Source organism: Nomascus leucogenys, chromosome 4 (genome assembly GCF_006542625.1).
Source record: "Nomascus leucogenys isolate Asia chromosome 4, Asia_NLE_v1, whole genome shotgun sequence".
Lineage (NCBI taxonomy): Eukaryota > Metazoa > Chordata > Mammalia > Primates > Hylobatidae > Nomascus > Nomascus leucogenys.
The window spans coordinates 139,923,866-139,994,239 of record NC_044384.1 but is presented as its reverse complement, the minus strand read 5'-3'; the positions used below and the strand labels follow the sequence as shown (position 1 = coordinate 139,994,239).

Below are 70,374 nucleotides of genomic sequence, written 5' to 3'. Positions count from 1 at the left end.
TTTACATAGAGGTGTTTGTAGTACTCTCTGATGGTAGATTGTATTTCTGTGGGATCGGTGGTGATATCCCCTTTGTCATTTTTTATTGTGTCTGTTTGATTCTTCTCTCTTTTCTTGTTTATTATTCTTGCTAGTGGTCTATCAATTTTGTTGATCTTTTCAAAAAACCAGCTCCTGGATTCATTGATTTTTTGAAGGGTTTTTTGTGTCTCTATTTCCTTCAGTTCTGCTCTGATCTTAGTTATTTCTTGCCTTCTGCTCGCTTTTGAATGTGTTTGCTCTTGCTTCTCTAGTTCCTTTTATTGTGATGTTAGGGTGTCAATTTTAGATCTTTCCTGCTTTCTCTTGTGGACATTTAGTGCTATGAATTTCCCTCTACACGCTGCTTTAAATGTATCCCAGACATTCTGGTATATTGTGTTTTTGTTCTCATTGGTTCCAAAGAACATCTTTATTTCTGCCTTCATTTCGTTATGTACCCAGTAGTCATTCAGGAGCAGGTTGTTCAGTTTCCATGTAGTTGAGGGGTTTTGAGTGAGTTTCTTAATCCTGAGTTCTAGGTTGATTGCACTGTGGTCTGAGAGACAGTTTGTTATGATTTCTGTTCTTTGCATTTGCTGAGGAGTGTTTTACTTCCAACTATCTGGTCAATTTTGGAATAGGTGTGGTGTGGTGCTGAAAAGAATGTATATTCTGTTGATTTGGGGTGGAGAGTTCTGTAGATGTCTATTAGGTCCGCTTGGTGCAGAGCTGAGTTCAGTTTCTGGATATCTTTGTTAACTTTGTGTATCGTTGATCTGTCTGATGTTGACAGTGAGGTGTTAAAGTCTCCCATTATTATTGTGTGGGAGTCTAAGTCTCTTTGTAGGTCGCTAAGGACTTGCTTTATGAATCTGAGTGCTCCTGTATTGGGTGCATATATATTTAGGCTAGTTAGTTCTTCTTGTTGAATTGATTCCTTTACCATTATGTAATGGCCCTTGTCTCTTTTGATCTTTGTTGGTTTAAAGTCTGCTTTATCAGAGACCAGGATTGCAACCCCTGCCTTTTTTTGTTTTCCATTTGCTTGGTAGATCTTCCTCCATCCCTTTATTTTGAGTCTATGTGTGTCTCTGCACATGAGATGGGTTTCCTGAATACAGCACACTGATGGGTCTTGACTCTTTATCCAATTTTCCAGTCTGTGCCTTTTAATTGGAGCATTTAGCCCATTTACATTTAAGGTTAGTATTGTTATGTGTGAATTTGATCCTGACATTATGATGTTAGCTGGTTATTTTGCTCATTAGTTGATGCAGTTTCTTCCTAGCCTCGATGGTCTTTACAATTTGGCATGTTTTTGCAGTGGCTGATACCAGTTGTTCCTTTCCATGTTTAGTGCTTCCTTCAGGAGCTCTTTTAGGGCAGGCCTGGTGGTGACAAAATCTCTCAGCATTTGCTTGTCTGTAAAGTATTTTATTTCTCCTTCACTTATGAAGCTTAGTTTGGCTGGATATGAAATTCTGGGTTGAAAATTCTTTTCTTTAAGAATGTTGAATATTGGCCCCAACTCTCTTCTGGCTTGTAGAGTTTCTGCCGAGAGATCAGCTGTGAGTCTGATGGGCTTCCCTTTGTGGGTAACCCGACCTTTCTCTCTGGCTGCCCTTAACATTTTTTCCTTCATTTCAACTTTGGTGAATCTGACAATTATGTGTCTTGGAGTTGCACTTCTCAAGGAGTATCTTTGTGGCATTCTCTGTATTTCCTGAATGTGAATGTTGGTCTGCCTTGCTAGATTGGGGAAGTTCTCCTTGATAATCTCCAGCAGAGTGTTTTCCAAGTTGGTTCCATTCTCCCCGTCACTTTCAGGTACGCCAATTAGACGTAGGTTTGGTCTTTTCACATAGTCCCATATTTCTTGGAGGCTTTGTTCATTTATTTTTATTCTTTTTTCTCTAAACTTCTCTTCACGCTTCATTTCATTCATTTCATCTTCCATCGCTGATACCCTTTCTTCCAGTTGAGTGCATCGGCTACTGAAGCTTGTGCATTCATCACGTAGTTCTCGTGCCGTGGTTTTCAGCTCCATCAGGTCCTTTAAGGACTTCTCTGCATGGGTTATTATAGTTATCCATTCGTCTAATTTTTTTTCGAAGTCTTTAACTTGTTTGCCATTGGTTCGAACTTCCTCCTTTAGCTCAGAGTAGTTTGATCTTCTGAAGCCTTTCTCTCATCAAAGTCATTTTCCGTCCAGCTTTGTTCCATTGCTGGTGAGGAGCTGCATTCCTTTGGAGGAGGAGAGGTGCTCTGATTTTTAGAGTTTCCAGTTTTTCTGCTCTGTTTTTTCCCCATCTTTGTGGTTTTATCTACTTTTGGTCTTTGATGATGGTGATGTACAGATGGGTTTTTGATGTGGATTTCCTTTCTGTTTTTTAGTTTTCCTTCTAACAATCAGGACCCTCAGCTGCAGGTCTGTTGGAGTTTATTGGAGGTCCACTCCAGACCCTGTTTGCCTAGGTATCAGCAGCAGAGGCTGCAGAAAAGCAGATATTGGTGAACTGAAAATGCTGCTGCCTGATCATTCCTCTGGAAGTTTTGTCTCAGAGGAGTACCCAGCCATGTGGTGTCAGTCCGCCCCTACTGGCGGGTGCATCCAGTTAGGCTACTCGGGGGTCAGGGACCCACTTGAGGAGGCAGTCTGCCCATTCTCAGATCTCAAGCTGCATGCTGGGAGAACCACTACTCCCTACAAAGCTGTCATACAGGGACATTTAAGTCTGCAGAGGTTATTGGTATCTTTAGTTTGTCTGTGCCCTGCCCCCAGAGGTGGAGCCTACAGAGAAAGGCAGGCCTCCTTTAGCTGTGGTGGGCTCTACCCAGTTCGAGCTTCCCGGCAGCTTTGTTTACCTACTCAAGCCTGAGCAATGCCAGGTGACCCTCCCCCAGCCTCGCTGCCACCCTCCAGTTTGATCTCAGACTGCTGTGCTAGCAATGAGCGAGACTCCATGGGCATAGGCCCCTCTGAGCCAGGTGTGGGATATAATCTCCTGGTGTGCTGCTTGATAAGCCCGTTGGAAAAGCACAGTATTAGGGTAGGAGTGACCCGATTTTCCAGGTGCCGTCTGTCACCCCTTTATTTGACTAGGAAAGGGAATTCCCTGACCCCTTGTGCTTCCCGGGTGAGATGATGCCACTCCCTGCTTCAGCTCATGCATGGTGTGCTGCGCCCGCTGTCCTGCACTCACTGTCCAGCACTCCCCAGTGAGATGAACCCCGTACCTCAGTTGGAAATCACCCGTCTTCTGCAGAAATCACCTGTCTTCTGCTTTGCTCATGCTGGGAGCTATAGACTGGAGCTGTTCCTATTTGGCCATCTTGGCTCCACCCCCTGCTAATGTGATAGTATTAAGAAGTGAGGCCTTTAAGAGGTGATTAGGCCTTGAGGGCCTCTCTCTTATAAATGGGATAAAGGCTCTTAAAAAGTAGCTTCATGCAGCATTTGGCTCTTTTTGCCCTTCTGCTTTCTACTGCGTGAGGACACAGCATTCCTGCCCTCCAGAGGACACAGTGGCTAAGGCTGCATCTTGGAAGCAGAGAGGAGCCCTTGCCAGTTAGCTGGTGCTTTGATCTTGGACTTCCCAGCCTTCAGAACCATGAGAAATTTCTGTTCTTTTAACAGTTACCTAGTCTCAGATATTTTGTTATAGCAGCACAAATGGACCAAGACATGTGTCTCTCAAGGAGTTTTTCCATTTCATCCAGGTTGTTAAATATAGGTGTCAAGTTTTTCCTAATGCTTCCTTATTAAGCCTTTTACAGGATTCTGTGTGATATCACTTTGCACTCCTGCTGTTGGTAATGTGTGTCTATTCTCCCTGTGTCTCTTTTCTTGATCACTGTAGCTAGAGGCTTAACATTTTTACTGATCTTTTCAATTAACTATTTCCTTTTCAATTAACTGTTTTATTTCCTTGATTTTTATATTATTATTTATTGTTTGTGGCTAGGCACAGTGGCTCATGCCTGTGATCCCAGCACTTTAAGAGGCTGAAATGGGAGGTTGGGTTGAAGCCAGGAGTTCAAGACCAGCCTGGGCAACAATGTAAGACTCCCATCACTGCAAAAAATTTTAAAAAATTAGTCTGGTGGGATGGCATGTGCCTATAATACCAGCTACTTCAAAGGCTAAGGCAAGAGGATTGCTTGAGCCAAAGAATTCAAGGCTACAGTGAGCTATGATAACATCACCTCCCTCCAGCCTGAGCAGCAGAGTGAGACTCTGTCTCAAAAAGAAATTATTGTTTTCTTAGTTCTGCTTACTTCAGTTTTAATGTTTTTTTTTTGAGTTCTTAACATAAATTCTTTAGGTAGAATATTTATGTTAGAGCTTTCTTTTTAATATAAATATTTAAAGCAAATTTCCCTCTAATCATTGCATTACCTGCAATATAAATGTTAACATATCATGTAGCCATTTTTCAATTGGTTTAAAATATTTTCTAACTTCCTTTTTTTAATTGGATCTCTGTTGAACCATTTGCTGTTTGGTGGTATACTGTTTTGTTTCCAGTTATTTGGGGATTTTTCAAATAGAGAGGTGTAGAGAAAGGAAGGCCTTCACGGGGCTCCCTCAGTTTACTTCTTATGCCTCTGGCCCCTCTCAAGGACTCAGTAAAACCATGACTTATCTTTTCATCTGGCAGCTCATGTTTCAAAGCCTGATTTGTTTTTCCTCTAAGACCCAGGTGTGATGTCTTCCTACCGAGGACACTTTGAAGCTGGCCACACCTTGAAGGGCCAAGTGTTGCTTTGCTTGTGACTTGCTTTTTCTATGGACAATCGGAAAAAGTGCCAGCAGAGGGGGCCAGTGGTGCACATAGTGGGACATCAGCATCCAACTTTAGAATGTCCACTTCCGGTTGAGCTCAGCTGTAACCATGCAACAGTGCTATTCAACCCCAAGGACCAAAAGAGCCACTTTTTGTATACATTTCAGGTGGATAAGACTTCTGAAATAATTCTGAGACTACTCATCATCCTCACTTTTATTGAGGGTCTGACTATTCTGGACGCTGGGATTGGTATCGAGACTCTAAAAAGGAAATTTACAGTCTAATTGTGGAGTGAGGATATACATGGGAAAAGATGACCACATGTTCAAAGGGGCGGAGAGAAAATTAAAATAGAGATACGTAGAGGGAGAGAGATAGAGAGAAGATTGGTCAATGGATGCCTGCAACCCCCTGCCCAGGGGCTCTCACTGAATTGCCCTAGGGTGGGACTCTGGCATAGATAAATGTTTAAAACTCCCCAGATGATATGTTTACACTTAGCAATTTAAAGTTTGGTAACTAATTTCAAATTGGCATTTGGACTGGTCCAGAAAGAGCGTCACACATCCAACTCCTGGGGTTGTGGATGTTGCATAGATGGCTTTTGTTGTAAATTCTTTGGTTCCAATCATTTGTCTATTTAGGTTTTGAAAAAATACTGACATAAGTTGCATTATTTCTTGAACCTGAGTTAATATTAGGCTAAGAAATCCTTTTTAAAAAGTATTTCATGTCAAAGGGATACAAACTCTGTTAGGAATGTGTCACAGAGACCTTGCTTACAGGAGTAATTTATGTCTTGGCATGTTTCCAGGGATAATTAAGGTGCAGAAATACTGGTTTGCATGGAAGGTAGCTATCTGGAGACAGGGGAGCAAACCAGAAGGCATCTTCTCCTAAAGGTAAAAATAAAAAGCAAGCAAGACCATAACAAGATGAACTGACACACATCTAATTGGGGAAAATTTGTTACCGGGAAATTTATATTATAAGGAACAGTCGGCCTTTTGTGATTGTAATCTTTTTGCTTCTGATTCATTGGAAGAAAGGCAGCAACAGAGATGGGCACCAGCAAGACTGAAGAGGCGAGGCAAACCAGGACATTTGGTAATGGTCCCAGACCTTTGTCCCCCTTGAAGAGACAGCCAAGCTTTTAGCTGCAAGCTGATAAAGACCAAAGCCAGAGCTTTGAAAGGGGGTGAAGCCAAGAGGGTGAAATGTGAAGTCTGGGGGGTTTCAATATATGAAAACAGGTGATAGAAAGATGTAAGGATTTCTTGCTTTTCAGTTGTAATGGGGGAAATGGCTACATTATTTAGGAACTGTAGCTTTTCAGAATTAGAAGGAAAGCCCCAAAGTAAGTAACAGATTAAGAAATTTGATAGGCTAATGATGGCCATTTATTTTCTTTATAAAGAATTGAGTTCCAGGCTGGGCACAGTGGCTCACGCCTGTAATCCCAGCACTTTGGGAGGCCGAGGCGGGTGAATCACCTGAGGTCAGGAGTTCAAGACCAGCCTGGCCAACATGGTGAAACCCCATCTCTACTGAAAATACAAAAAAATTAGCAGGGCGTTATGGCGGGCGCCTGTAATCCCAGCTACTCGGGAGGCTGAGGCAGGAGAATGGGTTGAACCCGGGAGGCTGAGGTTGCAGTGGGTTGAGATCGCCCCACTGCACTCCAGCCTGGGCAACAGAGCGGGACTCTGTAAAAAAAAAAAAAAAAAAAAAAAAAAAAAAAAAAAAAAGAATTTGGTTCCAGAGGGAGATAAAACATGAATTTCAGCTTAAATGTCATGAGCAAAACCAAAGTGCTCTATGCGTTTTCAGCATCCAGTCATTGTGTTTCCCAGAGCAGACACTAGGCTTGGCACATACTAGATGCTAAAAAGTATTTGTAGAATTTAATTGAATTGTGACAGAGTACTCCAACCATAGGTTTTGGGTTTAAGCGGAAAACAGCATCTGAACTTTTAATTTTTCAGCAAACATGGCAAGTGACAGCAATGGCAAATGCCAAGAACACAAGCAACTATCACGGGCGTTTTTCAAACTTTCTCAGAATGCACCTCTAAAGAGATCTCCGTGTCTCCGGCAGGGGGCGCTTTAGGATTTCCTTAACACCATGGGTCTGCAGGATAAAAGTGAAAAAACCGTTTGTTTAAGAGGCAGAAGGGCAAGACCGGGACAGATTTGTGTTCTCAGACCTCCTCCACTGTGGCTCTGGCAAGTAGAAGGTGGAGGAGGCACTGCAGGGAAGAGCGAATGCAGAGTTGTGACCACTCCAGCGCCTGGACCTGCTTCTTGTCATAGGAAAAGAACCCCCCATTGCTAAAGCCCTCTGGCTCTGACAGCAGGTACTGCTGTAAGTCATGTGTCCCACCAGCTCGGGGGTGATATAAGGTCATGCCTCTCTTAATATTTTATGCAATATAATTCTGAGCCTCATTTCATCACAAGCCTTTCTCCTCTCCCTTTTTCACCAAGACTCGCTTGTCCCTGGGGCTGCCCCTCACAGGAAGTGGAGGATGCCCCTTGAAGTGGAAGATGTCACCCCTCCATGGCCTGGGTTCCCAGTGTCATGGCCCCTGTGATGGGGCTCATCCATGTCCCACAGTCTGGCCCGTCTGGGATCACAGCGTTCCGGCAGTTAGAGATGCTTCAGTAGCGTTCATCTGGGAAGGAGCCAGGAGCCCTTTCTTCTGGAAGGCTTCTTGGCCCCAACACAATCACTTGTCCACCCCTCCCTAGCAATCTCAGTGGGGAGTGGAGGGTCTGGCTCCTGCAGAAGAGGAGTCCTGACTTGCCTTTCCTCTCACTCATTGAAAGGGGCTATGCTGGCGTTTGTCTGAGGGAGAACCGCTGTCTCGTCTGCTAGAAATAGAAGTGGCTGGAGTCTTTTTAAACACAAATTCTCTTGCTTAAAAGAAATCAGGTTCTGCCTCTCAGGGTGCCCTGCAACATTTTCATGATGGTTCCATCAGCCGTGTCTTTTCTGAGAGAGAGTGAGAGAGAGAACGAGCGTAGGCAGCTTTGCAGAGCAAGGTGGCTGGATGGGAGCCAGGATCCAGGAGGTGACCCTGCTGTCCTTTTGTCCCCTGCAGAAAGTGGGCAGTGGGGCCTCCTGCCTTCCTGCTTTGGGCCCCCTGAGGGGCTGTCCTCTGTGGAGGTGACCTGCCAGGGGCCCGCTCAGAGATGAGAGGGGACTGCAGTCGCCCGCCTGGCGGGAGCTAGCTCTGGGCTCATGTGGACAGTGGGTAATGGCAGGTCGCTCTGGCTGGCGGAGTGGGCCGTCAGGGACTGGGGGCTCCTGCAGGGCTGCCGGGTCTTGCATCTGCTCCTGCCCCTGAGCCTCAAACTCAGAAGCTGTGATTTCTAGGCCGTGTTCTTAGACTTGACCAGAACATTCTGTAAAGGGGAGAGGGGGCAGTGCAGGAAAAGAAGGCTGGTTCATGTGCTTGGATTTGGTGCCCATATCCCATCTTAAAAATAACCTCCTGTGTTTCACTGTTTTCTTGCGCCTTCTCTCTTCCTTGGCCTTCTCCCCATTTCTTTCTCTCCTTTCCCTTCCTCTCTTCCTTCCTCTCTTCCTCCCTCCCTCTCTCTCCCTCTCTCTCCCCACCTTTTGTTTTCTACCCCTGGTGCTTCTGACATGGGCTTCATTGTGAGTTTGAGATAGGAGTTGGGCAGGGCTGGTTTTGCAGGGTACAGATCACAAAGACCCTGCTGATAAAACGAGATGTGGTCAAGAAGCCGATTAAAATCTAGCAAAACCAAGATGGGAACAAAGGCAACCTCTGGTCGTCCTCACTGCTCATTATACGCTAATTATAATGCATTAGCTGCTAAAAGGACACTCCCACCAGTGCCATGACAGTTTACAAGTGCTGTGGCAATGCCTGGAAGCTACCCCATATGGCCCGAAAGGGGGAGGAACCCTCAGTTCCGAGAATTCCCTGCCCCTTTCCTCGAAAACTCATAAATAATCCGCTCTTTCTTTAGCATATGATCAAGAAAGAACCATAAAAATACCCAACCAGCAGACCTGGGGCTGCTCTGCCTATGGAGTAGCCGCTCTTTTTTATTCCTTTACTTTCCTAATACACTTGCATTCACTTGACTCTGTCGGCTCACTCTTGAATTTCTTCCTATGTAAAGCCAAGAACCCATGTGGCCTCCCAGGCTGAACCCCAGTTTGGGGGTTTGTCCTGTGACAGGTCTGTCAAGGGGAGCAGAGCCCAGAGCAGATTGGCAGAAACATGGTGCCCTTTTACCCAGCGACTCAGGTGTGTGCAGATGCCATCTATGGCCACAGAGGGGCAGCAGAACATTGGGCAGAGGCTGTGCCCGTGCCACCTTGCAGGAGGAGGCATCGTCCCTCATTCACTTTGGCACAGCCTGAGGCTTGGATGTGGGCTGAATCCAATATGGCACGGGGAAAGGCCAGGCCTCAGCCTTGTGTGACTTGCCGTCCATCTGTGAAAAGGTTTGTGCATTCCCCAACAGATTTATCCAATATATATGGCTGTACCAATATAGTACACATATGGAGAGCACATTGAAAGCAGGAAAGAAGAGGTTTAAAACATTAATAGAAGTTCCCATCTTTTTGCGTGTGTGTGTCAGGGTCTTATTCTGTTGACCAGGCTGAAGTGCAGTGGCGTGACTGTGGCTCACTGCAGCCTCGACCTCCCCAGGTTCAGGTGATCCTCTCATCTCAGCCTCCTGAGTAGCTGGGACTACAGGCATGTGGGCAGCTAATTTTTCTACTTTTTGTAGAGATAGGGTTTCACCATGGTGCCCAAGCTGGTCTCGAACTCCTGGGCTCAAGTGGTCCTCCCACCTCGGCCTCCCAAACTGCTGGGATTACAGGCGGGAGCCACTGCACCTGGCCTCTTCTTTTCCTTTCACTCCATGCTGCATCATCTTGGTACTGCCCTGTGTCTACACTGCCAGTCGGAGTCTCCTGGCCAGGGTGTCCTTAGGGCTGCAGGCTGATGGGGTTTTGCAGGTCCACTCTGGATGGGGTGACGATGAATGACAGGTAATCACTAAGATCCCATCTGGAAATAGTCTAGTTCTCCCCTATTTGGGGGCCTGGGCTAAGCTGGTACTTCCCCACACTTTGGAGGTCAGGTTTGTCCATCTGACTTGTTTAGTCCAAGGAAATGTGAGCAGAAATGACATGAGTCACTTCCAGGTGGGGGCTTTAAAAGCTGGGGTGGGGTAGGGAGGAGAGGAAGAGGGGACAAAGAGGAAAAGCAAATATCCCCATTGGCTGTGACTGCCACAACAAAATACCACAGACTGGGTGGCTTAAATAACAGACATTTATTTTCACACAGTCCTAGAGGCTGGAGGTCCAAGATCAAAGTGCTGGCAGGTTTGGTTCCTTCTCAGACCTCTCAGCTTGTAGGTGGTGTCTTCTCCCTGTGTCTCCACGTGGCCGTCCCTCTGTGTCTGTGTCTTAATCTCCTCTTCTTATGCAGACGCCAGTCAGATTGGATTATGACCCACCCATATGACCTCATTTTACTCTAGTTACCTCTTACATAGTCCCATTCTGAGATGCTGGAGATCAGGATTTCAACATGTGAATTTTTGGGGATCATAGTTCAGTGCACAATAGCAAGCGAAGCTTTATTCCCGGTGGTGGCAGCAGGCAGAGGTGTGGACAGACCTCCTGAAAATCACCGGCTTTCCAAAGCTGTTGCAACTGCCGCGATGCGAAGAAGGCCCCCTGCTGAGCTGGGTGAAATCTGGGCCGCTTTGGGGATGAGCTCTGTGAGTCACCTCTTCTCGCAGCCTCTTCCTGGACACTGCCTGTCCCCGCCCTTCTAAGGGTTCTGTTAACCCTTAGTTCCTGAATCAGGTCCTTTGCTTCGTGGAAGACTGAGGGGGCTTCCACTTTCCTGACCAAACCCAGACTGGTGCAGAAGTGACAGGTTGGAGACGCATTTGTCCTGCTCCACGCCCAGACACCCCTCCCGGATGAGGCCCAGAGTGCAGTGGGTGGGGGCGCAGAGGTGAGCTCCGTGAGATCCCTCCCTCTAGGCCTAGGCCAGGCCCACCTAGGTGGGTGCGTCTCTGGGAGCGAGGCAAGGAGTGTGCCTTGTCATCGCTAACTCACGTTTCCCTTGGGACTCTGGCTGTTCTTTAGCAAAGGCGCCTTTCTTAGCTTCAGTAGTCTTTGCTTGGAGAAGGGGGTAAGAGAATGAGTAGTGCAGGGCTCTCTGTTTAACAAATGGCTCAGGAAATACCCTACTGTCCTGCAAAGCTGCACCGAGCCTCACTTTCCTCGTAACCATCCTGCAGGCAGGAATGTTCAGGGCCATTTTATCTCCTGGCAGTGAGTGGTGGATGACAGATTCCTACAGCTTGAAAACACCTTCATTCTTTATGATTAAAAAATAAAAAATAGACAACGGTGGGGCATGGTGGCTCATTGCTGTAATCCCAGCACTTCGGGAGGCTGAGGCGGGCAGATCACTTGAGTTCAAGAGTTTGAGACCAACCTGGCCAACATGGTGAAACTCCATCCCTACAAAAATACAAAAATTAGCCAGCTGTGGCGGTGCACACCTGTAGTCCCAGCTACTCAGGAGGCTGAGGCAGGAGGATTGCTTGAACCCATGAGGCAGAGGTTGCAGTGAGCTGAGATCCTACCACTGCACTCCAGCCTGGGCAACAGAGCCAGACTCTGTCTCAAAAAAAAAAAAAAAAGAGGTGGGGTTTCTCTATGTTACCCAGGCTGGTCTTGAACTCCTGGGCTCAAGCAATCCTTCCATGTCAGCCTCCCAAAGTTCTGGGATTATAGGCGTGAGCCACCATGCCTGGCTCAGACACCTTTATTCCCTTTTAATTTTTAAAAAATTGATGTATAATAATTGTACATATTTATGGGGTGTATAGTGATGTTTCTGTACATTCTGTGTCTAGTGATCAAATCAGGGTAATTAGCATATCCATCACTTCAAGCACTTATCCTCAAAGAAATGATAAATGTTCCAACGCATCTGAGGTTTCTCTTCCTGAATCAATTTCCTTTGGAGACCGCCTAGCTGTCTCCATTGCTGTTTGCTTTGAGCCTGTGAACAGGGTACTTAAAAACAGCTCTGTCTGAAACCTTCAATCTGCTGAGCAGCTCCCATCAGATAGGGCCTGGTTACGACAGGCTCTGGTCACTGCCAGCTTCCTCCTCTTCTGGCTGCCCACCTCCTTCCCCAAGTCGTCTAGGCCACAGACTTCAGGCTTGGGCATGGAGAAGAGGCCAGTGGGAGGTGCTTCTGGTCTTGTTGAGAAGTCAAAGGGGTGTGTGTAAACAGAGTTTACCCCCTTGCCAAACATAAGAGAGATGAGATCTCTGGGAGGCCAAGGAAGCCACAGTTTGTCGTCACCAGCCATGGGTCAGGGCACCCGGCCACCCTCAGGAGGGCGCCAGCAGCTAATGTGGCAGCAGGCCGAGTCTCCGAATGAAGAAGCCGCACCACATCTGAATTGTCGCTCCCGCTCTCCCCATACTCTGGTCACCACCTGTTCAGTCTCGATCTCTCCTGGACTCACCCTAGGAACCCCCAGGTCACGTGGAGACCACTGGCCATGCACCTACCTCCAGCTCCCTTGGCTCTCCCGGCCCGTTTCCTCTCGTCCCTCTTCCCTCCTGACTCAGTCCAACACTAAGATTGCTCGTTTGCAAAAAACATTCACTTTTGCTGTTTCCATTCTCTGCCACCTGCTTGGCAAATCGTATCTCCCACTGTCTGCCTGGTCTATATCTGTACTGGAACTTCTAAATACTGCTGAAAAATAAATCACTCCACCAGGCTTGCTGGACATACCCCACATTTATGGCCACAGCCTGAAACGGGCAATCCTGCCACCAGACCAGATGGTCCATCTTCCCTTTCCTAATTAACTCACCCGTTCTCAGGTAATTATTTGAAAAATGTCTTTGCAAACCTCCCATATCCCACCCCCTCCGACTCACTTCCCTATTTCACAGACAAACAGGAGCGACCTCATGGGCTCCCTTCCTCATTGCCACTGATTTGTTATTGAAAAGGGGTCCTGATCCAGACCCCAAGGGAGGGTTCTTGGATCTCACACAAGAAAGAATTTGGGGTGAATCCACAGAGTAAAGTGAAAGCATATTTACGAGGAAAGTAAAGAAACACAAAAATGGCTGCCCCACAGGCAGGGGCTGCTTGACTGGGCATATTTCTACTTATTTCTTGATCATATGCTAAACAAGGGATGGATTATTCATGGGTTTTCTGGGAAAGGCGTGGGGAAATCCTGGAACGGAACAGAGGGTTCCTGCCCTTTTTAGACCATGTAGGGTAACTTCTGGCCTTTGCTGTGGCATTTGTAAACTGTCACGGGGCTGGTAGGCGTGTCTGTTAGCAGCTAATGTATTATAATTAGCATATAAGTATCGAGGTCGACCAGAGGTCACTTTCATTACCATCTTGGTTTTGGTGGGTCTTGGCTGGCTTCTTCACCACATCCTGTTTTATCTGTGGGGGCTTTGCGACCTGTAACTTGTGCCGACGTCTGATCTCATCCTGTGACTAAATGCCTAACCTCCTGGGGATGCAGCACAGCAGGTCTCAGCCTCGTTTCCCCCAGCCCCTGTTCGAGCCAGAGTCGCCCTGGTTCCAACGCCTCTGACAGTATCAGTAACGGGCACCCATTTAGCTGCACCTGGCCTTCTTGCCTCAAGGAGGAAGCGCCCGATCCTGTTGTCTGAGCCAGGTCTCCACTCGCACTCTGCCAGGGGCTCTGTCGCCTCCTCCAGAGCTGCACTGCTGTGGCTGCCCTCTTCCCCGCACACATTTTTCTTTCCGTAGGCACTGAACTATCTCACATGAGAACACCTTCATTATATTATACGTTGTTATGAGAAAACCCCAAGCCAGTCTGTGGACCTTATCTATGTCCTTGTCCAGCTCCTTGTCTCTGCTGCCTTTATGGCACATGGATGCAGCAAGGTGGCCTTTATCTCCTGCCTCCACGTCCTCAGTTCCTGCCTCCTCCTCAACCCTGGCCTTAGCACTGAGCTGAGATGGCCATCTCCACCATCACTGCCATCACGGTGGGGGCTCCCTCATGCTGAAGCCAGCGCCCACCTCTCTGTCCCCTTCTTCCTTGATGTCTTAGCAGCACTGGTGTAGACGACTCTCTCTTTGAAACAGTTTCTTCCTGAAGGTTCTTGGATGCCCTGTTCACCTGGTTTTCCTTCTACATTACTAGCTGGATTTTTTGTTTTGTTTTTAGTTTTCTTTTTGTTTTTTGAGACAAGGTGTCCTTCTGTTGCCCAGGCTGGAGTGCGGTGGAGCGATCTCAGCTCACGGCAGCCTTAACCTCCTGGGCTCAGGTGATCCTCCCACCTTAGCCTCCCGAGTAGCTTGGTCTACAGCTACCTTTTTTTCCTAAGTATCCTCTGACCATGGCTCTTTCTCTGTCAGATATTTAAATGTCGGGGTACCCAGGCTGCATGTTCACACGTCCACGTGGCCTGGAAAGCAAGCTAACTCACAGAGGCAGACAGCAGAATGGGGGGACTCGAGACTGGGAGCAGGGCGTGGGGATGTGCTGGTCTCAGGTTTCAGGGTTTCAGTTAGGCAGGAGGAATAAATAATGAGCATTTGAGGTGATGGGTATGTTAATTAGCTTGTTTCAATCATTCCACGTTGTACATATAGCAACACTTTGTACCCCATAAATATATACAATTAGAATTTGTCAATATCCAGTGAAAGTAAATAAATGAATAAACACACTGGAGTCCCGAGGCTGCCGTGCACAGCCCTCTTCTCTCCCACACTCCTGAGTTTATCCATGTAGAGTTTTCTTCTTTTTTGACAGTCTCACTCTGTTGCCCAGGCTGGAGTGCAGTGGTGCCATCTCAGCCCACTGCGACCTCCGCCTCCCAGGTTCAGGTGATTTTGTTTCCTCAGCCACCCAAGTAGCTGGGACTACTAAGTGCCTGCCACCACGCCCAGCTAACTTTTTTATTTTTAGTAGAGATGGGTTTTCACCATGTTAGCCAGGATGGTCTCGATCTCCTGACCTCGTGATCCACCCACCTAGGCCTCCCAAAGTGCTGGGATTACAGGCGTGAGACACTGTGCCCAGCCGGTATAGTACTTCTAATATTATCTAAACAACTGAATCCAGACTGCCAAATTTGTGTCTCCAACATTGGCGTTTTTCCTGAACTCCAGGCCCTGTGTCCAACTCACTCCCCACTTGTATTAAATTGACATTTAAATATACCATGAACCAGCACCACTGCTGCCACCCCTCTGCCCCCATTCATTCTGAGTGAACAGCACCCCATCTTCATCCAGCTGCCGAGAGGAAGACCATCTCAATCTAGTTCCTCCATTTCCTTCATACTCTATATCTAAATTGTCCCCAAAGTACGTCCCCAAAGATGTCCCTAAGCAGATACCCATCGGACCACTCCTCACCCCCCCTGCAGCTGCTGCCCGGTCTAGATCACGCTCACATCCACTGCCCCTGCCCCTGCCACTAATTGCCCTCTGGGCTCCACTTCTGCTCCTCTTCCTCACTTACTCTCTACACAGCACTAAGTACTTTCTACTTCGATCTTATGAAAGTTTAAATCAGATCACGTATCATTCAAAAACCCCAGAAAACTTCCTGCGCCATCCAGATACAATCCCAGCTCCTGACTCTGCTCTACAGGCTGGAGAGCCCCCGCCAGCCTCTGCAGCCGCCTGCTGCACTGGCCTCCCTCTGCAGACCTTGGGGTCTGGGACTATCTTTTCCTTCTTGGAGCACTCTTTTTCCTGACCTCTGCACAATTGCCACTTCCGCTGGAATAGCTCTTCTCCAGGAAGCTTTGACCACCTGGGAAAAGCAGCCCCCTCCACGCCTGGCGCTGTCTCACGTTTTATCTTCTCTGTGGCACTTAGAATGGTTGGATTTGTTTGGAGGTCACATTCATTTCCCTCTGGGCTGCAAAAGTGCATGTGTGGTCCCACTGGCAGGGTGGAAAGGCCCTGACTTCTTGAATGCCCTTTGAACCACATGTTCGGGGCGGATGGCAGATTCCCAAGTACCTGTTCCCCACCCACCTCATGCCCACGCTCCCCCCAGCAGCTTATACTGGGTGCTGTTTGTGGAAGGAGACATCACAGGCACCCCTCCTCTTGGTGTAGGCAGCGGGTATCATCTCAAGGAATTGACAGAGATCTGCAATTGTTGTTCAGTTGTTCCTTCCACAAAACGGGATTAGTGACACCCGCTTTGACCCTCTGACATAGGCCTTTGCTGAGAACACAGAGATGGGATCAATGAAAAACAGTGCCTTCCCTCGCCTGCTTTGTCTTCCAAAGGTTTTTCAAAGTGTCTTTGGACCACCTGTTGTCCATCACCTGGGGGGTCTGTGAAGCCTGGAGCGACACAGCCAGAATCTCTGGGGCTGGAACCCAGTACTTCTCCTGGGAATATGCATTTGTAACAGCAGCCCAGGTGATTTTCATGCATGCTCGATTTTGAGGTTTAAGAGGTGCTTTAAGTGGCTGAAAAAATTTCAGGCATAAGATCTCAGAGCATAATATGATCACCTTTGGAAAAGGCCACCGGAGGAGAGTGGGTTTACTTTGGCTCTGGCTTCAGTCAAACTCAGGAATAAAGACTGCATTTTAAATTCTACCTCAGCTTACCTGTGGAACTCCCGATAGTAACAACCACCACGCAGCTTCCTCAAGGGGAAGATACAAGAAAGGAAGAAGAGTGATTTGGGTGAATCTTTCCCTCCCTCCCATGCCTCCATCTGGTTGCAAAAATCTTCCTTCTTTCCTTCCTTCTGTTGTTCATCCACCCATCTGTCCGTCCATCCATCCATCCATCCATCCATCCATCCTGTGTGTGAACAGGGACAAGCTAAAAGGACAAGCATTGTTTTCTCCTTTTATTTTTATATGGATATCTTCTTTTGAAGTATTTTTCACTTTTTCTAACAGCAATATAGAAACAAATAATCATAAAAAATAAAAGTATAAATCATCCATTGATTATGTAATAGCACTTGGTATTGCTACAGGGTGTGGGTCTTGAACTCGGTCAGGCATCGTCAAGCCTGCCCAAGCCCTCCAGGCCTCTGTGATGGCTACTGAGACCCTGAAAGCATCAGACACGACCACGCACGGCAGCGTTGGTGGAGACTTTGCGTTTTACACTCAGGGATGCTTGGGGATGGCAGAGAGATGGATGGATAATGAGTACAACTGCAAACAGCACTGTACACTTGTGGTGAGCCAGGAGGGTGGGACGGAGGTTAGGCCAATATTGCTGCTGACTCAGAGACCCACAGAGAGCAAGGACTTCACAAAGCTGAATTAATGTGGTTAGTTCTGTTCGCTGTGGAAAGTAAGGAAGCCAGTCAACACTGGACGATGTTTAGAAAACATCGCTGTCCCCCTCCACTTCTCATCTTGGGTCACCTCCTCATCCCATAATGAAGTTTTTAGGATAAATTGAGCAAAATAGCTCAGACATTTAACCTATCCACAAACATGTGTCTTGATCTTAGTTTCCTCCGAGAGAATGAAGAAAGCAAGCAAGCACTGTGTTACCCGAGCAACTAAATCACTCAGTTGCATCCAACTTAATTGGATTGACTATATTCAACTAAATCTTTCCGTTTTCGTTGAACGCAATGGTTTCGGTTATCGTAATGACTGACTTCCAAAAAGAAAAACCTAATTTGGCACTGTTTCAGAATATGGGATGGGCTTTTCTGCATGGGTTCAAGGATGTTTATGGCATGTTCTCTGTTGTGTGAGAGTGTGTGTATGTGTGTGTAGGTCAGCCCGAGACCTCAAGGGCTCATCTGGAAGGAGGTTGGCAGGAAAGGAGTGCCTCTTCAGGACTTGGCAGTGTTTGTGCAGAGCTCTGAGGAATGAGCGCAGTGCATGGTCCTCAGGCCTGCAGACTTCATTGCACAGAGCATGGCAGACAGTAGATCTCGGCTGCGTTGTTCTACCTAGTTTGAAGGAAGCATAGAACTTCTGGCTCTTTGAAATTATAAAAAAAAGACCAAGTTCTTTTCTGTCTACTAGAGATCATTTGCATTGTCCTACTCTCAGCCCACAAAAGAAAAGCAACCTCTCCCCTATGTGGGTCACGATGTGTGAGTGGACACGGGCCCCACTGAGATTACACAGGAAGAAGTCACAGTAGACAGAGCAGCCAGATGCCGTGTGTAGACCATGGGACAGTGATTACTGACACATGCCCTGTGCGGCCACTGTCTGTGCCTTGCTCCACATTGACCCAAATGTTCTTAATTGCAATACTCTAGGAGATGTGGGTGGGGGCTGAGGTGGAAAGTAGAGGGGTTGGCAGTGTGCGGGTTTGGTAAAGCATCACGACCATCTTTGGGGTTCAAGTTCATCGACATGTGATCTACTAGGCGTTATCAACAGTGGTTTCGCATATCAGTATTCTACAGCCTAAACAGCTGTGCAACCTGAGGGAAGTCCTTCTCCTCCCCCAGGTTTCACTTTGCCCCTTTACTAATGAGAGGACTCGACTAGATGACATCAAAGGTCAAAAACACTTCTGATCTTGGGATTCTACCAGTCTGGCTGAGGAACCCCTGCCATGTGGTATGACCCCAGGTTGACCTTCCTAACCTGCTGGGGTCTTAACTTGCTGATCCTCAAGCCTGTTGTGAGGGAGAAACTCTTAAAATCAAATCCTATGCACTGTAGTTGACCTACACAAGTGGCTTCCCCATTTGAACAAATATCAGTTATTAACAAGTGAACAACACATCAGTAACAGTCTTAGTCAATTAAAACTAGCTGTTTAGGTCAGGCACAAAATCTCAGAGGAGGCTCGGGATGGGCCTCTGGGCTCCCTCGGTTGTCTTTCCGGAGAGGGCAGTAAGGTGACACCAGCAGAATCCACCAGGAGGCCCCGGTCACGCCCCTCCAGGAGAATTCAGTTATGGAAAATGCTTTCAGGAGCTGCCTGGTTCAGTCACCAGTGGTCTCCCAGGCTGTCGCCCTGGGGTGTGAGTGGCAGTGAAGAGGCTCTTTGGAGATGCATGTGGTCAGGGGAGACAATGGGGACATCTGTGCTTGTTGCACCCAAGCTACGCTAGTGCCCCCATCACATGTCCCAGCACACGCCAGAATTTACAATTTACACAGCCTCGTAGTGTCAGGCTCACCAGAGACACTGGCTGCCAGCCATTGGGGCTGCGTCCCCAAGTGCCCATTTGTCATGCCTTTTGATTTTCCCTTCCTAGTAGGTCCCTGTCAGTGTTGCTGAATCATGTATTTAGGGTGAATTTGAGACAATACTTGGAGGACAGCAACAGCACGTGAGACAGGCACATCTGACATACCTAATTTCCCCAAGGCCCTTGGGAGACAGCATTCTGCAAGAATGACAGCTTTGTTGGGGGGCCTCCCTTTGGGAATCCCAGTTCATAGCACCAGTGATTCCAGGAAACAGGAACGTGACCGTGGAGGGATGGATTATGGTGGGAACCCAAGTCTCATTTAACATCTGGTTGGAGCGGCCCTTCTGCAGAGCTCTTTGGGTATTAAGCAAGGGCCAGTCACAGAGACACTGGCATCCACACCCAGGGCCCCTGGGAGAGCACCACTGAATAGGTCCTGGGGCCCTTGAGTCACCAGTCCCAGGGACCCCTGCCTCTGGGAGACCCACTGGAGTAACTTGGCCTCAGCTTCATCTAACATCCCTCCAGCCCAAGTCGTCCGCTCCAGCCCCTCCACCCAGTCTGAGGGCTCCTCAGCAGAGAGAGAACCTCCGAGAGTTGATGTTCATCTTGGTCACGCCAATAAGCTTGAGTGGCGTGGAGAGGCTGAAGGAGGAGGCAAGAGGGGAGTCGCAGAAGAGGTCTGCCAGCTCGTCCCGCTCCTCCAGCTCATAGGTGGCGTCGTTGAGCATCCGCCTGTGGAGGCGGCAGGTGTGCTCGATTTTCAGCTTGTTGATGTCGCCGCGCAGGCGCATGAGCTGTCTGGCCAGCTGCTGGTCCTGCAGCCGCATCTCCGTCTGGAAGGGAGGGGGAGGAGGCAGGGTCAGCAGAGAGTGGCTCCAGAGTCCCTGACAGGCACAGACTGGTTAGCAGAGCCCTGACTAATGTCTTAGATCATTAATTGGTCCATCTAGAAATATTAGCACTTTCCCTGCTCCGGGAGGTGAAAAGACACAGAAAGCAAGGTGACAAATGAGGGTGTGCTTGCAAAACAATACTTTGTGCTAGGCTAGTTGCTATATCTAAATCCTTCTGAAAGACATGCATATTGGTCCTGGCTGGAAGATACTTCCAGTGCTTTCTCATTGTTTAGAGTTTCATTCAGATGGAGTAAGAGTATAAAGGAAAGCATAGGGTGACAGCTATCAAATTCAGGAGCATGGTTGCCTTCTAGGTGGGAAGGAGGGACTGTGATTGGTAAAGGTAGATGGGGGCTTTGACTGTGATGGCCAAGTTTTCTTTCTTACACTAGGGAGTGTCATGTTGTTACATTACTTTTCAAACGTTTTAGAATGCCTGAAATGTTTCTTGGTAAAGTTTCAAAACAGCCAAACAAAGATTGGTTCCTAGGTACTGGGTGTTTTATTATGAAACAGTTCTAAGGCCTTTGGGTCTATTAACATGCAACAGTTAACTGTCACTACGACCTGTGAAGTGACCTCACCATGATCCCCACAGCTTATAGAGGAGGATGCAGAGGTACAGACAGGGAATTAGCTGTGTCAGCTCACAAAGCTCATCCACAGCCAAGCTGGGATGAGGAAACTGGACAGCTGGACGCCAGAACCAAAATGACTGACAATTAAGTTCTTCTGCTGCTCAAGGACGAGCTGCAGTGTGGTGTATGGAGCTAGCAGAGTGCTTAGTGACCCTGTAGAAGATTCCTAATATTTTTACTGGCTTGATGTTTCCTATTGATGTGTAAACAAAAAGTAAAATCCTAAGCCCCCCCAACTGACTGAACAAGCCCCCTCTTCATCAAGAGGACCCTAGAGAAACCTGAAAACTGAATTCCCAGCCGTGATGGGACGGAGTTCAGACATGCTTTGTTATACCCCCCTTGCTGTTGGAGTTTAGGCACAGCAGATCGGCATTAACATTGAAATAGAGATCACAAGACTGACAAAACAGACTCTTTGTGGCAATAAGGTAGCAAATTCCTGCCTCTGCTATAGCATCACATAACAGATTGCAAACGCCGAAGAAAATAAAAATATTTTACCCTGAAGTATATTTCTTTGACGGATTTTGAAATGGCCCTGCAAAACCACCTCTTGTGGGAGATATTTACATCTGTACAGCATTTCCATTAATGCAATCAAGCCTTCCCTTTCTAGGCCTTTCCAATATCTAGGAGAGATTAAATGAGAGTCTGGCAATTTTAAGGTCTGAAAAGAGACACTTACCATCTATTTTCTCTAAAGGCTTCTACCTGGAGGCTTCATCTACATAACAAGAACCTTGGCCTCCACAACTGTCCTTTGTCTTAAGCATTTCTTTCTACTGACTTCAAGTCTTTAGGCAAAACTTGACTCTTTCAATCAACTGCCAATAAAAATACCTTTGAATCTACCTAAGACCTCTAAGCACCCCCACCCTCCAAGCCCCTTCAAGATATCCCACCTGTTTAGGCTGAACTAATGTATACCTTCTGTGTATTGATTTATGTCTTTGCTTGTAACTCCTGTCTCTCCAAAATGTGTAAAACCAAACTAACTGGACTACCTAGGGCAAGCTTTCTCAGGACCTCATAAGACTGTTCCCTGGCCCATGGTCACTTATACTGGCTCAGAATAAACCTCTTTAAGTATTTTACAGAGTTTTTTTCTGTTAACAAAGAGATGTGATAATAATTTCTCACCTAGCTTCACACTCCCATTTTCCCAAACCCGCTGTAAACCAAAAGTGTCTGAGACAGGTGTTAACAGTTTAGAAAGTTTATTTTGCAGAGGTTAAGGATGCACGCCTGGGAGGCAGGTCTATTCCTTTCCTCAAAGATGATTTTGAGGGCCTTAATATTTAAAGGGGAAGGAGTGGATATTGGGGGAAGAGGAAGAAATTTTTTAAAGGTGTAGACAGATAAGAGACAAACAATTGCATTCTTTTGGGTCTTTGATCAACCGAATACACAATTTACATGTGTGTTTAGGGTACAAGAAAAGTCACTTGTGTCTTAGTCTGGCTCACTGAATCTGCATTTTTATAGAAGATAACAAACACAGGGCACGTGAAGCAATCAGGTATGCATTCGTCTCAGGTGAGCAGAGGGATGACGTTGAGTTCTGTCCTTTGTCCTGCACCTGAGAAGATCAGCTGTCAATTTACATCGCCAGGGTGAAGTTCAACAGAACTGTTTTACGGTACAGATCTGGGGACCCAACAGGGAAGTTCCTTGTGGACCAACTGTGAGGGAGGTATGTAGGTTTTATCTTTGCAGCTATCTTATTTAGAAATAAAATGAGAGGCAGTTTTGCCTAATGCAGTTCCCAGCTCGACTTCTCCCTTTGGCTTAGTGATTCTGGAGTCCTGAGATGTATTTTCCTCTCATGTTTAACCTTGATGGGCCTCACAGCCACTCCTGAGGTACCAGCAGGACAGTCTGGGTCTGTATTTTAACAGTCAGGATGCTAGCTGGAGCTCAGAGGGCTGGTTTCTCAGTTGTGACATGGTACAAAGGGACTGGCTTAGTGCAGAGCGCCTTCTCTAAGCAACACTTGGTCACTGAGACAGGTTGCCAGCTGCTCCTACTTGACTCGAGATCTGAATCTTTCTGTTTCCTCTGTCTCCACTGGTAAGTGGTTATTGTTTTAGTATTTGTGCGACGCGCTGGGCTGTGCCATTTACCTAGTGCCTGGAGCCAAACTGATTTAGAAAAATGAGCCCTGAGATGCCCTGTAGTTATGCAAATGAAGGCATTGTTCTCCCTTTCTCCCTGCTAGGTTTATAATAGAGCACGTTGCAGGGTAGAAAAATTAAGTGACCTTGCCAGCGAGCATCTCAATGTTCTTTTTTTCCTCTTTCTCTCGTTTTTTATGCACTTGTACAGATCTCTTCTCTCCTGATTTCATATATGAGAAAAATTAAGATAGAAAATCTTGCTTGGGAGTCAGCAAGGTATCTAATGGCAAAATTGGGATTAAAGTTCATAGCCACATTCATTAGTTTACTTTTCAATCCTTGGGCCTCAAGGATTGAATAAACTCAAATTTATTGCCAATTAAATTCTATTGATCTAGAATAGCACCAAATTAATGATGATAGGGTGGCTGGTCATTTGTTTTTTTATGGTGTCCCTAACTGAGCCTGGAAGTGAACTAGGGTCTACCTAAACCCTTCTGAAGGAGATGGGGTTCAAATCTGCCTGAAAGATACTGTCTGCGAACACCCATTGCCTTAATACAGTCATCTGTCACTTCTCTTTGGAGTGTTCTATAATTTGACAATACATCTTTTTGAAAAACTCGGAACCCTATGGTCTAGATTTGAGCTTTGGCCCCAGGAATTGCATCTTTGGTGTGAAAAGATCCTTTAAAGTCGGGGAATTTGGGCTGTGGCCAGGTGTCTAAGACTATCTGTGAGACGCAGGCTGTGGTGGACACATCTCTGTGGACCAGCAGGAACGAAGGGGCTGTTTTTCTGTGGCTGATAGATCTGGTCAAATGTCAGAGAACAATTTAGGCTTTAAGACCCATCAGAGGCAGCTAGAAAGAGGGCTGACAGTAAGGCCTGTGTCAGTTTCCATGGACTGGACAAAGGCTGCCTGGATGGTGTTGCGTTGCACGCCCGTGCTGTGCAGATGCATTCAATTCTGCGTAAGGGTGAAAAGAGAAAGAAAGCTGCAGCTTCAATAGGGATGGAGAGTCCAGCCGGTCTCCCTGCTTGGGCTCTGAGAGACCATGAGGAGGGGGCTGGGAATCGCAACTGCCTCAGTGGGCTTTGGCTCTGAGGGCGTCTCACAGCGTGAGCATCTCGCTAGGATGCACTATGGGTTCTAACATTTAGATGCTCACAATACATACTGTGTGGGGGTCCCTGCACACAAATCAACAAACTCATCTCCTGCCCCAAAGAACAGGGTTTGTCCCTGTGCTGCGGGAGCCCTGGCTGTGCTGGCCCCATGCTCGGCTGCTCCCTGGGCCACAAAGGCATTTTGCAAAGGTGGCTTTGCACCTTAAACACTAACTTGAGCCCCAATTAAGAGGTCACTCTGCTGTAATTGAGCCAAATCCACACGAGTTCCCACAGACTCTGAAGAAATCTGGGCAAAAAAAAAAAATCTGAGCAAAATGTGCAGGACTAAGAGGCTTAATGTGTTTCCAGAATTTTTTTCCAGTTGTGATAAAATCCATAAAACATAGAAGTTATCATCTTAAGCATTTTTAAGCGTACAGCTCGGTGGCAATTAAGTACATTCACGTTATTGTGCAACCACCATCCATCTCCAGAGCTCTTTTCATCTTTCCAAACAGAAACTGCATCCATCAAACACTAACTCCCCATCCCCCTCCTCCAGCCCCTGGCACCCACCCTTCTACTTTCTGTCTGTATAAATATGACTACTCTTAGAACCTCACAGAAGTAGAATCACACAGTATTTGTCCTTTGTGACGGGCTTATTTCACTTAGCACCTTGTCCTCTGGTTTCTGATGGCTACGCAGCTTTTTATAAATTAATCTTTTTAGAGATTTGCAGTGAACATGTGTCTTTGCTGGTCCTGTGTGGAGTTAGTCGGGAGGATGGCGGTTGCCAGGGAAGGCACAGAGGGCTGCGCCAGTTCAGGAGAGCAGGTCGGAGCTGGGGCTGGAGTCCCTCCTCCTGTTTTCCCTTCAAGCTCTGCCAAGGGGCCCCTTGGAGGCAGGGATGACAACCCAGCCCTGGCTGCAGCCGCACATGTTTGACATAGATTGTTTCATCACGTTTTCCCACAACTCTAGATGGCAGGTGTGATTTTAGTCTGTCTTACAGACAAGGAAACTGTCTCAGAGAAGTTAAGGAACTGCTCCTGGCCCGCCAGCCTATGAATGGTGGCATCTGGACCACACTGGGGCCTGTCAGCACCCAGAGCTGGAGGACTCTCCCGGGCTCCTGTCTGCTCAGAGGTGAGCTGGGCCCAGGGGCGGCAGAAAGGGAAAATCCATAGCCCTGGGTTAGAACCCAGGTTCAAGCTGAGCTTCACTCCTCACTCGTTGGGTGGCAAGTCACTGCCACTTGGAACTTCTGTGTCCTCATCTACAGAAAAGAGATAAGGCCTCTTCTCATCTCTTCCAAGGACAGTGAGAATGAAATTCGACAACAAATAGCATGGTAGAAAATATGAATTATGCTGGCCAAATCAAAGTAGAGGTGCACCATCACTTAAGTCCCCTCTCTCCAGGCCAACGCACAGAACATGGAACCCAGTAAGGACCTCCCAGTTTTAAGCCCTCATTAAAAGCCTGAAAAGCTGGCCAGGGTGACTCAACTCTCAGTGTGGATTTCATGCTGTCTCTGGCAAAGGCTCTACCATAGGATGTGCCGATTTCCAGTCCGTGCTCCCAGCGAGGCCTGGTGTCTGAGAACAAAAGCACTTGCTGAATTCTCAGAGGTGCAGCCTGTTATCCCAGCAACCCCATAATTAGGGCACAGAACTTGTTGAAAGGGAAGAGATGTCACTGGTCGGGGGCTGTCCAAGCACCGTAACAGGGTGTCCCCACCAGGCTTGGAAGAAGTGAAGGGCGGCAGCCACACGTGGCCCCGTTCAAACAGCTGTGCTTGTGATCTGTGCTACAGATGTGTGGTTTTTTTTGAGGCAGACAAGAATGCTTGTTACCATGTGAGCCGCTGCACCTGGGTGAAGTGTTGAAATGTTCTAAAATTATATGTGATGATGCTTGCACAACTCTGAACACTAAAAACCACTGAACTGCACACTTCAAATGGGTGAATTGTATGCAAAGTTTATCTCAATAAAGTCTTTTTGAAAAAATTTTAAAGACCAATTAAAAAAAAGAGAGAGAGATAGAGCCAGATTGTTTCTCAAGGTAGAAGGCAAACCCCCAAGGGCAGGATTAAGTCACGGAAGACGGTAATTAAGTGGCTCTGGAAGAGGATAGAGATTTCCTTACTTCCAAGCTTTACTTGGTGAGGGGAGGGTGTGGCGAGGGGGCTGGAGGAGACGGGCAGGGGGGCCCTGGAAGAAGGACCCAGAGAGGAAAAAAGGAAGGTCAGCTGAGGACACTCAGATCATAGAAAAGTCTAATGCACCAAGCCAGTGGTTTGCTGGGGGGTCTCTCTGGACCTGGGGAGTCAGAAGAGCTGACTCCTACCTCGGAGCTGGGTGGAATAAAAAGCCCTAAGAAAGGTGTGGGAAACAGCATGGCGGGTCCCGGAAAGTTAAACAGAAATACCATATGACATGGCAATGCCACTGCAGATACACACCCCAAACAAATGAAGGCAAAAGCTAGAACCAGGATTTGTACATCCATGTTCACAATCACCAATAGGTGGAACCAACCCAGTGTCCTCCATGGATGAATGGATCCACACAATGTGGCCTATCCATAAAGTGGAATATTATTCAGCCTTGAAAAGGAAGACAATCCTGGCACATGCTATAACATGGATGAATCTTGAGGACATTATGCTAAGTGAATTAGCCAGCCACTAAAGGCCAAATACTGTACGATTCCACTTAGAAGAGGTTCCTAGCATAGTCCAATTCATAGTGATGGAAAGCAGGACAGCGGTGCCAGGGGCTGGGGAGAGGGGATGGGGAGTTAGCATTTAGTGAGCACAGGGTTTCCATTTGGGAGGATGAAGTTCTAGAGATGGATGGTGGTGATGGCTGCACAGCAATGTGATTATATTTAGTGAACTGTACATATAAAATGGTTAAAATGGTACATTTTATATTATACGTATTTTACCACCATTTAAAAAACAACAGCAGAGTCTGCAAATTTAGAGCAATCAGTTCAGTCCAGTGTGCCCAGGACCTACCTGGTTCTAGCACTGAGAATCCTGCATCTAGGGGACCTCCTTAGTCCTGGGCAAATAGAGATGGCCGGTCAGCCTGCCTGCAGCAAGCGTGGCCGCAGGTGCTGGGGAATGGTGGCCCAGCCTGGACAGTTGGAGGGTGGTCTCAGTGATGTTGTCTCTAGCCTGAGTGACACTGGAAGCTGATGAGACCTTGAAGAGTAGTCTGGGAGGTAGAAGGGCCTCTCTGGGGGTTTACTGGAGATGGAGACCACAGAAGGAGGTATTGGACCAATTGGCAAAAAAAAAAAAAAAAAAAAAAAAGGATTTTGTTCTTTGCCAAAGGACTGAGAGGCTTGCTGGGGTGACTCAACTGTCAGTGTGGGTTTCATGCTGTCCCTGGCAAAGGCTAGTCTACCATAGGGTGTGCATTTGGGAAAGGCAGCATTTTTGTGGAATTTGCATCCTTACTCAACACTCCGTGGCTGATCTGTGTTCACTTGCTTGGTCTAAAACACTGAGTGATTTCTTCACATTCAAGGGAAGCAAATACTTTTATTCTTAGTTGCCAATGAGGTCTGCTCGAATACTTTCTCTGATCCCAGGGACTGATGTCTATGGGTCTAAAACCGCCCGAAGATTTTAGCAATTAAAAATTTAAAAAAGGACATATACTATCATCAGAGTGAACAGGCAACCTAAAGAATGGGAGAAAATTTTTGCAATCTTTCCATCTGACAAAGGGCTAATAACCAGAATCTACAAAGAACTTAAACAAATTTACAAGAAAAAAACAACCCCATCAAGAAATGGGCAAAGGATATGAACAGACACTTCTCAAAAGAAGACATTTATGTAGCCAACAGACAAATGAAAAAACACTCATCATCACTGGTCATCAGAGAAATGTAAATCAAAACCACAAGGAGATACCATCTCACACCAGTTAGGATGCTGATCATTAAAAAGTCAGGAAATAACAGATGCTGGAGAGGATGTGGAGAAATAGGAATGCTTTTATGATGTTGGGAGTGCAAATTAGTTCAACCATTGTGGAACACAGATCAGCCACGGGATGTTGAGTAAGGATGCAAATTCTACAAAAATGCTGCCTTTCCCAAATGCACACCCTATGGTAGACTAGCCTTTGCCAGGGACAGCATGAAACCCACACTGACAGTTGAGTCACCCCAGCCAGCCTCTCAGGCCTTTGGCAAAGAACAAAATCCTTTTTTTTTTTTTTTTTTCCAATTGGCGATTCCTCAAGGATCTAGAACAGGAAATACCATTTGACCCAGCAATCCCATTACTGGACATATACCAAAAGGATTATAAATCATTCTATGATAAAGACACAGCACACGTATGTTCACTGTGGCACTATTCACAATAGCAAAGACTTAGAACCAACCCAAATGTCCATCAATGATAGACTGGATTAAGAAAATATGGCACATATACACCACGGAATACTATGCAGCCATAAAAAAGAATGAGTTCGTGTCCTTTGCAGGGACATGGATGAAGCTGGAAACCATCATTCTCAGCAAACTAACACAGAAACAGAAAACCAAAGACAACATGTTCTCACACGTAAGTAGGAGTTGAATAATGAGAACACATGGACACAGGGAGGGGAACATCACACACCGGGGCCTGTCAAGGGGTGGGGGCTATGGAGGGATAGCATTAGGAGAAATACCTAATGTAAGTGACGGGTTGATGGGCGCAGCAAACCACCATGGCATGTGTATACCTATATAACAAAATTGCACATTCTATACATGTAATCCAGAACTTAAAGTATGATTAAAAATTTAAAAAATAAAAAATAGCAAAGGACATGTAATTGTCAGACCACTGGGAGCATAAGGAGCAACTCTATGAAGGTGTTACCTTTAACCCACCATGGTTTCTGCTTCCTAAAATAAAGGCAATACACGGACCACCGGGCAAATCCTCCCCTTTCCAATAAAAGTCTTACCCGAAACCCTATTAATAGTTTGTCTTTTTTCTATTGTCTAATGCTTCCATTCCTGAAGAATGTGGCTTTGTGCACTTTGGCTTATGGAACCCTCTGTTCTTTTAGTTTGGTGAAATAAGGGCTGTGATGGCAGCAAATCCGAAAACACGTTTAGGGCAGAGGTTTCTGGACGCATCTTTAAAGCTGCCTGGAGAGAAATCCCAGTGCACAGGGGCCAACCAGAGGCCAGAGAGTGCGTGTCCTGGAGAGCATGGTAATCACCTCAGAACTGGGCAGGCAGACAGAATCCCAAGGTGGCAAAGGGCATTTTGTCTGGTCCCTTCAAGTCGGGCTCTTATCTCTCCTACCCCAGCCCAGTAGCTACAGTTAGTCTCTGATGCATGCTGAAAAGAGGCTGCGTGTAAAATCCACGCTGTTTTGCCAGCTGTGCGTGCAGGCCCAGTACATGTTCCACTGTCCCACGATTTGGGAATGAGACTCACAGTTCTTGAACCCAGGAAACAATTTGTGTAATCGCTTTCCTTATCTTATTTAACTTCACCTGCAGGTCTGCCTTATTATTTTCATCAGTGTTGTGCAGGAAAATCCACTTAGAAGCCTGGGTAAAATTGTATTACATGATCTCGGGTTTGGTCCCTGAGAAAGAGTCAGATTAACGCTGGCAGGAAAGAAAGCAGGAGTGCCCTTCAAGCGCGCTGCTGAAGGGCAACTGGAGCTTCTGGGGAAATGTGAAGAAAGAAACGCAAACACCCCTAGGAACCAGGCTGGTCTTGTGAATTGATTTCCAGAGGAAGGCTGGAGCTTATTTCGCAAAGGTCTCTATTCTGGGAGGCTGCAGCCCAGCGGGAGGGAGCTGAAGCTGACTCTCCTGGCGAGCGGAGGCCACACTCACGCTCTGCAGCCCAGGGCCTGCAGGGCAGGGACTCTGAGCCCGGTTGGTCCTGGGTTCTCTTTCAGGCCCCTGGCCTGGGGCTGTGGGTGGGAGGGGGGCAGGTGCAATGGCTCCTGTCACTGGGCTGACTTGAACGCAGGAAGGAGACAGCAAGATGACTCCATCTGAGCCAGGCCTCCAGGGATCCTCCCTGCCAGGGGCTCCCGTGCCCCCTGGGGAATGGTGAGTTTGCTGGGAGGGAGAGACCACAGCCCCAGACCCGGGCAGAGAGCAGGAGGCTCTTCGGGCCCTGCTGAGGACTCTGCAGCAAGAGTTAAGCTCTACCTCTGTGATGAGGCCTTTGATTTTTCAAACTTGGAAGGTGTGGGCCAAACTACACCTTCAGGGGTGAGGCTGGCCTTTGGGAAGGACAGAGTGATGCATTCTGAAGAGCCCCTAGATCTGCCGCTAGGGGCTCTGGGTTCCAGTCCTAGTGCAGCCTCTGATGACATGAGTGACTCTGGACAGGTGGCATGTGCCCTTCACAGAGAGAGGATGCTGATCACCTTCCTCCCCTCCCATCAGACTGCATCTTGGAAGTGAGGAGTTTCTGGAAACTATACACGCAAGGAAGACATTCTGTGCCCGAGAGAGAGGGGGAGAGATGTGACTGCTGCTGGCTGGGTGAGGGCAGGCCCAGATCAGCATCACTGGCACCCACCCCTGCACTTGGGTCCTCTGCACCTCTGCTCCCAGCATCTGGGCCTCCTCCGTGCCTGCCTCCCCCTCGCTCAATCTGTCTCCACTCAAGAGGCTGATGGGCAGGTCTCCCTGCTTCTTCTAACCTTTCAAAGGTATCCTGGGACCCTCCTGTTCCCTTGACCTCTCCAGCCTCCTCTATCCCACCCTGATGCCCTTGCCCCCGCAGGGCAGCCACACAGAGGCTTTGTCCCCTCCCCTGTGGTCCCTTCTCCACCTGTCACCCTTCAGGACCAGCTCAGCCTTTGTCCCCCTCCCTGCAGAGGGGATGACAGCCGCAGGGGCGCCTCCTACCACTGCCCCTCCATGCATCCTCCACCATGGCACCCACGTGTTGGGCATCGGTTTCATTTTTTATCATGTGTCTCCCACTAGATGACAAAACACCAGGGGAGAGACAGAGGCTGGGGCCACCGCAGTGCCTGGGGCATGCTCTGGTGCTCAAAAGCCATTTGTTAGATGAATGGATCAATGAATCAATCCGTTAGTCAAATTTCCCCAGAGCCAAGTCTTGATTTTCCACACTCCATTACCCAGTACCTGTCTCCATGGCTGGGACAGTCCTGGAGAAATCACTCCTCCCTCTGCTACCCGGGCTGACCGCCACCCTCTGGGATCTCCCACTGCCCCCAGGCCTGTGGAGAGGCAGCCAGTAGAAAGGACAGAGGAGCAGCCCCTGGTTCAAAGTCCTTCTCCTCAACTCACTGGTGACGCCACCCTGGGCAAGCCACCCCACACCTAAGCCTCAATTTCCTCATCTGCTCAATGAGCATAATAGTACCCACTTACTGATAATAACTGACAATAAATGGGCACACTACTGATCATTTGTAAGAATTAAATAAGCCCATATACATACACTTTGTACAGAACATTGAGTTCCGGAATTACTAGTTCCACTGTGTCTCGTCTTCATACACAGAACCACAGAGCAAACCATTCAATTACGCTTTTACTTCCCATGTGGCGCTTGCCCCACCTCCTGGGTGCGGGGTTCCTGCGGGAGCCTTTTTTTGCTCTTCACAGCCTGGCTCAGGGTGGGTCCCCAGCCCAAGCTTCACCCACCTTTATGAGCGCTCCCTTATCTCTGACAACTGCACTGCCTGTCACACGTCACCAAGCACGGTCCGGGGCTGGGTAGGGCTGTGTTATCGTCTCTATCACCAAGTATTGCCCGCGTCAAAGGGCTGGTAATGCCAATGCACTTCAGACTGGAGATGCGGGGGGGACCCTCCCGCTCAGGGGTGTCCTTAGCTTGCACATGAGGAGGGCCAGGCCTGCCACTAGGGGCCAAGGCCTTCCTCAACTTCCCTGCCACTCCCCTGGAGAGCAAGTGGGGGCCCTCGTGAGGCCAAGCAGCCAGTCCCAGGACTGCTGCTCCTGCCAGGCTGTGAGCACGGCCCAGACACGGCTGTTCTTGCTGGGCGCCCGGCAAGACCTGCAGGAAGGGCTGCCTCCCTCACCTCCGTGAGCTCAGCCATGGAAGGGCTGCCTCCCTCACCTCCGTGAGCTCAGCCACGCTGCTGGGGGTCTCTGGGCCAGACGGTGGAGGGAGAGGAGACACCTCTAACAGGGGCCGCCTCCCTGCTCTGACAGGAACTCCCCTGCATGGCCTTCTCAATTCTACCTGCAGGAAGGCCTCCCCCATCTGCAGGCAGGAATTGGGGCTTCATTACATGAAACTGGAAGCTTTAGCCAACGTGACAACTGTCCTATGGAAAGAGTGCCGAAGTGCCCTGGTGTCACCCGAGAGCCCTCAGAAGACCCCTGGGGCATAACTATTGGGATTTCTAGGCTTTTCTCGGGTTCTCTATCCCCTGGTTTGGAAACAGATGTAGCGGGAGCTTCACATCTGATGCTGAGCGAGAACCAGCTAGGAAGGTGTCAGCAGGCTGCTGACCTCAAGGGAGGGAGAGCTGAGGGCAGGACATGAGCTGCTGGAGTGGGGCCCTGTGGGATTAATTAGGGCTCCCAGGCACATGCAGTTGCTATACATTTCTGCCTGAGCCTCCAAAGGGAAGTGAGGCAAATCTATTTTCTGCCCCACCCTCCAGGCTAGTTTGAGGCTGTTTTGTTCTCCAAAGTCACTTCATACTCTATTACTCAGGTTCCTGTCTTCTTGGGAAGAACATGCTTTGGGCTTCAGCTGCCAGGGGCCTCATGGTTTCCTACGGCATTGTGGGTGAATCCAGACCCACTGCAGGGCTCTGAGGTCGGGCAGATCTGAGTTCAAATTCCTGCTCTGCTGATTGATCTTGGGCAAGTTTTTTAACCTCAGTTTTCTCATCTGTGAAATGGGGATAGTAATCATGCCTACCCGGAAAGATTGCTGTGGCTACTGAATGATGTGAGGCGTGTGTATAAACATGCATAACACCGCACCCAACCATCCCGGGGGCCCAGCAACTGTTCAGTGTCCTAATGCCGCTCATTCCCCTCCTCCCTGCTCCACGCACTGCCAAGTAGGGATTTATTATCATCATTTTACAATCACAAAACCAAGAAGCCTTGGTTAATTGGTTTGCCTAAAGGCACACAACTAGGATCTGGTAGAATCTGACATGAAGTTGAATCTAATCACGCATATTATGCTTTTTCCAGTGCACTCTTGACCAGTTAATGAGCCAGTTGCATTAGAATCACTTGCAGGTACTTGTTAAAACTCCAACACCTCCCCAGGTTTATGGAATCTGAATTTCCATGGAGGGCTGGGAGGGATCTGCACTTTTAGCAAACACTCTGGGTGCCTCACCCAGTAGTCACTACCCCATACTGTGGTGTGCTGTTATAATGGGGAAGGTGCCCATCAGAGGAATTGGGTTTATTATTATAGAAACACGAATAGGAAATAAGGAGAAGCTTAATGCAATTACGTGGACAGGCATGGATCTGGCTGCTGAGGAAGTCAGGAATTTGCATATTTCCCTTTGGTTAATTTCATCATCCACTCAGCACAGCCCTCAGCTCACCGGATCATCTCACAACTCAACTTACTGCATCTCTATTATAACTTTTGTCACACCGTACCGCTGTGTTTATGTGCCTGTCTTCTCCTTGGAAGGGAACTACACAAAGACAGGAGCCCTGACCCATTCACCTTGGCCTCACCCTACCCTACCCCAGCACGGAAGCCAGGCGGCCAGTGGAGGCTGGTAGTGCTGAATGGACACGGGGCTGAATGAAAAGACTCCAGTCTGCCTCTCACAGCCCCGGGATCGCCCTGCGCTGCTATTCTGGTGAGATGCTGCCGTCGGGATCCTCCAACTCCCTTCTCCTTGACCCTGCAAGACAGCCAGGAAAGGGAGAGCAGGCAGGACCTCCCGGTTGGGGTCAGCTGCAGCTCCCTGGCCAGCAGTCCCACCTCGTCAGCTCTCACATCAAACAGGAATGTTGGGAGATGGAAGGCCTTACTTTTATTTTATTCTAGGAGATTCTGTGCCTTAAAAAAATCTGTAGAGTACAAGGTGAAGAATGCGTACCGATTACATTGGTAAGGGAGAGAAGAGCCTGGTGCTGGCACTTTTGTTTCTTTGGTCTTTTAATAATCTCTTTTCCCCTTGATTATACATGATATATTCCTATTTTAGAAACTTTGAAAACTATACAAAAGTCAAAAGAATAATATTACCACTCAGAAATAAACATCATCAAGTTTTGGTGTATTTCTTTTCCTGGTTCTTTTGTTTATACATTCTTTGGTAACCCCCAAGAGGCCGTATCTGCCCAGATGAATAGAACAGGAATCTTCCTCCTGCAGGCCTGGTGCCAGACAGGCTGAAAGCCCTGGGCTATGCAGAGAAGACTTAGCCTTGCGTGAACAGAGGATGGGACTAGAAATTCTCTTGTGAACCAAATCCCCGCTCAGCCAGTGCCTCGTCGATGGCTCTGAGCAACTTGCTATCTTCATCCTGAAACAGTACAGCTGCCCAGTCCCTGCAAATGGTTGTTACGAGGCATTGCTAGCAACCTCCTGTGTGACCTTTTACAAGTATCCTGTTCTGAAGGGTTGAAGCACAGGCTTTCTGGCAGCTCAGGGCCCCTTGACTTGGACATCTGATGTGCCCAGAACAAAGGAAAGAGATCTGGATCCAGAACCAAGTGATGTGTGTCTGTGTCGTGGCTTAGCCACATCCTTGCATATGACCTTGGCCAAGTTGCTCTAAACTCTCTGTCCCTCACTTCTACAACCTTTCTGAGCCTCAGTCTTCTCCTCTGTAAAATGGGAATAGCAAATACTTCCCAGCCTTCTCGCAGGATAGTGGATATGGAAGGCTCTGTAGATGGGGGTATCAACCTGGCTGTATCGCCCAATGCCCATCAGAAGACACCTGGTGAGTATGACCTGCCATTTCGCCACACTGCTTAGCACACATGGATGACAGCAGCCTCAGAGGGCTGTCCCCTGACATACCAGAGTCTTGTGCATACCAAGCAGGCAGCACAGGCAACAGAGGGTTAACAGGGAGAGGGCAGCCCCCTCGAAGCCATGCTGTGGCCACAGTGGGGCCAGCTAAGTTTAGGTCACAGGCCTCCTGCCACGACAGGCCCTAAGTGATGAAAACTTGTCAAGGTTCTCTTCTTTCTAACAGCCATAAACACCTTCTTGGTGCAGGGGGAGGGAGGAGACGGCGGGAGGGGGTGTCTGCAGGGAATCACACACCTGCGTGAAACTAAAAGAAAAATATCAGTGGGTGCTCAGGGCTTCTCACAACAAACTGCCCATTAGGAAGCCGGAAGGTTTTGGTTTTCGTCCTGGCACTGCATAAACCACATGGAAGACTTTATTGCCCCTTTTCTCTGACTTCCGGGTTGGCAAGGGGAACTTGTGGGTGTGAATGAAGAGACAAAACAGAAAGGAGGGTCCCTGCTCCCCTGTGCTGAGCACCCAGGGAGTTGGCTGATGGACCCAAGCCCGGGCAGAGGCGTGTGCGAATGCTCTGAATTCCGGACTCAGCTAGAGAGGAGAGAATCCCACAGCACCAGGTCATGCTCTTTCTAGCTCCCCTAATTCCTCAAGCAATGCCCTCCCCCCACTCCCACCCAGGCTACTCAGCTGCCTGGAAGGTGAAAGCTGGGGGCTGTGACCTTCTGGTGACCTTAGCAGCCTAGAACTGCAGCGGCACAACGGCCACTCCCCTGAGCCAGTGTCCCAGGAGCAGCGAGACTGGGCCTTGCCTGGAGGAGTCAGGTGGCCACAGCCCTGCCTGCCACAGCCAGAGAGCCACACATCTCCAGCTCCGCCCGCGGAGCCCAAGGTCAGGCCGTCTTAGCTGGGAGTCGCACTAAGAGGCTTGGAGGATCTCCACCAGCCTTGAATCCCGAACGCATTAGCCTGAAGGAAAATCTGAACTACTTGCTGATCCCTGGGGGCGTCAGGAGTGACAGTCCTTTCCTTGAAAGCTGAGGGGGACAGCTGACCCCTGAGAGCTGTTAGGATCCTTCCCAGCCTCAGAAATAAGCCACAGTCAGGCAGTCATTCTGCCTTTTAGCTGTTCTTGCAGGAGGTGGGAGCAGATTAAGATGATGCTTCCAGACCCAGCACTGCCGGCCTCTGGTTGAGGTGACATTGACCACTGCCCCCTGGGAGAGCTGCTAGGTGGTCAGAGGACAGGTTAGAGTCTGCCTTCTCCTGCCTTCTCCTGCAGTCAAAACTCCCTTTGAGTTACGGAAAATATGCACACGACTAAGGGAATTACAGATTTCTAATCGATTTCCTTGGCCACGTGAGAACAAACAACACATTTGCACTTGAGCCTAACAAATCTGTAGGAAGGGCTTGCCCAGATGTAGAAAAAACCTCCTTCTGGGCTTAAAATACGACAAAAAAGGTTATGCAAATCACTTTCACTGAGTTAAAGAATAGGTTTTTTAAAGGTGCCTTCAATGAGTTAAGACGATGAATGAGGGAAACCATGGCATTAAGTTTAACGTTTTGACTGAGACTTAAACAGAGCAGAATGTGTTTGTTCACCAACACTGAACTCTCAGTTTTCAATCCAATCAAAGGGTTTTGCAAGTTGCTGTCTAATCCCGGCAGCAGGCGGAACTGCACGTCCAGCCTGCCTGCCTGCCAGTCTGTGTCTGGTCTGCTTTGGGCCTCAGAGTTGCAATCTTCTGAACGAGTGTGGTTCTTGGACCACTCAGGGTGGGATGCTGGGAGTTTGTTCACTGAGGCCCATTCACCGACGGAGCCCCAAGCCACATGGGCAGTTACGACAGACAGGACTCAGAGCTCCCGCTTGGGGATCCCGGGGTCTGTCCTCTGAGGTCCCTTCTTGGTCCCCTGGCCCTGGTCTCGCCCTCCTTTCATTCCCTGATAATCTAAGTGTGGCCCAGGGACTAACAGAATAGCGTCACCTTAGAGCTTGTTGGAAACTCGAAAGCGCAAGCTCCATTCCCAACCAAAGGGACCAGAATCTTCATCTGCACATGCGCCCCAGGGACCCACATGCACATTAGAGTTTGGAAGTCAATGCTCTGAGAGATTCTCTATCCTGCGACGAAGATGATTTCTGGAGCATGCATCTCCTTGGTCGCTGCTCTTTGAGCATGCCCAATGGAACCTTCTGCGTTGGGTTACCTCATAAGCCTCACCTTCTACCTCTCTCCCCATAGCTCGCTACTCTGTATGAGTTCCAGCCCCGGCTCTGTCGCTCCCTCATCATGTCATCCTAAGCAGGTCACCTGACTTCTGTGGACCTGTTTATCCATTCATAAAATGGACACAGTGAGGGCAATCACGCAGCCTTCCTGTAAGAATCAGAGATCACGGAATGAGGCTGCAACTCATTCAATCCTGTTTCTCTCTCTGCCCCCACCCGCATGCATTCTGTTGCCTGCTGACATTTTTGTGATTTACATTTTTTGGAATCAAACAGGAAAAGTAGGGGTACCAGGAAGGTCACCCAACAATTAGAAGAGGTGAGTAATGCCTGCGAAGTGCCTGGCACACAGGACGCACCCGTGGTGGCACAGGGAAGTGGCTAGAGGAGTGGAAACAGTGCAAATATAAAGCACTTTTAATAATGCTAATATTCCCTTTACCCTATGTACGACAGCCTTTGGCAGTCAGATTAGTCCTGACAATTTCTGCTCTGCTGTTGACCTATGGAGCCTGGCTCTACACATCACCCACAGTTGTGCCTCACCCTGGGCCACCTTCCTCTCTTGGCCAGCACACTGGGCAGGGCACTTCATGCTGCTTGGCTCACAGGCCTGGCAGGAGATGCGAGCATGACTTGTAGACTCGAAGCCCAGGCTGCACATTAGAAGCACGCAGGAGCTTTAAAAACCACACGTGTGGTTATCACCCCCAGACATTCACTGGATTGGTCTTCGGTGTGGCCTAGGCTTTGGGAGTCCTAAAAGCTCCGCAGGTGGTTTTAGTACATGCCAGAGTGAGGGGACTAAAGGACGATGAGCAGGACAAGTTCTAGGAAGCTCCATCCTAGTGGGCGCTATGTGGAATGCTAACTTCCTTAAAAAGTAAAAGCCTCAGCTCCCACAGGCAATAAAATCTCAAATGAACTTGAAACCAACAAATTATATCTCTGATGAACAAGAATGTTTTTTGTTCCTTCTTAAGAAAGCAAATCAAAGCAGTTTAGCCTCAGCCATTCAAAGAGCAGCTGGGGGCTGCGCGTGGTCTGTCCTGGGGCACTGTGCACCTCCGCTCACCTCTTATACCCCCCACCAAGAGCACCAGGGGTGATAGAGCACCCCAGAGATACGGCTCAAACCCGCAGGTGCCTCATCTTCTCCGAAGCCGACAGCATGTGCACCCTCTGGTTACGAGAGACGGACATAAGAGAATCGTGTGTTCTGAGAAGCACTCTCGGTATCAAGTGTTAAAACCCAAACAGGCTTCCAATTAATCAATCAGATCCCTGCGTCCCTGAGCCCTGCCCCACTCCAAACCCCAGTGGATTCTCTCAGCCCCTGAGACATTCCAGGTCTCATGGGGATTTAGTCTTCGGGATTCTGCAAAACAAACCAAGCAGGCCTCAGCCAACCTAGCTGACCCAAGAGCCACTGCCAGCTCTGGAAGGCAGCTGCCCTTGATGGCTGGCTCACCTGTGGCCAGAGTGGCCTGACTCGCAGGTGTCACCTGGGCCTCAGGGGACGGGGTGGGGCAGGGGTTGAGAGTTGGGGCAGGGTTAGCTTCATGCCTGGTGCTGCTGAGAGGCTGTCGTGCCAGACATGGGTGATTGTCCCCTGGGGTGGTGGGAGGGGACAGGGCACCCAGCTCTGCACTCCCACCCTGTTCTCAGGCTGAGTCGCCATGCACTAAAGATTCCTATTGGGAGTCTTCTTTGCCTATGGGCAGGAAAGTGACCGCGCTGCGGTCCCAGCTCAAACGCAATGTGCCTTTAGCTCACACCTGGCCCCGCCCTGACTTCTGAGCCAACTCCTCCTCTGAGCCTCCTCAACGAGCTTCTCCCCAGGCAGGACCCATCCCGCCGGCTCTGGGCAGCTCCACAACTCCTCACCACTCGAGCACATTCCATACCGAGCCAGCTCCTCACAGCAGCGCCCTGCACAGCCACACCCCAGCCACTGTGCCCCATGGAGCCACCCAGCCAGCGCCCAGCACAGGAAGAGGCCGCTCACATGCAGAAGAGTGGTCCCCACAGTGGCAGGCAGCTGGGGTGGACAACACGGTGGGGAGGTTCCAGCGCAGGGGGAGGGGCAGTCACACCCCAGGAGCCAGAGTCCAGTACTGGGAGCGGTGTTGGGGGGAGAGGGGTACAGCTTAACAGGGGTTCAGGTTCTGCCAGAAAACACCTGCTTCCTCCATTAGTGTCTGCAATTAGAGGCTGATGACCCCTGGGACCCCCAGCCACACACAAATGAGGCCTGCCTTCAACTCGTGGGAAGATTACAGATGTGCACTTGGGGGGTAGAGAGAGGGGAAGAAATACATGGGGGGGTGGGGAGACAGACAGAGAGAGACAGAAAAAGACACAGAGAGACGGTGGCAACTCCTGTTTTCTGGGGATTCTTGGGGGCAGCCACTCACCAGTTCCTTCCTGAGCCAGGCTATAGCTTCATCGATGCTCTGAAAGCCTTCCAGCTTGCCACTGGACAGGGGTCTGGCGCCTTGGCTGGCACTCCTGGCAGGAGGGGGGTGCTGCCCGGTCTCTCCCAAGGGGAGCAAGGCCTCCTGCCCCCCACGCTCCCCCTCCTCCAAGCTCGCCTGTGGCTCCGCAGCTGGCCTCGGGAAGGGCCAGGTCTGCTCCTCCAGCCTGGCCTGCCATTCCAGGTAGGAGGGCCTGCGGGTCTCCAGCCTCAGTTTCTCGGTGAGGGCCTTCAGGCTCCGGAGGTGGTCATCGGGTGGTGCGGCTGCTCCCGCCCCCTCTTCTGCACCCACTTCTTCCACGTGGATCTGGGGCACAGACATTCTACAGTCTGCCCTGGCAGCCGGACATGCGAGGGCGCAGGGGGCACAGGGGGAGGCTTGGTGGGTGGCACAGTTGGGTCCCGCTCTGGGATGGCCTCATCCAGGTGCCCGAGGGCATTTCCGGGACAGGAGCCGGCCTCGGAGGCTGGGTGGCAGGGGAGCTGAGAGGGACCGCGCAGTGAGCCGCACAGGGCGCCCTCCTGGAGGCTTGGGTCTATGATCCGTCCTGGAATCCTGTGGGTGCCACGCTCCACAGAAGGCAGGAAAAGACAGCGTCGCAGGAATCTCGGGGCAGCTCGTGCCAAGGTCTATCTGTCCTGAACGCACTCGAAGACCAGACTGGCAGGAAGAAGGCCCAGAGCTCTCTCCTCTCGGGAAGGGCAGGTAGCTGGAGACCCTGTGGGAGGGATGAGAACCGCATCAGTCCCGATCCCTGCCCTGCCACTGAGAGGCGGGCATGTCCACTCCACAGGAAGGCAAACTGAGGCTCAGAGTGGACTGGTGACTGTGCTTCTTATGGCTAGTCCGCGACAGAAGTGAGGTCATTTCAATGCCTTAATTCAATGCAGAGAAGTTAATGACCAATTGAAAAATTGTGTAGTGTTTTACCATTTATATAAAAATGAGTCCACCTCTACTGTCTTATTTAATGCCCCCAGCAAGTCTGCAGGGATTTGTTTTTATTCTCATTTCACACACGAGGAACCCACATCTCCTAGAAGTTAAATGACTCACTGAGAACTCCCAGCAATAAGTTGTGGGGACAAGCTCAGGCTGTCTGAATCTGAGGCCACAGGTCTCTCCTCCCTGTGGCAATGGCCGGAGGGTCCCCAGAGCCAGCCAGCAGGGCAACCGCACCCCACGCAGGCTCAGGTGTGTCTGCTCCATCCAGGTGCCACTGCCCCCTCACCACCTCCACCCACCACAGGTCCCGTCCTCCAGCAGCAGTTTCTACATCCAGGTCTTACTCCACACTCCTAGCTTCTTCCTCCAAGAAGAACACCTTACCTCACCTCTTCACAGACAGAAACAAATAAACCTGCAGCTGTGGAGGGAAGAAAGCAGTGGCACCTGGGCTGGATGGCTAAACGAACAGGCTGTGACTCATTGTTCTAGAACGAGGCTTCTCGTGCTCACCTAAGTGCCTGCATGGCAGCACCTGTTTGGTAAGGACTTCAGCTATGGGATCTGATGTGGCCTCCCCATCTCCAGAAAGGAGGCATAAGCCCCAGCTCCTACCCCATAACAACAGACACAGTAAAAAGAGACCGCAGCCTCCAGACTCTGTGGTCCAAGGTCCACGGGGTGGGCAGTGCACATGTGTGAATCAGAGTAGGAGACATCTGATTTGGACCCAGGCGGTAAGCCCTGGACTTTCAGGGTGTGTTTAAAAAAAAAATCCGTGCTGGGGGACATGCAGCTATAAAAAAGAATGAATAGATATGGATGATGTTCAAGATAAAGCTTAAATGAAGAAAAGCAAGATTCTCAGCAGCCTGGAGAGTAGGCCACCCTTGGGGTGAAAAAGGAGAAAGCAAGAGGGATTGTTACTGACTTGTAAATGCCTAAAAACGTCCTGGCCAAAAAAAAAAAAAGGGAATAGCCATAGTCATGATTACTTGTTTGGAGTGAGGGGAACTGGGCAGAAGGGAGGTGAGGATAGGAGGGAAAAGAATTAAGATGAGGGTGGCAAAAGCTGAACAGGAAGCAGGACCACCTCGCGGTGTCCTGGGATTCCTCTCCGACATGGCACGCAGATGCTCAAGAAGGAAGAGCAGAACTTTCCAGTCCAGACCTTTTCCTTAGCCCAAGCCTGCGGTGGGGATGTGACCCAAGGACGTCCTGCTGACCGACCTCTGCCGCCCTAGGCTGTGAGCCTGCCCTGGCAAGGGGCATCCATGGAGAATGAGAAGGAATAGTCCACCCCAACTGGTAAGCAGAGAAACCTGCTGTCACCTCCAGCTCTGCTTGGAGCAAACGAGAATCCCCCTGAGGAACTGGATTCTGATTCAGTTGGTCTGAGATGGGACTCAGACAGCAGTGTTCAGCTTCCCCTATGATCTGAGTGTGCAGCCGGGGTGGAGAACCACTGTCTCCAGATGCAGACACTAGAGTTGGGATCAGATGGCCTAGCTCTAGGTCTTGTCAGGCTTGCTATGCCTCATTTTCTTCACCTGTAAAATGGGGGTGATAAATACCAACCTCCTATGCTCTAGCAGATTGGCACAACTAAAACTCACCGGCACTCTCTGAAGACTGAGCATGCTAAGTCCACAAACGCGAAATGGACTCATGGGAGTCTTCTATGCAGTTTCACGGTCAGAATCTGTCCAAATCTAAAGACTTATCAGCTGCTTTCTGGGGCCCCTCCCAGGCGCCGTCTGCCTCCTTGCTGAGGTGCCAGGATCTGTTTTGAGCATGTCTGAGGCAGCTGCACCTACAGGGCTTCCTTCTCCCTGGCAGGGGACCTCTGATTAGATCCATCAAAGCTTCCGGGAGACGATTCAACTGCAGATGGATGAGCAGCACCCTCCCTCCCTGAGTTCTGTGAGCAGATAACATGGACAATGGGAGCCCTGGTGGCCCACCCCTTCCCCCACCAGCAGGCTCCCATTGCAGAGGTGAGGGCATCCCACTTCTGCTACCACTGCTGGGTGAGGGGCTCCTCTCAGGGTAGGAAACTGCTACAAGTCTGTAACTGTATTGCAGATAATGTATTTCAATTATTGGTTTCTTTTCTTTTTCTCTTTTCTGAGACGGAGTTTTCACTCTTGTCATCCAGGTTGGAGTGCAATGGCGTGATCTTGGCTCACTGCAACCTCCGCCTCTTGGGTTCAAGCGATTCTCCTGCCTCAGCCTCCCGAGTAGCTGGGGTTACAGGCAGCCGCCACCATGCCCAGCTAATTTTTTGTATTTTTAGTAGAGACGAGGTTTCACCATGTTGACCAGGCTGGCCTGGAACTCCTGACCTCAGGTGAAGGCCTGCATAGACCATGTCAGGACCATCTGGTGGCACGGGTGGCAGCCCCTGTGAACTGTGACCAGCTAGTGATGGTCCTCGGATCTGCTAAGCTTGGTGAAGTGCAGAAAACATGGTGTGCACATCTGCCCATGTGAGCCCCAAAGTAGCCCCCAGAGGCAGGCAAGATCACCCCATTTCACCAAGGAGAAATCGAGGCTAGGGCAGGTGAAGTGCCTCAGCCCCTGGTCACAGGCAGGTGCCAGCAGCTGGACCGGGGCAGTCATTTGACTCTGTCTCAGCCTCTTTCTACTCCAGAGGGTGTGGGCTCTGGGTTAGAGCTCCAGGGCAGCCATTGCCTTTGTGACGTTGGCACATTGCTTCATGACCACCCTGGGCCTCTGTGTCCTCTTCTGAGAAGTAAGAACAACCGGAACGACTACATAATTTGCAAGGCTCAGTATGAAACGAAGATGCGGGGCTCCTTGTTTAAAAAGGGCTAAGAATTGGCTGGGCGCGGTGGCTCACGCCTGTAATCCCAGCACTTTGGGAGGCCAAGGCGGGCAGATCACGAGGTCAAGAGTTCGAGACCAGCTTGACCAAAATAGTGAAACCCCGTCTCTACTAAAAATACAAAAATTAGCTGGGCGTAGTGGCGCGTGCCTGTAATCCCAGCTACTTGGAAGGCTGGGGCAGGAGAATCGCTTGAACCCAGGAGACAGAGGTTGCAGTGAGCCAAGATTGCACTACTGCATTCCAGCCTGGGCGACAGGGCGAGACTCCACCTTAAAAAAAAAAAGTTCTAAGACTTTCAAGACAGTGACAGCAGAGCATGAACCCACGCAAGGGGCCCTGTGCCACTGCCCACAGCCATGAGGCCAGTTCTGGGGATAACATCTGCCTCATAGGTCCTAATGAGGGATTCAATAAGGTTACAAATGTGAGCTCTCAGCACACTGTCTGGCCTACAGGAAGCCCTAGACACACTCATGTAGCCCTAGTGACGGCTTTTAAAATGTCATTATTAAGACGACGTAACCTATCAGAGTTATATCACCGTCACATGACAGATCATGCCCCTCCAACTGCACTGAGCAGTCACTCTGTTGGTCTCTGACCTACTGGGTGGCCCGAGCCAATCCCTGCACCCTCACATCCTTCCCTGGACACCAAACAACACGAAGTCAGTTGATCCCACCTCCCCCACATTTTCAGGTCTCAAAACTTAGTGGAGTCTGTTCTGCCACAGAAGGGACAGAAAGAACACCTCCACTGACTAAAACCATTCCATGCCTGCTCCCTTCCCTCTCTGCTCACATTGTGAATGCCCCGCCCACGGCTCGGGGTGCTGGGGAGACTCCACTGTGTGCTCTGTGCATGGCAGACCAAGGCCAGGCCCCAAAAGCCTGGTTTCTGGTCCCAGCACTGCTGACAAGCTGAGCACCCAGGCTCAGTCCTCTCCTCGTGGCCTCAGTTTCCTAATCTGTGCAATGGCTGAGGATCTATGGAACCTTGTATGTGAAAGCTCTCTTTAAACTGTAAAGAGCTGTACCCACCTGAATACGCATGTGTGCAATGTGGAGAGGCCTGAGCTAGGAAATCACTATTTTAGAGCACGTGGTCACCTGTAGCTGGCGGGAACGGGACTGCCCCCAGCAGTCAGACCGTGAGGAGTTGCTGAACCAGCATGTGTTTTCCTGGTCATCAGTGTCTGGGGAGCACTGTCCCCCTCGGTGCCCTGGTGCCTGAAGAAACCCAAAGCGGTTTCTTCCCTCCCACTAGGCACAGGAGCTGAGCTGGAATGTCACCCACACAGGCCCAGGGACGTGACAGCAGAAAAGCTTGTCACTGCTCACTGGGCACTGAGCTGCACCCGGCCTGAGCCGGTAGAGAGGTGCTGGCCGGGTGCCGGGGAACAGACGCCAGCACTGGGCAGCTTCCTGGGCTACAAAAGCAGTGGAGCCCTCCCCTCTCGCTTGACAAACCAGGGATTCCTGGGGCCCAGGCCCCGGGAGGAAGAGCCCCCTAACACTCTAAACAAACGGGCTTTCTTTACCTCTAACCTAGGTCGTTCCTAGGGGTGGAGGAGCTGGAGAAGGAAGCCAAAGGACGCTGCCAGACCTGGGACCCGGAGTGTCTAGAAAAACGAAATCAGACCCTGTAATCCCACCAGGCCCAGGCACGCCCCGCCAGGCAAGCCACCCAGCAGCAGTGGGGACAAGCCCTTGGGGGGCACGTCAGCCTTTCTGCAGCTCTGTGTGCCAGTGCCGAGAACCCATGCCACACACACAGACTGCTGTTCCAACACGCTCCCTGGCTCCCAGGCCCACAGCGGCTCCTTGAAGGAGCCTTCGCCAACCATGAGCTAACTCCTCTGGCTGCTGGAGGAGCCAGGTGGGGGCAGCTCAGCCAACACCTTGTCTCATTATGACCTAATCTGTTCACCTGGAAAATGGTCAAATCCACTTCCTCGATGGGCTCCCAGGGGCAGGGGAAGATGCAGGCTCTGCTGATCCATCCCCTCCACACTTCCTCTCCCCATGCACTCCTGCTGTTCCTTCCAGCCTCGCATTCTCCACTAGAACCCTTGTTTCTTCTCTGTAAGACACAATCTTTCCAACCCCGACCCAGCACTCCTGTCCCACCGGACACCATGCTTTTTCACACCCCTCACTCGGCACAAGCTTTCCTCCAGCCTGGAAAGCCCTTCCCTCCGTTCTATGCCTTAGTTCAGTCTTCACGGATTTTCTCCTGGGGGAAGTTTCGCTTGATTTGCCCAGGCTAGGCTGTGTGTACCCAGGACAACCGGAGCACATGGGAGAAACAATTATGTCATCGCAACATTAGCTAATGCTTACACCACACCACACGAGGTGTGGTGCTAAAAGCTTTACATGTATTAACACGTTTAATCCTCACAACAGCCCTATGAATCTGGGGTATCATCATCCCCATTTTACAGATGAAGAGACTGAGGCACAGACAGTTTCGCTACCTTGCCTGAAGCCACAGAGCTTGTAAGTGGTGAAGCTGGGATTTCAACCTCTGCAGTCTGGCTCTGAGCTGGCCCCTAACCACTGGGCTTACTGCCCCTCTTAAGCCACAGCACTTACACCCAGGGCCTTTGTCAATGGTCGCCTCTACCAGACTCTCAACTTCAGGGTGAGAACCAAGCCTTTTATGCTGGACCCTCCAGTACTTAGCACAATGCTGCTCTCTTTAAATGCTGTGGAATGAATGAGCCAATAAAACAGATTTCCTCCCACTCACAGCGACCTGTCCTTGCTCAAATCTGAGCCAGCCTGGACGGGCTCAGAGAGGCAGAAAAAGAGACCCAGGCTTCCTGGGATGGTGCCTCCCCTCCTGTCCCCACGGATGCCACCCACCCTGCCTGCCCTGACCACAAGTGTCCAGACATAGGTGTGCAGGCTCTGGGCCTGCAGTGGGACAAAGACAGAAACAACTGCAACTCATGCCAAATCCCAGGACTGTGTGCTGGAGTTCGAGGGGACAGTCTGATGTGACAGACCTAGCATGAGGGGCTCCTTGGAGTCCAGTGCAGGATGAGGTCATTTCCATCCAGCAGCTTTCTCCCTTTTCTGGAAAGTGCATCCCCCTTTCCCACAGGAGCCCATCCCTGGGGTTTCCTTTCTCCTTGAGCGTGGGGAGACACAGGATGAAGTTTTGGTGTCAGAACCACTCAGAGGCCAGCCTTGCTCTGAGCTGGCCGGGGCCACCGGGGTCACCATGCTCAGCACATATGGGGAAAGGGTCTACCTAGCGAGCAAAGCCACGCAGTGTGGCAGCCTGGCCATCAGAGCCCAGTGGCAAGGAGCTGGGGGCCCGCAGCTGGGTCCCGTGGGAAGCCACCCGCCCTGCCCAGGTTACACAGCATGTACCTTCCGCCTTTTTTGCTTCAGCTACTTTGAGTGGGGTTTCATTCGTAACTGACTGACACAGCACGCACTGGAGAAGGAATATGAAAGAGCACAGTGGATGCTTGCTGCTATTTATCTTTCGTTGGACTGTCTGTCTGTCTGTTTGCCATATCCAGCCCCCTCTCCTTTCCTGTGTGGAGGGAGCTCCCCATTTTGTGTAGAACAGCAGGCAGGCCGTGCAGCCTTCTCTGCAACCAGAGGCCCACGTCCTCCTCTTCCAGGCTCATGCCCTGGTGACCAGGTGTGAGCATGTGACCTGAGCTTGGCCAGTCAGCTGCTCAGGTACCGACTCTGAATTGGGTACGTGTGAGTCTCAGAGGAAGGGATGGTGAGGGCGCATCTGTGAACCAGCCCTGGAGGCAGATGTGAAGTGCAGGGATGGTGGCACCCTCTTAGCCAAATTGTCTCTGCTGAAGGACTAGCCCGGGACCTCCTGCCTCTGCGTTCTGGATCTGCCCCGGTTCTGCCTGTTTTCTGGTCTTTACCTCCTGCCAATTCTGTGGGCACCTGACAGCCTTACAATAATGTCATTTTCTCTTGCTCACAACCAAGAGCTGTAACTGAAATGAGACAGGAAGCACAACTCATTTGGGGAGGAAAATATACAACTGAGAGCAAACTAGTGTCATAAAATGTCACGACAACCCAAAAGGCTCCCTCCGCCACCATTCCACGTGTCCCTTGGTGGTGGGGGGCGGGGGGGGTGCGCTGTGCGACCTCCCATTGAGAACCACAGGGTGGATGGTCACTGTCCTCCTAATGAAATCTTACTGAGTCTGTCCACCTAATGAAATCTTAGAGTCTGTCCACATGCAGAGTTGACTTGTCTCCTCACAATCCATGACAGGCTATGCTTGAGGAGGACAGAATGACAATTTCCCATATGAGTGAATTTACCCTTGCTCTGCTCCTCTGGGACAAACACCACCCATGGTTCCCTGTGCAAAATGGATACACGCTGGGTCATGGGACCAGCCCAGCTGGGCTACAGCCGGACATCGGGGCAAACAACTGAAGGGCCGAGCAGTCTGGTGAGCCGTGCTGTTTTGGGAGTGGTGCCTCTGGGCTGTTTCAGCACTGTGACAGACCCCAGAGGGAGAGGGGGTGAGCAGAGGCAGATAGAGCACGGAGGAGTGAGCCCGTGGCTGCATCTGTCTCCTGCAGGCTGCTGCTTCCTCCACCTGCAGCTCCTTCCCTTCTCATCATCAGCCTCCACCCCACGAGGTTGCCTCGGGTCTGTTTCTGCAGCCTGAAAGAGGTGCACTAACCCTATTCAAATCCCCATTTTACAGGTGAGGAAACAGATAACTTTTCTCATGAAACTGAAGCCCAAGCTCCCATAAACAGACGTGATGGCCTGAGATCCCGGCCCAGAAAAAAAGCGTGCTTTATTTAGCACCTACGAATGCTGGGGGAATTTGCAGATGTTCCCCAGCGCCAGCACGGGCTGAGCAATCGTAGGTCATCGTAGAGTTCACCGAGCGTCAGCACACACATTCAGGCCTCACATCCTTCTGACTTCACACAGGAGAAAGTGGAGGCCACAGAGGCCGGCTGGTTCCCAGAACACAGATCTGCTGCAGGGAAGCTGGGGCGATCTTCACCCTCTGTCGCCTTCCTCACAGCTGCCCCCATACCCCTGCACTCCTGACCCCTCGGCCTGAGCCTGGGGATGTGCACGCTGTCCCCTTCTCCACAGAGCTCCCTCCTCCAGGCTTCCTCTTCTCTGTCCTGCTGCCGGTTATCCTTCTAAAATGCAACTTGAATCCTGCCCCTTCTTAATAATTTTCCTACTAAATAACTTTATTATTGAGATGAGGTCTCACTGTTGCCCAGGCTGGAGTGCAAGTGGCACAATCACAGCTCACTGCAGCCTCAGACTCCTGGGGTCAAGTGATCTCCTGCCTCAGCCTCCCGAGTAGCTGGCACTACAGGCAAGCACCACCATGCCTGACTCTAAATAACATTTTAGTAACACTGTCAAGCTGCTAATATGTATGAAGCACTCAATATGTGCCAGGCACTATAAGGAGATAGCATCTCGCTTATTTGCATGAGAATCTTGTGAAGTATGCACTATGATTGTCCCATTACACAGATGAAGAGACCGAGGCACAGTGGCACTCAGACTGTACCTGGCAGGGCAAGGACTGAAACCAGCAGATGTACAGCTCCCTGTGGAGGTGGAGGGGAGGGCTGCAGCTGGAGCCAGGAGGGCTGAGCTGGGGACCAGGGTCAGAGGCTCTGTGACCCTCTCCATGATCTACTCAAATAGAACAAAGCAAGAGTGTCCTCTGGGAATCAACTTGGCCCTGGAGATAGCCAGCTCTGTCTTGGTTTTGTGCTGTCCTGTGATGCTGGCCACTCCTCACCAGAACCACCTTCATTGAGTTTCTGGAGCACATCTACACCGCAGCACATCTACACTGCAGGGAAGGCTGGGTCTTCTTATCCCATCATGCAGCAAACCGAGGTGGCAGCCTATGTGACCAGCCTAAGGCCTGGGCTCCTCAGTGACAGCCCAGAGCCTACTGCCCTTACTCCTTGGGGTTACTGTGCCATTTTCTAGAACCTACTATCTGGCAAGACTAGCTATCATGCATGTGGAAAGCTTTCCATCTGCAGGTATAACTGGGTTCTCCCAGAAATTTCTGGAAGGAAGAATTAGCTACACTGTGACTTAGGGCCCTGCAGGATCCTCAGCAGGGCAGGTCTTGGGGGATGGGATGTCTTTAGGGCTGGCTTCGCCTTCTTGACCCCAACACTGTCTGGGTTGCCCATGGCTCTGCTGCCAAAGCCAGGGTGGGCTTGGCTGGCGGGCGGAGGCCCACATGTGTGTGTGCAAAGCGCTCTGTTTCCTCTGCTGAGCCTGCAGTGTGTGTCACCAAGCCTAAAACTCCACATCAGAGAGAGTCCTAGCTTCATTCAAGGACGGCATCTCCTGATTCCTCCGTCAACACCCGTTGGGTGCAGGGGTGGCAGGAAGAGGCATCTCCACTCTACCTTGCCCTGATGTTGCAGTTTCAGCCAGGCCAGGCCCATCAGTAGAGGGCACAGCCCTGATTTCAACCGGACACAAAGGCGGGGGCCATGAGCTGGGACCTGGGGTGGCTTCAGAGGCCAGAGAACAGTGAGGCCAGCCCCACAGCCAAGGGAGTGCAGAGGCTCTAAGGGGTTTCATACACAGAAAATTCAGGGCGGCGCAGGGCAAAGCTCATGCCTGCATCTTTTCCTTTTGTTTTCTGACGAGGCATATCCCTTTGTTCTGGGTGAGTAAGAGGTCAGGAGGTCTAGGACATGGGTCCACAGTCGGCCTAGGGAGGCGGGCCTGGGGTGTGCAGGCTTTTCTGCCTGGGTTTAATCAGAAACCCAACACTTATCTCACCCAGAGGACTAGGCAGGACTGGGCTGGCCTCTGGCTGGGCTCAGCACTGACCAGGTGGCAGCCGAGAGGATGGGGACACAGCCGTGGGCCCCACAGAGCTGCTGCCGGGAGCCAGGCTGCCCTAGTGGTCCCCTCCTCCTCGGGGGTTGCCATGGCAACCGAGCAGGAGGGACCCTGCTGTCTAGCCCTGGCGCTCATCTCTTGCCTTTCCAGCCTCATCTGCATTCCAAGCCTTGGTCAGAGCCGGTGTCAGGAGCCCTGACATGGAGATGACATCCTGCTGAGACCTGACCCCGGCCCAGTGCTGCACGTGGCAGGGATGGGTTGCTGGGGTGTGTGTGTGTGTGTGTGTGTGACTGTGGTGGGGTTGTTGCCTTGCTGTGTGTGGGGTGGTTGCCCTGCTGGGTGTGTGAGTGTGAGTGTGGGAGTGGTTGCCTTGCTGTGTATGAGTGTGAGTGTGGGATAGTTGCCTTGCTGAGTGTGATTGTGAGTGTGAGGGGTGGCTGCTCTGCTGGGTGTGTGTGAGTGTGGGGGGTGGTTGCCCTGATGGGTGTGTGAATGTGTGTGGGGTGGTTGCCCTGCTGGGTGTGTGAGTGTGAGTGTGGGGGGTGGTTGCCTTGCTGTGAGTTTGAGTGTGGGATGGTTGCCTTGCGTGAGTGTGAGTGTGGAGGCTGGTTGCTCTGCTGGGTGTGTGTGTGGGGGGGGTGGTTGCCCTGCTGGGTGTGTGTGAGGGTGGGGGTGGTTGCCTTGCTGTGTGTGAATGTGAGTGTGGGTGTGGGGGATGGTTGCTCTGCGGAGTGTGTGAGTGTGGGGGGGTGGTTGGCTTGCTGTGCATGAGTGTGAGTGTTGGGGGGGTTGCCCTGCTGGGGGTGTGTGAGTGTTGCGTGGTTGCCTTGCTGTGAGTGTGGGGGGTGGTTGCCTTGCTGTGTGTGAGTGTGAGTGTGAGGGTTGGTTGCCTTGTGGGTATGAGTGTGAGTGTGGGGTGGTTGCCTTGCTGAGTGTGAGTGTGAGTGTGAGGGGTGGTTGCCCTGCTGGGTGTGCATGAGTGTGGGGTGGTTGCCTTGCTGTGAGTGAGTGTGGGGGGTGGTTGCCTTGTGGGTATGAGTGGGAGTGTAGGGTGGTTGCCCTGTTGGATGTGTGTGAGTGTGGAGAGTGGTTGCCTTGTGGGTCTGAGTGGGAGTGTAGGGTGGTTGCCCTGCTGGGTGTGTGTGAGTGTGGAGGGTGGTTGCCTTGCTGTGAGTGTGGAGGGTGGTTGCCTTGTGGGTATGAGTGGGAGTGTAGGGTGGTTGCCCTGATGGGTGTGAGTGTGAGTGTGGGGTGGTTGCCTTGCTGTGTGAGTGTGGGGGGGTGGTTGCCTTGCTGTGTGTGAGCGTGGTTGTGGGGGGTGGTTGCCTTGCTGTGTGAGTGTGAGTGTGGGGAGTGGTTGCCTTGCTGTGTGAGTGTGAGTGTGGGGGGTAGTTGCCTTGCTGACTGTGTGTGTGAATGAGGGGTGGTTGCCTTGCTATGCATGAGTGTGAGTGTGGGGAGTGGTTGCCTTGCTGTGCATGAGTGTGAGCGTGTTGGGGGTGGTTGCCCTGCTGGGGGTGTGTGAGTGTTGCGTGGTTGCCTTGCTGGGTGTGTGAGTGTGGGGGGGTGGTTGCCTTGCTGTGTGTAAGTGGGGGAGGGTGGTTGCCTTGCGTGTGTGTGTGTGAGTGTGAGTGTGGGGTGGTTGCCTTGCTGGAAGTGTGGAGGGTGGTTGCCTTGCTGTGAGTGTGATTGTTGGGGGTGGTTGCCCTGCTGGGTGTGAGTGTGAGTGTGGGGTGGTTGCCCTGCTGGGTGTGTGAGTGTGAGTGTGAGTGTGGTGGGTGGTTGCCTTGCTGGGTGTATGAGTGTGAGAGTGTGGGTAGTTGCCCTGCTGTATGTGTGAGTGCTTGGGGGGTGGTTCCCCTGATGGATGTGTGAGTGTGAGTGTGGGGCGTGGCTGCCCTGCTGGGTGTGTGAGTGTGAGTGTAGGGGGTGGTTGCCCTGCTGGGTGTGTGTGGGGTGGGGGTTGCCCTGCTGGGTGTGTATGGGTGTGTGTGTGGGGTGGGGGTTGCCCTGCTGGGTGTGTATGGGTGTGTGTGTGGGGTGGTTGCCCTGCTGGGTGTGTGAGTGTGAGTGTGAGTGTGGCGGGTGGTTGCCTTGCTGGGTGTATGAGTGTGAGAGTGTGGGTAGTTGCCCTGCTGTATGTATGAGTGCTTGGGGGGTGGTTGCATTGCTCGGTGTAAGAGTGTGAGAGTGTGGGTAGTTGCCCTGCTGGGTGTGTGAATATATGAGTGTGAGGTGGTTGCTCTGTTGGGTGTGTGCTCTGGGTATGGTTGGGGCTGAGTTAGGGACATGGGCAGGGCTGTGTTAGGGATGTGGGTGTGGCTGGGTAAGAGACATGGGCGGGGCTGGGTTAGGGACGTGGGTGGGGCTGGATTAGGGGAGGGGGGCTGCCTAAGGGAAGTGAGTGGGGCTGGGTTAGGGACGTGGGCGGGGCTGGGTAGGGACGTGGGCGGGGCTGGGTAGGGACGTGGGTGGGGCTGGGTTAGGGAAGTGGGCAGGGCTGAGTTAGGGAAGTGAGTGGGGCCCTGGGTTAGGGAAGTGGAGGCATTGGGTTCGGGAAGTGGGTGGGGCTGGATTGGGGTATGGCCGTGGCTGGATTAGGGAAGTGGGCGGGGCTGGCCTAGGGAAGTGAGTGGGGCTGGGTTAGGGACGTAGGTGGGGCTGGGTTAGGGGTATGGGCGGGGCTGCGTTAAGGAAGTGGGTGGGGCTGGGTTGGGGAAGTGGGCTGGGCTCGGTTAGGGGTGTGGGCGGGGCTGGGTTAGGGGTGTGAACAGGGCTGGGTTAGGGATGTGGGTGGGATCAGGGCTCCACAGGACAGCGCTCCTGGAGTTTTCTCTAAGCACCCCTGTGGTGTACACTGCCGGGCGAGCAGTCCCTCCGGCACATGTTGTCCAGCCAGGACAGCACTAGCCTTCCCCCTTCATGGAAGCCTCCTGTTTGCTGCCTGGGTTTCCCCTCCCTACTGCATACCCTTGTGAGAACTCGGCAGTCTCTTCTGAAGGACGTTGATGCTGTGCGACAATGTCATATGCTGGCTGCTTCATGCCTGGTTCTGCTTGCACGTCATCTCCACGCAAACCCCAGCCTGGGCCACAGGATGGAGCCCAGCGCTCGCCTTCCTGGTGCTCCTGGAGCTCATCACTTACTCCATGATGTTTGTTGGTGTCTCTGTGTCCCACCCTTGAGAATGCCAGGTCCTAGCGGGCAGGGGCTTCCGAATTCTGTTCCTGACTGTGACCCCGACACTCAGAGCAGTGCCCGGCACACAGCGGGTGCTCAGGAAACTTGCTGAGTAAGAGAGTGGGCACATGAATGAATGAAGAGGACTTTCTGGGCAGCCCATCTGGCCCTTTGTCCTTGTCTTTGGCCCTCACTGGTGAGCTAGGCCCTGCACTGCCTGAAAGCTCATCCGAGGGCTCGCCTCCTCCCTAAAGCCCTCTCAGACTCCCCACCTTCCAGGCCACCTTTCTCTGAATTCTCCGGGCACTTGCTTTCCTCATGCTGACTGCACACTGGCCCGCATGATCTTAAACTGTGGGAGTCTGTGGTCCTGTCTTCCTGACCAGACATCAGCTCCTTGAGGGGCAGGACACTGCTGCACTTTTTGTGTCCCGAGCACAGGGCCCTGCAAACAGCAGATGTTCTGTGTGTGCTGATGACGCTGATGTGGTGAAGTCAGCGAACAAAGTCCAGCCAGAGTCGTTCACAGCTCCAGATGACATCTCCCTAGCAGAAGACCTCCCACAGCTTCATGGGTAAGACTTTCAAAGTCGGAATGCTTCTGGTGGCTGAGTCATCTTTCTTGAGTTGAGATGGGGTGGTTTGGGATGCTGGTCTCAACTTTATGTCTCATCCTTCCGCGATAGCCTTACGTTTGAATTTGACTCAGTCTTCAAGCCTGGGTCAAACAGCACCTCACTTGACAGTCTTCTGTGCTCTTCCGAATGGAGCTGATGGCTTCCTCCCTTCACACCTCGATCTGAGCACTTTCATGCCCACTCTCAGTGCAGCAGTGCACCTGCTGGATGGTTTTACTGAGTCACATTTCTGATGTGCCTGTCGGGTGAACAGATCTACCTTTTTCCAGCATCCCTTCTGTGGGCATCACTCCTGTCTAATTTCAGGTGGTTCTGAAGGGACCATGAGTCACAGCACCTGCCCATCACCCCTGCCCCAGGAACACTCATGACACCTAGAAAGAGATGTTCATTTTAGCCCTTACTCTGGCAATAGTGACTGGGCCTGGGGATGTGCAATGGGCCACAAAAGACCAATCAGAATATTTTCATGGGATTTAAACACAGACACTTGGAGAAATAGGGTCTTTTCACCAGGAGCAGCTCAGCTGGGAGGATATAAACTTGGAGTTTCCAGAGTCTGGAGAAAGCTCGTTTGCAGTAAAAAGGGAATAAGCCTGAGGTAAGGAGAACTAAGGGAAAAACAAATAGAAAGAGAGAGAAAGAGAGAGCATCCTGAAATCTTCGGAGCCTTTAGGCCCAGCAGAACCTAAAGAGCTGAACTTCCCAGTGAAACGCACCAGAAGATTCTCTTGCCATCAAGAGGGGCTGGAACGGCACTGCCCACACTAGCCCGGGCTTCAGGAGGGCTGAGTCGCCCCCAGTTCTTCCCCCTGCTGCTCATGGCCACCTGCTGGGTGTAACCAGTTCAACTTCAACACATACTTTCTGATAATAAAATAAACGCATGAATGACTAGTTTTCTCTCTATCATCCATTTCTCTATTTCTCATTTATACAGAAATAAATGAAAATTGTTAGCAGGAGGAGGAAAAGAGGAGAGCTTTTTCCTATTGTGCCAGGCACTGTGCAATATCTAGTTTAGCCCTTGAAATGACCCTGAGGCACGACTGGTATTATCTAGTGTCTCATATTATCTTTACTGCAGGCAAGGAAACCACAGTTCACAAGCAGGTCATGGAGGTCCAGCTCAAGTCTCCCCAACTCCACCATTGTCACCATCTTTCAGATGGCTCCATTTGCACAGAAGTAACAGGCATGTGAGCTTTATAGTACTTAAATGTCCAGTGTTCCTAGAAACCTCATGGGCAAATAACAACACTGAAATATTCCCAAGGCAATGCTTTGTTTTTCTGTAAAGTTGTTCTGGGCAGACGAGGAAGAAGAGACCAAGCACCTCGGTCTGCAGTGCCCAGCACGTGGGTGCTGTGAGTACGGCTGCTGTGGCGGGAGGGCCTCTTTCCAGGGCTGGGGTCTTAGTCCTTGGGCAGGGCTGGGAAGTGAGGGGACCTCAGCCTAAGGGAAGGTCTGCCATTAACAACCTGCGACTCTGGGCAAGTCACACGACTCTTTGAAATTCAACTGGAACAGGGATTCATTTCATTTCTTTTCTTTTTTTGAGACAGAGTTTTGCTCTTGTCACCCAGGCTGGAATGCAGTGGCGCGACCTCGGCTTACTGCAACCTCTGCTTCCCGGGTTCAAGTGATTCTCCTGCCTCAGCCTCCTGAGTAGCTAGGATTACAGGCACCCACGACCACACGTAGCTAATTTTTGTATTTTTAGTAGAGACGGGGTTTCACCATGTTGGCCAGGCTGGTCTTGAACTCCTGAAATCAGGTGATCTGCCTGCCTTGGCCTCCCAAACTGTTGGGATTACAGACGTGAGCCACCGCACCCGGCCAGGGACTCATTTCATTTGTCTGTTAGTTTTGGTTGATGGAGGTGGCTCCTGGGGCCACCAGTGTGAAAGGATGGGTACGTGGCATGAAACCCAGTACAGGACTCTGGGATGGGGCAGGTGCCCCAGTGGGCTGCACCCCTAGACTGCCCTAAGACTCTGGCTTTAGGCAGCTCTGGGTGCCTCCCACCTGGGGGTCCCAGCACTGCTGATGGGAGTGGGAGAAACATTTTGGACAGACCCAGCCTGGTGTGGAACAGAAAAGAGTTCCTGGCCTGGGAGTCAGCTACCGGGGTCCTGTCCCACCCCAAGCCATTGGTTTGGGTGTGATGACCTCTCCACCCTATTCCACCCTGACACATGCAGAGTCAGCCCACAGCAACAGGTAGGGGGACCACCATGTCATGGAGCCATGCCCATGGGGCCAGGGAGTAGAGGCGCCGAATCGCCCATGTTTCCCTGGGGACTGTCTCCCAGCAAAGCCCGGTTTGCAGTGTCCTGTGCTAATGGTTGCACTTCAGCTCAGGATCGAAGCTTCCGTTTCCATACCTGGTACAACAAGAGCAACCACTCACATTTTGTAATCACATTGCATTTGCAGATTGTTTTCCCTACACACACAATGACCTGGGCTAGGGAGGCCTTCCTAAGAATTATACCACAGAGAACTGCACACCACAGCCATCGAAAGAACTGCCCCAGGTCCCACAACTCCATGAGTGGGGCTGGCTGGGCTTGCACCCAAGTCTTCTGACTCCAAGTTGAACCTTGCATCTATTGTCTAGGAAACAGGGAAACCTTGCTTGTCTCTCTGGGACATTATGAGGAAAGAATCTATAAAAATACTTAAGACCTTTGCAAATTCAAAGTGCTGGGTCCGTGCTGAATAATTGATGGGCTCAAGCTGCTTGGAGCTGACGCACAGTCCTGCAGGAAGCCTGGGTGCGCGGAAACCTTCCTTTTCATTTAGCCCAGTGAAAGAGGTTGCTGAGAAAATCGCCAAGAAAGACTGCTTCCCTGTTGGTCAGAAGGAAGCCCTGGCTCCTGGGAGCCACAGATCTAATTTATGGCCTCCCTGAAAGGCGGGGAGAAAGCCCAGGGCCACCACAGGGAGAGGGGCTCTTGGGACGCCCAGTCGCTGGTGTGTCCCTTCCAAGGCTGCAGGGCTCTGGGAAAGGGTGGCCCTGGCAGGCAGGGAGAAGTGCCTGAGAATCTGACAGTTTGATTTTGGAGGAGATGGGGAGGGGGAAAGCAGCCGTGGGAAAAGCAGAGAAGGATGTGGTTTTCCTCCCGGGAAATACTCGACAAGGCAGGGATGCCCAGACGGGCTAAGGCAGCCTGCTGCCACCCTGCCAACTGCCACATGAGACCCAGGGCTTTTCTGGCCAAAGGCAATGGTGGCAGTGGGGATTAGAGGGCAGAAAGTAGATACAAAGTGGCCTTTAAAGCAATCTGCAGAGACGAAAGCAGAATGCAGTGCAGGCTGGTGCCCTGGCTATACAAACAGGAAACACTTCCCAGCTGGCTGAAACTCAGACACCAGGGCACAGCTAAGGACACGGGGGATGTGTGCCCTCCCCCATGGCTTCAGCCCACCAGAGTGGCTCCTAACCAGCTGGCATTGGCCTCAGCCTCCAAACAAGGCAGATTGAGGACTATTTGAATCCACAGGATAATTGGCTCCAAGTTGAAAATAGGCAGAATCAACAAACTCCAGCTCAAGTGGGGATTTGTCCAGATGATCTGCTTTCTATTTTACTCTGCAGCACAAGTTCCAAAGCCCAGGGTTTCTAAAAGACTTCCTAAAGCCTTTCATGGTGTTCCCTGTGCTTATGCCAACTGGGCACCTCCACGTTCGGGCTGAGGGTGCTGACCTCGCAGGGGCTAGAAGGGTCCTTAGGGTTTCCTGGTGTTTGGACGCAGTGGGGTCCCAGTGTGGCCTCAGCCTTGCTAGGACTACCCAGTGCAGCCTGTAAGTGGCTGCAGGCACAGCGCTGTGCCTGCACTGGGGTTTGGCAGGGACATATGGCCTGAGTGCCCGCAGGCAGGGCAGAAAATGGGATGTGTGACTTTGCTTCCCTGCCGTGTCAGTTTGCGCTGGAGGTACCGGGCTGCTGAAGCCTCCCGGGTTCACACCTCGCAGAGGAAAGGAATCAGGAGCAGGAGAAAGGGATGGAGCAGGTTAGAACAGGGCAGAGCCGGGTGTCGGGGGATGTGGGTTGGTTGACAGCCAGCTCTGCCACTTACTAGTTCTATGACCTTGATCAACAGATTCAACCCTCCCAGGCCTACGTTCCACATCCATGAAACAGGATTGTAATGGATTGTACCTCACAGTCTTGGAAGGACCAAATGAGATCAAGTTTACGTGAATTTTTAGTTACACCTCTAATACGACTGTCACCTCCTGCTCTTGACTGTGCTTGGCTGTCACTCTCCTTGGTCCATCGAATTGGGAAATGGCTGCTGCACTGCGAAAGTTAACAAGCGTGCAGAACAGCATCTTACTGTGAGCTCAGGACTCTACTGCACAAACTGCCTTTATTCACCAGCAACCTCCCAGACTGCACGCTCCCTGAGGGCACAGACTTCACCTTCTGCTTCCTTGGTAGGGTGGTGCATTTGGATCCTAAACTCCTTTGCAGAGATGGTGGGCTGTTCTGTGTGGTTTCATTATGCCAGCTGCAACCTAGGTGTATTCAAATCAGCAACACCCACCCCTACCCCACTCACAGCCACTGCCTCGTAGCAGAAAGCGTCTGCTCCAGAGACAGCAGGGACAGGCACTTCAGCGTCTTTATCTCTGGTCAGCATTGGGCGTTTGATGATTACCAAAGTAAACATTAGAAATGCGTTCTCATTGGTAAAGACAGAGGTATTCAAGATATGTGGGTTGGGTAAATGAATTCAGAGACACTCTTGACTCAGGAAAGAGCAGGTAAAAGAATCCATGAGAGCTCCAGGGAGGTGTGGTCAGGGCAGCAGAGAGCAGATTGCTGGGCTTCACCGAGCCCACAGGACAGGCTGTATGGACTCCGCTGGACGTGTTTGCAGGTAAATATTTGTCCAAAAATGTGTACATGTCTGGCAGAATTTGCTCTCAGGCTGCTTTCATTCAAACTTGATAATGAGGTTGTCTTCACCTTCCTCCAAGTTTTCAGTGGCTGCTATCAAACAAATAAACAAAATAGCAGCAGCCACACAACCAAATCTGGGAGGTGCCTTTGTGACTCGAGGGACTTAGGTCAGTTCACGCCTGGCATGGGACTTCCAGGGTGAGGTGCATGGAGCTGATCACAAGACTAGGGAGGTAGTGTCACTTTCAACTGGAAGGTGGACAGTGGGGGCCAGGTCCCTAAGGCAAGGACCCTCATCCAGAACCTTCCTGGGTGGCCACCACCCTAAGCATGAGCCTGCTGACCTAGGGGCTGCTGTGCCCAGCCAGGTTGTGGAGGCTCCGCTGGCTTCCTGGAATGAGGAAATGCTGCCCAGCCTTCGAGAAGGCCTGGAACTGTAGCCAGTGCGCAAGTCACTGCCTAGGCTCTTTCCATACCTGCCACTGGACCCGGAAAATGGGGTCTGACCTGGGTCTGTCCCTCTAGGTCCCAAGGGACAAGCCTTGCGAGGGAGCCCTCGGGCATCTACTGCCAGCTTCCACCTTTGGATCAGGATGCCCTGGAAGGAACTTCTGGCCACACTGAAGAAATCGGGGCTTGGTCTATGCCCCCAGGGGGAGAAGGTGAACCCTCATCCTCTGCAGGTTTCTGCAAAGGCCGCTGGGGCAGAGGATCACACTTAAGGGCACCCGAGGGACCTTTTGGAAATTCCTCAGTGAAGAGAGCTTTGCGGTGGGGGAGCAAAGCCACCCCCTACTATAGATGACAACTTGGGGGGGAGCTACTGTGTGCTTGCTGAGGCTACGTGGCAGGGCCCTGGCATGGGGAGGTGCCTGACACTAGACAGCTACTGCTAGAGAAGAGAGGCCCCCTTGACGGCTGTGCCCACAGGGAGACTGGGCTACTGCTCAGCAAAGTCCTTCTCTCGAGAGTGGCTGATGGATGAGATTTGATGCTGCCTGGCAGAGCTGAGCAGGCGGGCAGTGCGCAGAAGGAAAGGGGGTGAGGTGGGAGCAGACCCCCTCGAACTGCTCTGCTCACCTTCTCTCTCCATGCTTGTCCTTCCACTCCAACACTTCTCCAGAGAGAAGTGGTAGGGGTCATGGTGGGGAAGAGTTGGCCTTTAATGGACAGGGCAATGGTCCTAACCAGGGAAAAGCTGAGACCTGCGGCCTACCCGACTCGTCCTGGCAACACGGCCCTCGGGGACAGCTCAGACTCTACAGGTGATTGCAGAGCCAGCGAGGCTCACCTGCCACCCCTCCTAAACTGTTTTCCCACCCTGTCCCATCCTTCCTGCTCCCCACCTGCCCCTGCCCACCATGTAGCCCACCCTCAGCCCTTCAAGGTCTGTTTCAGTCTGTGCTTTTCCTTCCTATCTCCACATGGCAATCCAAGCCTCAGGGTGCATTTGCACAGTAAGAGCCAGCCAGGCTAATCCTAAGGGATTTCCAGTTAGTGGCACGTGAGTGCTCTCCCACCCCCGGTCTGGAAACCAGGAGCAAAGTGCTCAGTTATTCATTTTCCACCTTTGCAAGCAGCTCAAGTCCCTTGGGAAAGCACAGCTCCCAAAGGGTTCTGGGAATTCCTGGAGCTCCTGTAGGGCCAACGGGGCTTTCTGCAAGCAAGATCTGCCTAGAGAACACAGCAGCCAGGGTGTGAGAAGCCTAGCAAGTAGTTTCTTCCTCATTGGCCTGGGGCTCTGTGGCTCTCTCTCAGCAAATACTTATGCATGGCCTTAATTTATTTCCCTGCCAGAGTCCCTCTTGGAGGGGGGCCAAGCTAGTAGACAGGAAGGCGGGGACTGGCAATTTAGTGGAAATCCATGCATGTAATTGGGAGGACCAGAAGAACAGGAGCAAGTGTGCAGGGAGTCTGGGGGCTCTGGGCAGGCAAGGAGGAGAACAGGGTGTGGGGGAGCAACCCTTTCTTCTGCTTCAGGTGAGAAAAATTGAGGCTGGCCAGGCCTGACGGCACAGCCTTGCAGCTCCTGATGGAAGAAACTGCTTTCCTGGCTCCACAGGTTTCCTCAAGCAGGCAGGGGATCTCCCCAGGTCATGAGATGAGCCCCACCACACAGTTCTCATTTCATCTGGGTGTGAGTGGTTTCTGCCCCTCTCTGGGCCTTAGGTGCCTCAGATTTCCCAAAGCAGCCTTCCTTTGAGAGCACTGTCCCAGGAGTCAGGCACGTGAGGCTGACTCTCTGCTCTCTCACCAGGTGGGGGAGCCACACCAGGTCACTTAATTTCTTAGAGTCCCATTGGCAAAACAAGGATAATAGAGTCTCCTTGAAGATTGATGGGGAGGATGGAGTGACCAAGGGATGCGAAGGGTTTCTAAGTAGTGCATGGTCCATAAATGCACTAAAGAAAGAAGAGCTGTCATCTTCATCCATTCCAAGCACAGCCCATGGCTGCTTTCCAAGCTCCTTAAAAACACGCTGCAGAAGTTCCTATCCTGCCGACGCGCTCAGGCAACAGGCGCCACAGCACCTCTGCTTTCTGCTTTCCCAAGACTTTGTCCACGCTCTCCACGCTCCATCCTGAGCTTAGCGAGGGGGCAGGACTGTGTCTACTGTGTCAATGGGAAGCTGCTTTGGAGCATGTGTCCCTTGGGGAAAACCCTGTGGATAGGGACCTGATCTCATCTTCTGGGATTCTCCAGCAATGACGGGGAGTTTGTGGAAACTTGACTTCGGAGAACCTGCTCGCAGGCATAAGGCAGGAGCCAGCCCCCAACCTAGAGTCAACCCTCCTTCCAGATCTTCCCAGGAGGTCCCAGTCCTCAGAATTCCCTCTAAGCCCCACCGGGAATAAAAACCAGGCAGTAACGGGTTTGCAAAATAGCAATACATCCAACCTGACTTGGCTGAAGAAGACACCCTACCCCTTGCGGTCTATGGCCCCGTGTCTCGCTGACTCAGAGTGCCCACCTTCACGGCTGACCTGCTCATTCCTGGGAGACCTTGGGGCTGTGCCGTTCCCTCAGGTCACATTGGCTTGGGTCCTTAGAGCACCCTTGGGCCCAGGTGCCCTGGGCCACTTCCCCTGAGTTAAGGACCGCATCCGTGGGGACAGAAACTTCCATCTCACTGAACCTGAAGACAGGAGCCAGGCTGGGCTTGGAGGTCACCAGCCGCCTGGGAGTGGACCCGGAGAGGCTGAGTGGGGCCCTCCCTCTCAGACGGCAGACCCCAAACCTCCACCCAGAATCCGAGCCCGGACACGGCCAGCAGGGAGCTGGGAGATGAAGTCCAGCCCTGGCTGCCCGGCTCCTCTGGGAGGGCAGCGAGCCCGCGGGAGCGCATGAGCGGCCTCTCCCGGGGGCGGTAGGCGCGCGTTCCCTCCGGGGCGCTTTGGGATCCGGCTGCTCCGCGCCACTGCTCGCGCTGGGGACCTGCGACGCCTCAGCCCCTGCCCAGACCGCGCTGCCCGCCGCGGCCACACCTCCCGGCCCCTGGGAAAGTCCCCGCCGCCGGCGCGAACCCACCTTCCGGGAGCCCAGGGGCACTGCTGGGGACTCGCCAGTGTTCCCGCCGCCTCCTCCTGCGGGGGTCCGCGCCGCCCGGCTCCGCGCCGCCCGGCTCCGGCCCGGCCTCAGCCCAGCGCTCCCGCCTCGCCTCCCCGAGCTCCTGTGAATTCTCGGCGCTGCTCCTTTCGGAAAGGACTTTTTTTTTTCCCCCTGCGTTGCGTCAGGGCGGTTGCCTGGCGACGGCCTAGCTCTCCGCCGCTAGTATTTCACCGCGATCCCGGCCTCCCGTTCTCGCCCCGGGTCCGAGCGCGCCCCGGGTCCTAGCGCCCTTTCGGTTCCCCGGCCCGGGCAGCCCCCGCGAGTGGAGAGGAACTGCACGCCTTTGCCAAACCCCAGATGAAACCAAACCCAAACATCCATTTTCTCATTAAACCCAAAACCAAAGCAGTTTCCCCCAGTTGTGGCAACGTGGCTGCGCCACTGTCAGAAGTTTGTCCGCATGGAGGGCGCAGGGGGACCCCATGCCCAGGGCCTCGTCCACCCCCAAACGGCTGGAGTTCATAGGACCCGCGGCCAGGACTGCCCCCGAGCGCCTGCCGTGGGCCACACCCCCCGACGACCCAGCAGGGCAAGTGTTGGCATCTCTGGCTGCCAGATGAGGAAATTGAGGCGCAAAGACCCGAGTGTTTGCCCCACTAACCACAGGGTGTCTGTCCCGCCAGGGGCGCGGCATCGGCCACCTCTGGCTGTCTTTAGATCCTAAGACCCAGTCCCTGCTGCATCAGAGCCCAGAGCTGCAAACCCTAAGGCACACGCAGGACAGTAGCCTGAGCTGCCCGGACCGCAGGTCTTCAGGACAAGACGAGGGACCCAGGCCAGACAATGGAGACCCCAAGGCTGGTTACTGAAAGGAGGTCTCTTACCCCAGACCTCATCAAGCACCTTTCCTAGATGCCCGGGGCTGGAAGCGTCTTTCAAAGGGCTCCAGTCTGCCATGCTCACGATAGCCCGGGGCGTGCGCGCAGGCGCCGTCTACATGGGCAGACACGAAGCTGAGTGGTGGCGCTGCAAAGCGACTGGCGCAGGCTCCAGGCAGGTGCGCGGCTGGCCGGGCCGTTTGTGGGGCCTTAGCCCCTGTAGGGGCCCGAGACACTCGTGCTGCCCTCTGGTGCCCGCGTCCTTCACTGCAACTCCGCATCCAGCCCTGACCTACTCCCTTCCTTTCTGACCTTCACTGGAAGGTCCTCTAAGGGACGTCGTCTAAGGAGACATATTGCCAGTACAGACCTAGTCGTGCCACTGATGCAACGGTCCTAAGCTAGCGGGTGTATTAACAGGCATCTTTTGGAGAGTCACAGCGTTGATCCAGATCTTCTGATTCCAGCTCCTAAACATCACTCCTTTCTTCTTCCTGCCCCCTACCACTGTCCCTACCCAAGCCACCAGCAGCTTGCCCTACCCAGTTCTGGGACCTGCCACCCGGGTCCAAGCGGGCACGCAGTCTCCTTACTGATGTCCCTTCACCCACTCTCAGCGCCTCCCAAGCCAGTTACTCCTCCACAAACAGGAGAAACACTTAAGAATGGAAATCCAGTCTTAGCTGCTTCTGCTTAAAGGCCTTCAATGCCCCCAGTCCTCTGAGGATTAAGAGCTAGCTTGGCTGCAGGGGCCTGGTTGGCCTCTGTTTGTATCTAGGGCCTTGTCTTGCACAGACCCTACTCCCCAGACAACAGACCTTCTTCCAGTCCCACTGTCCACCTGCTCCTCCCCACCGGCTGCTGCAGCTCTGCCTCCCAAGGGAACCCCAGGTTACAGGTGCTGGCAGACCCCTGCCTTGTCTCCTTCATGGACCAGTTACAATTCCAAGTTTACCTGTGAGGTTATTTGATTAGTGTCTGTCTCCCTCTGAGGCAGTAGGCTCCGGAAGGGCAGGAACCATGTTTGCAGGCAGGAGTCTCAGTCTGGACTTGGGATGCAGCATCCTTCTGGGTGCTGGCTGTTTCTGACCACAGCCCTGGTGCTGAGCCCTAGTTGGCTGCATTGCTCACTGGTGTGCCCATGGCCCTGGCACGTGATAAATGCTCCAAGGTCTTTTTGGATGGGCCATTCATCCCCATCTGGAAATGCTTTGTCCCACCTCTACCTCCTGGCTCCCTGTTTGACCTGTGGCTTCTATTTCTGTGAGTGCAGGTGCTTTCTCATGGGGGAATTGTCACATGCCTCAAATGGACAGGCAGCCTGTCCAGGGCAAGGGTGGTGTCTTGCCCTGTGGCTCCCATTCTGCCTGAAATGTGCCTGTGGGCGGGAGGGTCATCAGTGATGGGGACCAGGAGGAGAGTGGGTCAGAGGAAAGAGGAAGGGGAGGAGGAAGAGCAGTCTTGGTTGGAGTAGCCTCAACTCCAACGTCAAATCATATGGAGTGGTCAAATAAATGAGTTAGCATAGAATGGTATGTAGCCACAGAAATAATATTCTCAAAAACTATTTGATCATATAGAAAAATACTAACGATTTAACGCTAAGTAAATAAGACTGGGACACCAAATCCTGTGTACATTATGAAACTTCTCATTCTAATATCTAATTCATATGTATGCATGGAAAAAAGATTGGAAGAGTATATGCAAATATTAGCTGTGGTTATCTCTGGGCTGCAGGATAATGGAGGATTTAAAATGTCTTCTGTAAGCCTGCATTCGTTTTCTACAATGAATCGTTTTTTATGAGAAACATCAAGAAACACTACTCAAAAGGGAAGATGGCACTGTGTTGGTGTTGCTGATGGCACTTCCTTTTGTGTCAGGCACACTGAAACTCAGTGATGGTGGGAGGATCTGGGTGGGCCAGAGAGGGCAAGGCCACCTAGAGGTTCTTCCTTCCCCTTGATTCCTTACAGAGAAGTTTGCTTTCAGTTGGTGCAAGATGCATGAGACATTGCCTCTTATAATCCTACAGGAAGCTGTGAAATAGACGAGTCAAGAAAAATGCCCAGCCAGGCATGGTAGCTCACACCTGTAATCCCAGCACTTTGGGAGGCTGAGGCAGGGGGATTGCTTGAGCCCAGGAATTGGAGACCAGCCTGGGCAACATGGCGAGACCCCGTTTCTACAACAACAAAAAAAAAAAGAAGAAGAAGAAAGAAAACTCAGCTGGGCATGGTGGTACACACCTGAAGTCCCAGCTACTTGGGAGGCTGAGGTGGGACTGCTTGAGCCCAGGAGTTGAAGGTTGCAGTCAGCCATGATTGCACCACCACACTCCAGCCTGGGCAACAGAGCAAGACCCTGTCTCAAAAATAAATAAATGAATAAAAGATTTAAACTTAAAATATTGTCTTTCAGAATTTCTCCCAATTCATTTATTCATCTATCCAATAAATATGTATTTATACCACTAAATACCGGACACTGTTCTAGGCTCTTGGGAAATGTTAGTGAACAAGTCAGATGAAGGACCTCGCCCTTGAGAACTGATAATCTAGCAGAGGAAAGCAGGCAGATGATGACCAACTAATATGCTAAGTAAATAAGCAATATTGTGAGTGATAGAAAAACAGAACTGTAGACTTAGATTGGAAGTAATGGCAGAGGAGGGGAAGAGTGTGCACGTTTTCAGGCAAGGTGGGCAGGGCTGGCCTCGCTAATAAGGTGGTTTTCTAGCAAAGATTTGAGGGAGATGATGGAGGGGGTTTTGTGGTGTCTCGGGGAAGGGTGTTCTAGGCAAAGGGTCAGTGCAGAGGCCCTGGGCCAACAAACGTGCCTGCCACAATCAGGGGCCAGCATGGGTGCCTCGAGGCCAGAATGTAGGAGGCAGGGAGTAGAGCATGGGTGGGAGATGACGTCAGAGACAGGGCAGGGCAGGTGCTGGGCCAGAGCCCTTGGGCCTGGCAGACCTCCTGAGGACTGGCCTTCCCCCGAGGGGAGCTCCAAATGCACAGCTGGAACCAGACTCTGCCCTCTTGGCACTCTCAGCGCACAAAGCCCTCTCTAAATCAGTCTCTCCTGTTCCCTTTTGAGTCTATAAGCTACTTGAAGGCGATTCCTGTGTTCTAGGGATACGAGAGAAGGAAGGATGAAATTTCTGTTGGGCTCTGTAGGACAGAGGACACTAAGGGTGGCGACATCCCTACCCTTCTCCAGAGAGCAATGAAGACTCTCAGTCCAGGGCCAGAGTCCACTGGCCTCTGCTGTTTGCCTGTGAAGGGACTTGTCCATCCGTGGGCCCAGGGTTTCAAGAAGAAGCGTGAAGTGACTGTCTTACGCATGTTCAGCTGCAATGGCTCCTCCCTGCTCTCATCTCTCAGAAGAGGATGATTCAGGCTGAAGCTCAGAAGGACAAGGAGGGCCAGCTTTCTGTCCTCTAGGGAACCTGTTAGTTCCATTTAGGGGCAGCTGGCTCTGTGCCACCCGGTGGCTAGACATGGGGGTGTGGCGCATGCGGCTTTTTGTAGGAAGATAATTAACAGAGCAGTCACCACACAAAGCGTCCACCTTAGTGCTGGAGTAGGGAGGTGACAGAATCCACCTGAGCCTAGGTGAGGAGGAGGAGTGGGCTTCAGCTGGGAGAGGTGCCCACTCTGAGGCAACAGAGGGAACTGCATCTGGAAGGGCATGTGCGGAGGCTTTGTGCAGAGCAGGAGGTTGCTCAGTGGCCGACGTGAGGAGTGGCGGGCACAAGGGGTGCAGCTGCAGGGCTCGGTGCAACTACAAAGGCAGGGGATGAGGAAGGAGCGCATCGTGGCTCTCCTAGCTCAGAAGAGCTGGGCAGGTGAGGGGTTCAGACAGGAAGCCCATACAGACGTTGTTTCTCTGATTCTGCTGGCTCAAGGCGATGGGGCCCCCTGTATGTCCCAGGTGATGATGACATTGGGACGGCAATAAAGGTGGTGACAGCAGGGAACCCGGAGTCAGGCAGACCCGGGTTACATCCCAGCTCCTCTGGTGATTAGTATGTACAATGGGCAGTCACTTAAGTTTTCTGAGCTACAGTTACATCATCAATAAGATGGAAATAATTTTACTATTCATAGTACTGTCTTGATCCATGAGCAAGAGGGCTGCCTGGGCTGGGTTTTAGAGAACCCTGCCCTGTGCTTTCTCCAGGCAAGACGGCCAGGGGTCAGGGGGTGCCCTCGCAGAGTCCACTCCCTCCCTTCCACCTGGGACCCAGGGCCCAGGGAGCTCCTGCTCAGATGGGCCACGTTCAGGCCTGTGTGGCCTTTTCCTGATCTATGGGGTTTGGATGAAGGCTGGGCTCTCAGGCTGAGCTGCTCCCCTGTCCAAGCTCTGGGTGGGAAAAGTAAGAGGGGGGCCACAGGTGGGGCCCGAGGCCTCACTCCCACTTCCCTTCTATGTTCAAGGGTCCAAGGATGCAAATCAGAGCCTTGCTTTTGAAGTGTTATAAAGGTATATTTGTCAAGGCAGGAGGAAAGAACAAAACCTATTTTCCAGTTTATTAACTTGATTTATAACTTTCAAATATTTAGAGACATGGCATGTGGGCCTCCCTTTGTGCATTCGCGCTGGGCCTCTCAAATGTCAGGTTGGGACTGATATGAGCCTTTCTTGCTGGTTTGTTTAAGGAGCAAATGACGCAGCACACCGCACATAGACATGAGCGATCACCTCCCGTGTCCTGCCCCTCTCCGTTGCGACGTCTTTGAGTTTGTGGAGTTTGCTGTTTTATCTTGTGAACACTTGTAAGAACATCTTCTAGAAGATGCTGTGGAATGTGTTTCCAGGCCCAGCACCAGCACATCCTTGGTGACACCTGGAAGGAGGCCCCCTGAACATGCACAGCATTTGTTTTTGTTTTGTTTTGTTTTTTTGTTTTTTGGGTTTTTTTTTTGTTGTTGTTGTTGAGACAAGGTCTCTCTCTGTTGCCCAGGCTGGAGTGCAGTGGCGTGATCTCGGCTCACTGCAACCTCCGTCTCCTGGGTTCTAGCGATTCTTGCATGCACAGCATTTGAAGTGCACCAGAAATGTCACCACTGACAACAGAAGAGCAGTGACCCTGATGGGCGGGGGAGCGCCTTCTAGACGTGATTCTAAGCCGTCCTCTCACCCAGTGAGCCTGGCTGCTTTGAGTAATGGAAAGACCCTGAGTAGGAGCCAGGGGATCCAGGTTCCAGGGAGGGCTCTTTTACTAACTGGAACTTTGTCAAATCACTTCCTCTGGCTGGATGGCTTTCTTTTCACCAGAAAAAGTGGTTCCAGCTCTGCCATCCTCTGACCCCTGATTCCATGACACTCTGCGCCTACTGAATAGACTCTGTCCTGCTGGGCAGAGGCAGGAGGCCGGACCAGGGACTGTCAATTAGTGGGGTCTGGCAGTTACTGTAAATCAAAGCCAGCAAGAGAAAAGAAACAGGCTCATTTTGAGACTGGGATGAGAGCCAGCCCGGGACGCTGAGGAACAAGGCGGCACCCCCATCCTGGGAAAGGGCCTGCTTGAACTCAGGGTGAGGTGGCCCTTGACCTGCAGGCAAGACCAGGACCTGCAGTAGAGCTCTGCCCCTTATGGAAGTCAGGACAGGGAAGCCCAATGTCTTCTCCAACTCAATAGCCCACGGCAACATCAGTGCTGCAGGAGCGAGGACATAGGGGCTCATTTCATCTCCACTGGCCAATCCCTGATGATACCTTGAGAAACCAAGGTGCAGAGGACAGACTGATGAATACTGGTGTCACAGGAAGCTTGTTGCATAGAGGGATGATCATTCTATCATCAGGAAGGCTGAGACATGAGGCAGGCGTTGGAGGCAGGAGTGAGACAAGGTGGTAAAAGAGAAGGATGGCATGTCATTCACCAGTGCTGGGAGGGATTTTTGGGGAAACGGGACTTTGGCTCTTAATATTCAACCCTTTTTCAAGAATTGTACCCCGAAGAGATACTGGGGACAAAGCCTCCCTTATATGTAACTTCTCTACTGAAATCAGCTCTAACCCACTGCCACGTAGATGTTCAAACAAAAGAAACGCACACCTTCTTTCCCATCCCCATCCTGGCGGGGGAGGTGGGGAGGAAGTGTATGTACGCGGTGCAGGGTGAGGTTCTATCCCTGGGTCTGCCCTTTGCTGTCAGGCTGCTTTGGGCAAATCCCTTCGTCTCTTGAACCTCAGTTTCCTCCTCTACACATGGGCAGTACCAAGAGCTACCATGAAGGTCACTGTGAGGATTAGAATTAATGCCTAGAAAATGCCTGACAATCTTAGACAGGGAGTAGCTCACGGGGAACGGTGGTTTTTTTGTTAGTTTCTTGGTTTGTTTTTCATTTTCTTTTTCTTTTCTTTTCTTTCTTTTTTTTTTTTTTTTTGAGACAGAGTCTCGCTCTGTCACCCAGGCTGGAGTGCAGTGGCACAATCCCGGCTCACTGCCAATCTTTGCCGCCTGGATTCAAGCGATTCTCCTGCCTCAGCCTCCCGAGTAGCTGGGATTACAGGCGTCTGCCACCATACCCGGCTAATTTTTTGTATTTTTAGTAGAGATGGTGTTTCACCATGTTGGCCAGGCTGGTCTTGAACTCCTGACCACAGATGATCCGCCCGCTTTCGCCTCCCAAAGGGCTGGGATTACAGGCACGAGCCACCATGCCCGGCCAACAGTGTTTTTTATCACGTCTGCTGGCCAACTGCTCTTGGCTTGTGCACCACCTGGAAAGGGGTGTGGCTTTCACTCATTCTGGTACCAGGCACGGCATGAACAAACATTCAACAAGCAAACTGGCAGCATTCCTGGATATCTTAGCTGCCTTGTTTGTCTTCCCAGAGCATGAGGTAGCCCCGTTTGCAATCTGACACCAGCAAAACAGGACGGCGCATGGAACAAACATGCCGCGTGGTTCAGCCACAGGTTTTGGGCACAGACTCCAGAGCACTTCCTGGCTCAGAAACGCAGCAAGCCACTCCAACCTGGTCAGCTGCCATGCAATGGTTCACATCTTAGGATCGAGACT

At 51.3% G+C, this 70,374-nt stretch overlaps 1 protein-coding gene across 3 annotated transcripts; it reads right to left on the bottom strand.

The window, feature by feature from the left end:
• Nucleotides 1-16,748: 16,748 nt before the first annotated feature.
• On the bottom strand, nt 16,749-63,467 carry FAM167A (family with sequence similarity 167 member A). 3 transcript variants are annotated; one of them, XM_030812377.1, is made up of 4 exons: nt 62,439-62,643; nt 44,845-44,925; nt 39,449-40,226; nt 16,749-19,874 (listed from the first exon to the last, which is right to left on the bottom strand). In XM_030812377.1, exons 3-4 carry the CDS (start codon nt 39,827-39,829, stop codon nt 19,611-19,613), a joined length of 645 nt encoding a protein of 214 aa, XP_030668237.1. In that variant the 5' UTR covers nt 39,830-40,226; nt 44,845-44,925; nt 62,439-62,643; the 3' UTR covers nt 16,749-19,610. The 3 variants fall into 3 exon arrangements, with proteins under 3 accessions (XP_030668237.1, XP_030668239.1, XP_030668238.1); XM_030812379.1 differs by lacking the exons at nt 44,845-44,925; nt 62,439-62,643 and adding an exon at nt 63,344-63,467; XM_030812378.1 differs by lacking the exon at nt 44,845-44,925.
• Nucleotides 63,468-70,374: the final 6,907 nt, after the last annotated feature.

Excerpts from the sequence above, each read along its gene's own strand:
- FAM167A (XM_030812379.1), bottom strand. The coding sequence starts at position 39,829 with ATGTCTGTGCCCCAGATCCACGTGGAAGAAGTGGGTGCAGAAGAGGGG. Across the intron at positions 19,875-39,448 it reads CCTGGCTCAGGAAGGAACTG|ACGGAGATGCGGCTGCAGGA; the intron begins GTGAGTGGCTGC and ends CCTCCCTTCCAG.